General features: G+C 44.0%; 1 protein-coding gene across 1 annotated transcript; it reads right to left on the minus strand.

The window, feature by feature from the left end:
- Positions 1 to 23,886: 23,886 nt before the first annotated feature.
- On the minus strand, positions 23,887 to 36,395 carry COPS8 (COP9 signalosome subunit 8). Its single transcript, XM_079710626.1, has 8 exons — positions 36,290 to 36,395; positions 35,173 to 35,243; positions 33,921 to 33,969; positions 32,587 to 32,719; positions 29,225 to 29,332; positions 27,012 to 27,074; positions 25,787 to 25,834; positions 23,887 to 25,011 (listed from the first exon to the last, which is right to left on the minus strand). The coding sequence occupies exons 1-8, from the start codon at positions 36,365 to 36,367 to the stop codon at positions 24,932 to 24,934; spliced, it is 630 nt and encodes a 209-aa protein (XP_079566752.1). The 5' UTR covers positions 36,368 to 36,395; the 3' UTR covers positions 23,887 to 24,931.
- Positions 36,396 to 72,089: the final 35,694 nt, after the last annotated feature.

Below are 72,089 nucleotides of genomic sequence, written 5' to 3' on the forward strand. Positions count from 1 at the left end.
ACAAATGACATATGGAGGGTGAAAAGGCAGCCCATAGAGTGGAGGAAGATACATATGCATTATATATATCTAACAAAAGCCTCATCTTCGGAACATATGCAGAGCTCCTAAAGTCAACAGTAAAATAAGAAAACCAATCCAACAGTAAAATGGTCAAAAGACTTGGCAAAAAATGATATCCAATGACCAACAAACATACGAAAAAATGCTCAACTTTATTGGTCCTTAGAGTAGCGCAAATTAAAACCACTGTGAAGTTTCTTTATGCACCCATCAGAATGACTCAAATAATAAATTTTTAAAAAGCACACAATACTGTTGATCAGGATGTAAAACAACTGTAACTTTCATACACTGCTCATGGGAGCGTAAACTGGTATAACCACTTTGGACTCCTTAAGTTAAACAGAAACCCTTGGATCAGGAATGCAGAATTCCAGATCTGGGCTCTTCCTGCTGTTTACCAGGAGTGTGCATCGGGAACTACTCTGCAAGAAGATTGGTGTAGTGACAGTCAGGGTGCCAGCAAGAAACAGATGGCACACTCAAGCTAGGGATTGTGAGGGAGTTTAATAAAGGAACAGTGAACAAGGCAGGGCCCGACTCACAGGCTGCCGCACATGGGCTAAGCCTTTAGCGGAAACCCGGTGCCTTGTCCTCAGCAGCATGTCTCGTCACCCCCAGGGAATTTGCGCTGCCCACTGAAGTCGCAACTTTAGGCTCCACTGCAGTATGGTCCTGAGTTCGCTAGCAGGCGCTGTAATGGGTCCACTGGGGTTGAGGCTACCATCACTTGTGTCCTCATGCCAGTGGCCAGTAGGTAAAGAAAGGAATTGCTCTAGTGATATTTTGAGCCACATCATTCTTTGTGGTGGGGCTGTTCCGGGCACTGTGGGGGGCATAGCAGCATCCCTGGACCCTGTGACCTCCACCACCAATTGTGATAACCAAAATACCTCCAGACATTGCCAAATGAACCTTGGGGGCCCAAATTGCTCCTGGTTGAGAACCACTGATGGAGGTTATCATCTTCAGCCACAGGGACATCCCAGGATCTGGACAAATACATTTTAGTTCTGACGGTCACACAGTTTCTTTGGATTTGCTTTATGATCTGCTCCCCTGCCGAGCATCCAATGCAGGCGAGGTTAGGGTTCTGGGTCAAAGGTCTCATAAGGGCTTTCACTGTCCAAGGCTACCTTCTCAGACAACCTCAGGCCCTTCCCAGCTCCAAAGATGGTTCTTCCTGTAAAATATATAAAAAAGACAAGGTTTATGTTCTCTAATACCTTTTAAAATATTTGGTATTGGTATCCATTTGGTATTGCGGAAAGGATGGGCTAGAGTCAGAGGGAATTTAGGGTCTGGGCTGCACCATTCCCACCGTGGAGGGTCAAGCTTGCTCCTCGGGGTGGGGGGCAATTTCCTCAGGCTGTAAAACAGTACCGGACCCACAGGCTTCTCTGCAGGAGTGAATGGTCTCAACTTGTAAAGCATTCAGTAAAGCCTCACCTGATGCTTCTTTCCTGGTTGAGGTTGGGTTTCTAGTTACCCCTTTTCTCCTTTTCATGTGCTGTTTCTCTCCCTTATTATCATAGTGGGTGAGAAACATCGTGAGGAGTGGCGAGCTTGCCCAGCTGCTGCACTGTCTTTTTTTTTTTTTTTTTTTTTTAGGTACGCAGGCCTCTCACTGTTGTGGCCTCTCCCGTTGCGGAGCACAGGCTCCGGACGCGCAGGCTCCGGACGCGCAGGCTCAGCGGCCATGGCTCACGGGCCCAGCCGCTCCGTGGCATGTGGGATCCTCCCGGACCGGGGCACGAACCTGCGTCCCCTGCATCGGCAGGCGGACTCTCAACCACTGCGCCACCAGGGAAGCCCTGCAGTAAGTCTTGCTTCTCCTTATGAACCGGGCAGAACCGACAGCGCCACGCGACTGAAACAGAACATGAGACCTTTATCAGCTTCTGAGTTACCACAGAATCACCCCTAAGGATACAGGTGAGTGGGATGAGCTGAAGAAGAAGGCTTTGTGAAGGCTCAGAATCCACTCAGCCCAGGTTGGCCGAGGAGCAGGGGTAGGGAGGGGGTAGTGATCGACTGGTTGTCATCTCGGGCCCGGTTTGGTAGCATTGACTTAAGTCAGGAGCCAGTTGAAGAACCTTGTTTCAAGGCCTATTCCTGAGAAAGCAGTCTGGGGAAGGCAAAGGGGAATCGGGGAAATAGAAGCATGTGTGTGCAGGTAACACATACACAGATATACACAGGAACACACACGAAGACAGTCCCACATACACACCGTTTCTCACGCATACACATCTGCTTACACATACCTGTACACAGAAGCTCACACACAGACTTAGTTTCTCAGTCACACACACACACACACACACATACACTTTCTCATGCTCACACACAGGCTAACACACATTCACATACTCCTACACACACGCCCTCTCACACACACTCACTCACCCACACACAGCCTCTCTCACGCTGTTGGGCCGCAGCCCGCAGACCTGCAGGCCTGTAATTGCCTGGCCGCCAGGCGGAGGAAAGAGCCCAGAGACAGCAACAAGGACGTCAAGTGTTTATTGGATCGGGGACCTTACACACCCGAAACTAAGGTCCTGGAGCGACACTCCACCATGCATGGCAGTAACCTTTCCTGCTCCGGGGAGAAGAAGGCTGCCATTTATACAAGGATTGATGTCGGATGGCCTTCTCAGTTACCATGGAAACCAGCCTTGGTGGGGGGGCACATCCCTCAGCTAAACAAGCATCTCAGGGGTAAAGGTTTCCCTTTAGTGAACTAGCAGGTGGAGTGTTAGAACCGGCCGCCGGGGGGGCGGTGGGGGGCAGGCAAGCTTCTGGGAGTAGGTGCAGGGGGCGCAGGCGCTGGGCAAGCACAGGTGCAGAGAGCAGATCGGCCATCTCGAGCGGCCTGGCCGCGCACGCGCGCGCACACGCGCACGCGCACACTGCCACTCAGCTCTCGCCCCATCCATGCCCAGCTCCGGCTTCCGGCTTCCGGCTTCCGGCTTCCGGCTTCCCGCTTCCCGCTGTGAGTCAGGGTTCCCGTCATGGGTTTGGCAGTGGGTTCACTCCATCCTCCAGCCGCCTCATCCCGTGATGAGTCACAAGCTTCTTGTTTATTTAGCCAGTTGGAGAACCTGGGTTTCTTCCAGGTGGTTTCTTGGGCGGCGGGAGACGTGAGGGAGGAGAGGCTGGGAGAGAAAAGCGGGGTCATTCTGGACCAGGGACTGAGGCAGGAGATGTGAGCGGAGGAAGTGCCAGCTGGTGCCCGGCCTGGTTTCCCTCTGTGGGTGCCCCCCACCTGCCCGGGGAACAGAGGCTAGAGGCGGGCCCGCAAGAGCTGGAGCGGATGCTGTGCGGAACTTGACCGGGAAGGGTGCCTGCCCCGAACCCGGGAAAATAAGAGCCCGACACCAATCTCACCACCGACACAGCTGAGCGAGCTCAGAACCAAAGCAGCTTTAGAAATGTTTTGCCTTGAGCTGATGTGGCGTTCAGAGAAATCCCAGGAAACAGGAGGTTTTAGTAAATAAAGATGCTGTCCTGAGACTTTGGCGGGCCCTTAGCTGAGAACCATTGATAAGGATCAGGGAGGAACGGCTGGGTAACAATGATGCTTTCTGTCTTTGCTCCTTCAGGGCATTGGTTAACATTTTTTTAAGACAAAAGGGAAAGTAGGACATTTTAGCCGCCAGAAATGTATGAACTTAGCAAACTTAACTGCTTCTCCAAGGAGCTTAAATCCAGTGATTTACAGAGGCCCAAATGCAACTCTAAAATTTCCTTCTACCCAGACCAGCCGTCCTGCATTTTGAGGCATTGAATTTGGCAGACATTCATTAGCATAATGAATGCTAATTAGTGCTGGCAGCCCTGCAGGAAGACTTCGTACTGGGTTCAAAGGGAAGCAGCCCAGCCCCGTGTAGGAGCCTCTTTGGAGGAGTGTGGGAACGAGCTCCATAGCCTCGCTTTTCCTTCAGAAACTACAGAAAGCAAAACCCAAGTTGCTTGGAACACGGCTTGGCTCGAAGCGTGAGTCTGAGGCCGGGGAGAGTCAAGGCCGCTGCTCATCCGGCAGTGACCCCTGCACAAGAGGCAGGGCTCCAGGCGCTGATGAGGACTGCTCGCTGTCCAAGAGGCCGGGGAAACCCCCACGTCACAGCCTCGGCTTCCCCTTATCAGTGGGGGAGACAGTGGTTTCAAGGAAAGGGCCTTGTAGGCTGAATTTTACAAAATTTGGTTTCAGCTCAAAAGGAAATGGAGAAAGAAAAAGAAGAGGAGGTGGAGAGGGGCAATGGGGTTGAAAACAAACTAAGCATCAAAGAGAGGGAAATAGGTCCGAGTAGGGGAGTGGGGTGTGGAGGACGGAGAGGGGAGAGAGACGGTGTGATCCTCGGGTGGTGCCGGGGAGGGTGGCCCGGTGGCCTTGAGGAGGGGCCTTCGTGGGACCCTGGGCTCAGACTTCACACAGGGAGGGTCTGAAGACCAGATTCAGGCTTGGTCCAGGAGTAGGTGGGGTGCGAGGAACCCAGAGGGTCCTGGACCAGCCTCGGGTCTCCCCTGGTAGAGAGGATTGGGTGGGGACCAGGGCTGAGGGCTGATCCTCCTGGTGACGGGAAGGTGCAGGGGCACGGCTGGCCTGGGCCCAGGTGCTCCACACCCGTGTCCCCTTAGGATGCGGAGGGAAGTCACGTGCCTCGCTCCCATGGTTGCATGCATTTGCGGACCTGCAGAGACCCTGCAGCCCATGCCTGGACCCTGGCTCAAAGCCTGGGTCCACACGGGAACCTTTTAGCAATCCTTAAAGTGAAGCTCAGGCAGTGGCCTCGACTGGGCCCAGGAGGGAAGCTGGTGGGCTGGTCGGGATGGGACCTTGCGGCCGGGCTCCGGCACTACCCATTCCCCTGCCCTGCGCGCTGACCCACCCCTGCACCCCAACTCCTGAGAGGGCTTCTGTCCAGAGAGGGTGCCCATGCGGCTGTGCTTTGTGGGACAGACAGCAGGGGTGCATGGGAAAGGGAGAGAACATGTAGGGGAGGAAGACGACAAGTGAGGTGAGTTTTGGTGACTTATTTGTGCTATGCTTGAACTTTTAGTGGGTGATCTGGTGCTTTGGTGTATGTACACACATCCATATAGATGTTTGTACGTGATAATGTATTTGAATTTGAACTCATTTTAAATTTGGACGATGCCAGAGCGGCTCAGGTTTACACTTCAAACTTGAAAGAAACAAAATCTTCTTCCTGGTAGAAAGATTTAGTCAGTTAGACGAAAATGCTGGTCCGTTTTTTTTTCTAGACTTGGGCCTTTTTAATTCTCAATTTTTGAAGTGCTGCAAATTCCTTTTCAGGGATTGACATGAAGGATATTTAGTCTGTTAAAATTCACAATCCTTTTATGATGTTAGAAAACAGACTGAGCATTTAGTGCCCCTCTTAATTTTTGTCTACACCAAACTGGACACAGAAAATGACCACATAGGAATTCAGTTAGTCTAAACTGATGCTTTTTAACAATGGAAAAACCTTCAGTTCTTTGTGTTTTTAATTACAGGATGGGTTTGTAAATGCCAAAGTTTCTAAATATATTTTGAAGTTAATTGAATGACTCATTTCTCCAAGAAAGCTTCCACTCCCCTGGCAGAAAAGAGGCAGAGGGAGGCTGAGGACCTTGGTCATGACCAGTGCTGGTGTCTGGGAGCAGTTTTTGTTCTGTCATTGGGCTCTGGTTTCTCTTATAAATGAAGGATTAGTGGGTCACAGAGAGAAAGGAGGAAGGGTGCCGTACCCGGAGCCCGGTTGTGGTGACTCGGGCGGACACTATTAAGGTTGGTTTTAGCCAGGCTCCGTAGAAAGTGGACCCCTGCAGACAGGGAAAGGGGTGCCTGACTCCCTCAAAACTCCTTTTGGAACACCAGCTCTGTTCTGCAAATGTCTCCCCCAAAAACACTCACCCAGCATCATGACACTCTTAGATGGAAAAACAGAGTTCTCACTCCAAAGGGCGCCCCTCTCTCTCCTGTGCTATCAGAGGGGGAAGCTGTTTCTGGCTCAGACGAGGGTGCACAGGCCGAGGCCCCCGGTGTGATGGGCAGACAGCCCAGGAGGACTGGGGAGTGTGTGTCTGTCCTGTAACGACTTGGTGACTCTCTGAAAGGACCTCCATTTTCACCAGTGTGACCTTTTGACCGCTCATTGCCCTTCTCCAGATACTTATCAGGCCCTTACCCTAAAACACCTGGTGATTCCTTAAGGACAAGTATTTCCTGGTTTGTGTCATTGTCAGTCCCCACTCTGTCCAGGCAACTTTAACAACCTTGTGGCTTTTGTCTTTGTAAACCCCTGACTCTTTTTCTTCCCCAGAACGCTCTTGGGGATTTAGCCAAATCTGTGTCTCCTGAATTGCAATTCTTAAGACCCCAAATCAAGCTCTCTGTTCTTTGCAGCCTTGACAGTAGTTTGACACCAGGAAAAGTCACTCACTTCAATGCCTTTTTCTACCACATCCTTACACTCTTAGCAAGTTGTATTAAAATGTGTAGACTGGTCTCTGCCATGCTGTGGAGGGGGAGATTAGGGAAGACGGAGATGGGGTGGACCAGGGTCCCCAGCTAAGCCCAGGGTGACAGCAGCGACAGCGTGACTGGGGTGGACAGCTTCCCAGCAGAGCACGACTGCATGGCCGGGAAGGTCCAGGTGGCAGGGGCGTTGTGAGCGCTGCTGTGAGACCCCTCGGTCATGGTCAGCTAGCTTTAAGGCAGGTTAACTAGGACAGTTAGGGATAGCACTTCAAGCAAAAGTGATTCTTCTCTTAAAAATGTTGACAGCAGTGGGTTTCTTTTTCTAATCATCTTTCTTACCACTTGAAGCTGGATTTGAAACACCAAAGAATGATTTCAGTTAGAGAAGTGTACAACAAATAATGAGCACTTAACTGTTCAGACGTCTGGAACGTGGTGGGAGATCAGGATTCTGGGGGAGGGGGGATAAACGGGAAAGCACGCTGAGGACTCATCAGGTGTTGGAGGCTGTTTTTCTAAAACCATGAAGACTTGTGCTCCCAAAGCTGGCTTTGGAAGTTGGAGTGAAAACCAGCCATGGCTGTTAGAAGTGTGTTTCAGTGACTGGGAGACACTGTGACTTTTCTGCATCACTATATAAACTAGGAAGCAGAACGCTGATCATCAGGGCTGACATGGTGGTGCTGGACAGTGGCGAGAACCAATGTCCCCACGCCCGAAAGCCAGCTCTTCACGGAGGCAGCCACCCACCCTGCAGGACAGGGTTCTCTGTCCACACCAGGAGCAAGCCTGCCCCCATGACCCCCAGGGGCCGAGCGCGGAAGCATCCTTTGGAACTTTGAGACCATTAATTAATTTTAGTCCTTGCTTGTGTTCTTCACCCCAAGACGCATCTCCAAAGGAAGAAGAGCCTGCCCCGTTCAGCCAAACTGCAGCACAAGTATGAGAACAGAGCCTTTTGCTTAAGCCATTCTTAACAATATATTTGCTTCCTTTGGAAATGCCATTTTAATTTTCTAAATAATGTAGTGGTAAATATTATCATTCCCAGAATCTTTAGCCACATCTGAGATGACTTCTTTAGAAAGAAATGATGAGAAAAATTACTGGATCACGTGGATAAGAAATTCTTGGGGTGTTTACATCTGCTGCCTTAATCTGAACATTTGATACTAAGGATTTCAAGATATCTCAGTTTTCTTTCTGAAACTTCCTGTCGAATCAATCGTCATCATCTGTGGTCTCAGAAGGACTCTGGCCAACCCTTGGTCTCCTTCTTCTGGGACAGTGTGACAGTTGAGATGATCAGCTCCATCACTGCTGTGTGACCTTGGGCTCACTGAAGCCACGCTCTTACCATTTACAAAATGGAGACACAGAGGTCAGCCCCATAGTTTTGTGGAAATTAAACAATGTATACGGAGAACATGGCAGTGTGCTAAACTAAAATAACAAACCTTAGTCAAACACTAAATATATAAAAAACACTAAAGGCAAAAGTTAACATCAATTCTGAGAGCTAGAGTGTCTTCCCCTTCTAATGACAAAAGGACAGAGGATCACAAATCCTGGCTGTTGTTTTGCACGTTCACGCCTGGCTCCCGGGAGCAGCTGCCATGGTGGACGTGAGGCCAAATGTCGGGGTCAAGAAATTTGGCAAGTGGTCCTTTGAAAAATATCACGAAGGCTTCCTTTATCCATTGAAGAAACATCACCATCATAGAAGACTATTCATTTTCATGAATAATATTAATTTACTAATGGATTCCTCACTTGTTCTAGAAAAAAATATGGAGGGCGTTTAGTGGAATTCATTCAGGATAAAGAGAATTAAGTAAAAAAAAAATCAGGGTGTGTGGGCAGTAAATAGAGGGAGAGAAAGAGCAAGTTTAGGAAGAAAACCCAGCGTCACATGGGAACAGCTCTGAGCTCCCCGTGGGCCAAGGCAAAATGGCAGGTGTGTTGGTTTCAGGATCACAGGATCCACCAGCCTCCCTCTCCGGACGCAGAGGCCTGGCGGAATTTCTCACTTGCGAGGGGTCTCATGTAGGCACGTTACTTGGTGATATGGGTGCTGCCTTCTCCCTAGTTTGACAGGAAACACAAAAGCCGTGTCGCAAGGCTCCTCTTTAGAGTGTCTCGTCAAGGGCAGGGCCAGCACGAGGGTAGAGCAAGGGTCCAGAACGAAGACTGCAAGTCCTTGGAGCCACCGCCCTGGCTTTCCTTGCAGAGAATCACCTGCAGGGCTGGCTGAGGGCGGGTTTCCGTTTAGTATGTCTGCACTGGGGCTCCTAGGTGATGCCCAGCTTGTGGCCCAGGGAACACACTTTGAGAATCAGGGCTTTCGGGGCCCCCTCTGTGAATATGATTTTTCACAACTGAACATACGATGAAACCTGGATAGCAGAGCGCTTGGAGTTAATTTTCGGATGCGAGCAGAGTGCTTTCACACCCTGGGTTGCAGTCAAAGGCCGGGCCACACACTTGAACGTGCAGGGCCGATGCTGCCTGCCTGTTGGTGCTGACAGCCTGACCAGGACTGGACCTGCAGCCACGGCTGCTGCACTTCCTCCCCCGGGGCGGGGCATGTCCTCAGTCGGCCCCCAGCTGGCGCTCCCTGTGCGGACTCTGCAGATGACCTCTCTTAGCAAACATCCAGGGAAATTGGATTTGGTTTTGTCTATTTTATTTTTTGAGATTAAAACAATTATCTTTATTTTTTTAAATTGTTAGTTTTATTATTATTAAATTTTTAATTTTTTATTATTATATTTTAATTTAATTTAATTTTTAAATTTAGCCTACATTTGGATTTGGTCTTCTAAACTTATGAATTCAGGTATATGACCACTGCCCCCCACCCTGTCCCCCAAGAATTACACCTTGGCTGGGTCTTTTAATTTTTTTCCCTAATTATTAGGGATTCAGCTCGAAATTCGCCACAGATTTTCTATCTTGCCAAGTCTTAGTAAACTCATCCATTCCACTTCTATGACAAAAGGACTGACATCTCAAGGGCTGATCAAAACAATTAAAAACTAAGAAAACAAAACTTCTCTTTGTCAAAAATATCTAGTACCTAAGGGCACTTTCTCCAGCCTTTAGATACGGTTTATTTCTCTAGGAGACTATGTTTTCAGCCAGGAGTGAGTGATAGTGACCTGATATCCACAAAGCCTGGAGCCACAGGAATGACCCTGCCCACCAAGTGCATTACAGCAGCATTTTTCAGACAATTAGAAGACCTCGTGACAGCAAGGGGAGGGGTAAGAATCACGCAGACGTCTGGCTCTGCCTAAACCACATGCTTCAGGCCATTCAGTGTGGACCCTGTGTGTCTGGCTGCCCTGGTTGGAGCCCCAGGCTGCCCCAAGGAGGGCGCGGGTGGACGTGAAGAAACGCTTCCCTGCAGGGGATCCCGCATCGACAGCAGCAGCTCTGGGCACAGGGAAGACAGGGGCAGCATCAAAACAACCACTGAGCTGAGATAACCTGCATCCTGGAAGACGGGGTGGAAGGCAAAAGCCTCCTGCCCTTTTGAAATCAGTCCCTATCAAAGTGTCTCTGGCAAGACGCAAGCGGCTGCTCCCGTATTTCCATCCATCTTCTTTGTGTTTTATGGTGACGTGGGCTCAGAAACCTGTGTAGCAGTTTGCTGGAAATCTAGATTTTACAGGAAGCCATCCAATCGGCTTAAGGCTGCCAGATGGATTTGGAAGTCCTTAGACCATTCTCCTTTGACATCACTCACCACACAACCTCACAAACAACCTACTCCAGTTTTTAAATTGTTATTTAACTGACATGGGACACCTGAAAATAGGTTTTTATCATCATATGGATTATTACACGTGGGGCATTTTGCTGGTTGTCGTGAGTGGCTCTTCTTAGCATCTAGGCACTGGCATACAATTAGGAGAATGTTATTCAGTCAAAATTGATTTTTGGCGATTCCTCCCATCATGTGACTCACGTGGAAAATGGCCTGGTTCCTTTTATTCAGAATGAAACCTTTGCCTACAGCTCCACCCAGGAGAAATCTTGTGATTCACATTCAGGGTTCACACGCTTTGGTCAGGTGGATGCACACACGTGATCAGTGAAGTTCACTCGTTTTTTGTTTTTACATATATCCACTCTTATTTAAAAAAATTTTTTAACACCTTTTTGGGAGTATAATTGCTTTACAGTGTTGTGTTAGTTTCTGCTTTATAACAAAGTGAATCAGCTATACATACACATATATCCCCATATCTCCTCCCTCTTGCGTTTCCCTCCCACCCCCCCATCCCACCCCTCTAGGTGGACACAAAGCACCGAGCTGATCTCCCTGTGCTATGCGGCTGCTTCCCACTAACCATCTTTTTTACATTTGGCAGTGTATATATGTCCATGCCACTCTCTCACTTCGTCCCAGCTTACCCTTCCCCCTCCCCGTGTCCTCAAGTCCATTCTCTATATCTGCATCTTTATTCCTGTCCTGCCCCTAGGTTCTTCAGAAACATTTTTTGTTTAGATTCCATATATATGTGTTAGCATACGGTATTTGTTTTTCTCTTTCTGACTTACTTCACTCTGTATGACAGACTCTAGGTCCTTCCACCTCACTGCAAATAACTCAATTTCATTTCTTTTTATGGCTGAGTAATATTACATTGTATATACGTGACACATCTTCTTTATCCATTCATCTGTCGATGGACACTTAGGTTGCTTCAATGTCCTGGCTATTGTAAATAGTGCTGTAATGAACATTGTGGTACATGACTCTTTTTGAGTTACGGTTTTCTCAGGGTATATACCCAGTAGTGGGATTGCTGGGTCGTATGGTAGTTCTATTTTTAGTTTTTTAAGGAACCTCCATACTGTTCTTCATAGTGGCTGTATCAATTTACATTCCCACCAACAGTGCAAGAGGGTTCCCTTTTCTCCACACCCTCTCCAGCATTTATTGTTTGTAGATTTTTTGATGAGGGCCATTCTGAACAGTGTGAGGTGATACCTCATTGTACTTTTGATTTGCATTTCTCTAATGATTAGTGATGTTGAGCATCCTTTCATGTTTTTGTTGGCAATCTGTATATTTTCTTTGGAGAAATGTATGTTTAGGTCTTCTGCCCATTTTTGGATTGGGCTGCTTGTTTTTTTGATATTGAGCTGCATGAGCTGCTTATATGTTTTGGAGATTAATCCTTTGTCAGTTGCTTCGTTTGCAAAATTTTTCTCCCATTCTGAGGGTTGTCTTTTTGTCTTGTTTATGGTTTCCTTTGCTGTGCAAAAGCTTTGAAGTTTCATTAGGTCCCATTTGTTTATTTTTGTTTTTATTTCCATTTCTCTAGGAGGTGCGTCAAAAAGGATCTTGCTGTGATTTATGTCAAAGAGTGTTCTGCCTATGTTTTCCTCTAAGGGTTTTATAGTGTCTGGCCTTACATTTAGGTCTTTAATTCATTTTGAGTTTATTTTTGTGTATGGTGTTAGGAAGTATTCTAATTTCATTCGTTTACATGTAGCTGTCCAGTTTTCCCAGCACCACTCATTGAAGAGGCTGTCTTTTCTCCATTGTATATTTTTGCCTCCTTTATCAAAGATAAGGTGACCATATGTGCGTGGGTTTATCTCTGGGCTTTCTATCCTGTTCCACTGATCTATATTTCTGTTTTTGTGCCCGTACCATACTGTCTTGATTACAAGTTCACTCGTTTCTTGAAAAGATGTTGGAAGAACTGGTTTCCCACTGTCTCGACTGACCCAGGAGAACATCGTCCATCACTTAAATGAAGAAAATTTCCACCCTGGTTTTAGCTTGTCTTTACATATTTAGATAAAATTACACTGTCTTTTCCACTGGGTTCTGAAAACTTCCTTTCCTTAGAGAAGCAACAAGATCACAGGAGTGTTATTACTTTGCTGGACCTTAAAAAATGATCAGATTACCCAAGGTTATCAACTCCGTCAAAAAGGCAAGCCTCCATCTTCCTCAAATTGCAGTGTTATCAGTGGTTCGCAAGTGAGGGGATACCTAGGAATAGCATTTGCTTAAAAAGAGGTACAGTTGACCCTTGAACAGCTTGGAGGTTAGGGGTGCCAGCCCCCCCACCAGTGCAGTTGAAAATCCACATATAACTTTTGATTTCCCCAAGTTAACTACTAATACCCTACAGTTGACCAGAAGCCTTATCGATAACAGAAACAGTTAATACGTGTTTTGTATGTTTATATATATTATATATGTATCTACAATAGAGGACTCTAGAGAAAAGAAGATGTTACTTAGGAAAGAGAAAATACATTTTTAGTAAAGTACTGTGTTTATCAATACCCTAAGTTTATGTCATCTGTTTACAAGATGAATTGTCAGTAGCTCCATCAACAGTGTCTAATATGACACAAAACACTGTAGATGTTATACATATTACTAATACTAGACATCAAAAATTAAAAGCTAATGTGAAAAAATTCATATTTATTTATAGGTATAACGATTGCATTGATCTGAAGAAGCAGCAATGTGATTGCTTTATGGTTGTCTAGTGTAATCGATCTGATTGCTTCACAGTAGACTAGCCTATATCCTAATGAATGAATCATTATAAAACTTTTATAGCATAGAGTATTACAGTCACATTCATAACACAGTATTGGAAATATTGTTATACTTAAAAAAAGAACACCTCTGATGATAGACTGATATGCAGTATCTCCAGTTAGGAGAGGGACATACTGTACATTGATGTAATTCTTTGAAAGCTAGTCATAAAATAGTAAGAAAACTAACATATTATTAATTTTATCCTAAATATCACTTACCTTACACCTATATAAGGACAAACTGGTACATATGTATATTTTATGCATTCATAACTTTTCTTATTTTATCAATATTTCTAGGCTACGTGTGATTCATCTGCAAGTTTTTTCAAATTGTTGAAAAATCTCTAAAACTTTTTCCAATCTATTTATTGAAAAAAATCTACGTATAAGTGGACCCGTGTAGTTCAAACCCGTGTTGTTCAAGGGTCAACCGTACTTACTCCTCATGAGCTGTCAAGAGTCAATAGATGCTTTTGTTTCCCTGCTTTTCAATGCAGAGTTGATTGCAGGTTGTTTTAAAAATCCTCCAAACTCATTGGAAGCTAGGAGACTTCTGGAAAACCGCTAATCCTTCCTAGAAGGCATATCAGCCCTCACTGCCATAATTTGGGTGGATGGGGGCAGAGAAGATGCATGCTGTTAGGTGGGGATCTGTTCTTCCTGTTTTTGCTACATAAAGTGGAAATGAGGTAAGTGGGGAGGAGAGACCAGGAAACTGTCCCTTTCGTAACCAGCACATTCCTCTACACGTCCTTACTGGTTATATCTAACTTGGTTCCAATGACACCTGATTAACAGGACTCTCTTGGTCTCTGAGACGGTCCAGATCACTGCTGTGTAATACGCACTGGGTGCATGTGGCCGGCTGGTGCACACTTGGGAGGTCCAGACTGAGATGTGCTGTGAGTATAGAATCCACATGGGATTTCAGAGACTTAATATGAAGAAAACAATGTAAAATATCTCATTAGTATTTTTTGATATTGTTGACATTGTTGAACTGATAACACTTTGGACTGGGCTGAATAAAATATGTTAAAATTAATTTCATCTGTTTTCCTTTGTCACTTTTTTACAGTGGCTACTAGAAAATTTAATATTACATGTGTGACTCACCTTCTATTTCTATTGGATAGGGCTGGTCTAGACAGTTTAAAAGTTCCTCTCTGGGTTGAGTCAAAACTGGCCTTCTCTAACCTTCAATCAATCTTGCTTTTGGAAGCAATAAACAAAACTTTTCCACATGAAAGTCCAATATTTGCGGATGAGCATCATCCCCACCCCATCTTTTCTTCTCATGCTGTACAGCCCCTCCTCCAAAACATTCCTTCTACGACATGTGTTAAAGATTATTTATCCAAAATTTGGAAAATGACTGCTGCTATCTTGCTGAACAATTTCTTCATTAAGCCTAGTTGACTTTCACTGGGCGCTTCCAGGGAATGTAACTTTGACTTTACAGTGCTGTGGAACATCTGGGCCCTTATCAGTTGTGGATCATTACTCAGAACTTAACCTGTAGAAACTAGAGAATGAGTGATGTTCTTACAACCTTAAGAGAAAAGCAAAAAAATCTGGAAATATATCTCTTGGAGTTATGGGGACGGTATCCAATGATGCTCTGTTCTCATGCTCCTGTCTTCCAGCTGTTGAGGACACAGTTTCACATTAGCTGTGGTTTGGTTTAGTAAATGCTCCACCTCTTGGAGGGAAGCATCCCGATTGGCAAGTTGTTGTCCCGAAGCTGGCACAGTAGCTGAGCCTTGACTAGGACATGCCACCATTCTATTCGGCTGGGTACTCTCAGGTAAGGATTTAGAATCAATGGAATAGCTTAAAATCAATGGATCATGTGGTCATGTACCCAGTGTCTCATGTCCTTTTGTATATAACAGACTAGGCAGTGTTCTGTAGGATTTTTATCAACATCAGATATTTTAGATGTTCTTGGAATGTGATGCTAGAGAAGACACTGTCAGCATGGAAGGCGAACCACACCTGGACTAGATGTCACTTCCAATAAGGATGCAGCACTGCCCTTTGCACTGCATGGTGGAAAGGGTCAAGATAATCAACTTGCCAGTGGCTGGTTCTTTGCTTTCTTTCAGGAATGGTGCTCTTTAGAGAGCTCAACGTCACTTTCTGCTGAGGCCACAGGTCAGCCTTGGTGACAGAGACCTCATCCTGCCTATAGCTCACGCACGATCTCCATTCCTGCCACCGTGGTGGCTCCACATAGGGGCCCATTGTGCCAGCAGTAGGGTGACTGAACAGAGCCCGGCTTCCATCCAAAAGAAAAGTTATCTTGTCACCTTGGTAGTTGAGATTGTCCTCTCTGGTGGTTGCTCTCTGGTGGGCATTAACATTGAAACCCAGGGATTTACCTGCTATGTGTCTACTCCTTTGAGTTTAACCATCTTTCCCAGATGTCTGTATCTCCAATTTTCCAATCTTGCTCGTTTCAGGACCCTGACAACCAGCCTAGCCATTTGCCACTGTCTTTAAGTCTATAACATAGGCTCCTAACTTTGCTCAAAGTGAATGGCCAAAAGCACTGCTCAGAAATTTGCCCACTGGGACTATTCCCCTCACTGCTGTCCTTTATGGTCACCACTAAATGGTCTGTAATACGGCAGCCATGCATTTTTGGCTTGTATCAACACATCAAGCTGACCTAAACATGAACCAGGCATGGGGTTTTGCCTCTTCCATCTGCTTATCAGAAGACACCTCCCATAAAACTACAGGCATGAGTCGCGGGAGAGGAGCTGGTACCATAGAGGCAGGAACTATATGAGTCTGGGTTACCTGTTTGTGTAATTTCTCTCTACCTCTTGGACCTGCTATCAAATTTACCATTTTCATTGAACAGCAAAGGACTGCTGTACACATAAACCTTTTAATCTGACAGTACCAAGCTACAGCCCATCCATTGAGATTCTAATTTTAACTATTGCGTTTTTCTTTTTGAGAGATTCTAGTTCTTTTTCATATATGCCAGGTATTTTTTGATGTCTCTTGTTCATTCTTCACACTTTCTGTATCTTGATTTCCGTACATATATTTAAGAAATATAATGTAATAAGTTTAAGTAAATTGTTTCATAAACATTTAACATACATGTATACTTGTAATATTTTTACTATATGGTTATAATTTTGATAGCTAGTGTAATGTCTTTGAGAATTTAATCCTCTAGTTTTCAGTTTATGCTGATTCTTTCTCCCCTCCCTCCCTCCCTCCCTTCCTTCCTATCAGTGGCCAAAAGTAACTCGGGTTCTAGGGCATCAAGATTGGCAGATGCCCCAAGAACAAATGCAGCTCCAGCACTGGAGTCCAGTTGTTTCTGGCCTTTGAGGATTTGCATGCGAGCTCATGAATGTATATTAAAAAATAATTTTAAAACTCTAAACCACAGTTTAGTTGTTCTAGACTTAGAGGTTTTCTCCATTTAGACAAGTATATTGGCAGAAGCAGACGTTAACCCTAGATTTTAACGTCTAAAATTAATCTGTATCTTTCCTCCTTCTTGAACACTTCAGTGATTTAGGATTAACATACTGGACAATAATAGTTTATCAGTTTGGAGACATTTTGTTTTTAGATGTCTTTATTTTAATAATTCTCAATTAGAGGCAGGGAGTGTCAAAATCTTCAGGAGACCTTTCCAAGTATTACAAATGCATTGATAGTCAATTACGTGCATGGATATATCTCCTACTTCTATCCACTGCGAGAGCCTATTCTCTGTCCACTGAGAGAGCATAGAGCAATGACACCCCAGCAGCAAAAAGCACACCTACCCTCAGATCATTGCTTCTGGAAGCATCTCTAAAAGGAACTGGAGAGTTCCACATTTGTGAGCCTTCTGATACAAAACACTGAAGAGAACACAACATCACTTTCGTGGTGTTCATGTCAAAGATGTATATCCCGAATCTAATAATTTAAGAAGCTTCAGACAAACCCCAAATGAAGGACATTTTACAAAATAACTGGCCTGCACTCTTCAGGAACACCAATTTCACAAAGCTTGAAAAGCTTATGTAATGAATGTATTGCATATACTAACGGTATGAAGGCAAAAAAACTTTGAGAATTCAGTGCTCTCATTGATTAAATCATCTTATAAAAGTAGCTCTAATGTTTATTACTGACAAGCACATATATGTAAACTATGTATATATATATATGTATGTGTATATATGTTTATAAATATTTCATTTTCTAAGTAAGTTTACTTTCTGAAAACAAGGATGCTCTCTTCTCTCACTACGGTAAAATCAACAAAATCAAGAAAATTAATGTTGAAACAAAATTATCTAATCTAAGATTGGGGAAAGTTTCTATAAAGGGCCAGACAATAAATATTTTAGCCTTTGCAGGACATATAATCTATCACAACTACTCATTTTGCTATTGTGGGTTGAAGGCAGCCACAGACAGTACACACACAAATGGGCGTGGCTGTGTGCCAATAAATCTTTATTTACAACAGGCAGTAGCCTGGTTTTGGCCACAGGCTGTAGTTTGCCAGCTCCTGACGTAATCTATAGTTTATTCAGATTTCATCTACTTTCCAATAATGTGCTTTATGATGTACATTTGCTATAGCACTGCATTTAGTTGTTGTGCACCTTTAGTTTCCTTTGAACTGGAACAGTTTTTCAAGCTTTCTTTGTTTTGTAACAGAAGACACATGAAAGTGGAAGTCCCTAGTTCCTTTTAGTGGAGATGCTTCTAGAAGCAATGACCTGAGGGCAGGTGTCATTGCTCTACTCTCAGGGGACAGAGCTTAGTCTCTCTCAGTGAATGGAATTAGGAGATATATCTATGTCCCTCTCTATCCATGCATCCATCCACCCATCCATGCATCCACCCATCTTAAAAACCAATATCTCTAGTTCAGTCCAACACCACAGGATTCAGTCTAATGCTTCCTCTTTTCTATAACTGTAACTCCTCCGACAGTGGGAAAACTGGATCCCATTATCTACAATATACTTATTTGTTCAATCCTAGAATACACACAAGGTAGTTTTAGAACTGCTAACTTTTACTTTTGCAAAAAAGAAACCCACTAACTGGAGTTCAACATGTTTAAAGTTCTTTTGTCTTTAACCTCTGGACATATCTAAATAGCATGTTCGAAACCTACTTGAGTTACGTCCCTTGCCTTCAGGGCAGTTATGTTATTCATTTGAAATACAGACAGGGTCACTCCTCCTCCCCATCCCTCCATCATCATTTGTATTATTTCTTCTTTGAATATGTGAAACATTAACATAATTCCAAAAGTCAGAACTGTACAAAAGAGAAGTGACCCTAATTCCCCAATTTTTTTCTATCCTTTCCATCTCATTCCTTCCCATACCCTGAAAGCAAACAATTCCATTATTTTCCCTTCTCTCTCTCTCTCTCTCTCTCTCTCTCTGTGTGTGTGTGTTTCCACTGAGGAGCAAATACAGGTATATTTTATTTCCTCTTCTCTTACACAAAAAAATAGCATACTCTAGGCATTTTTATGCACTTTGCTTTATTTTCCTTAACAACATAGCCTGGAAATCACTCCACATCAGTGATTGTCATCATCCTTTACTACAGATACGCAGTACTCCCTTACATGGATATACCATCATCTACTCATGTATAAGCAATTAGGTTGTTTGCAAATTCTTTACAATCAGAAACAATGCTGCAATAAATAACCTAGAGTATGTGTGTGTATATTTATATTTATATTGTGGGAGTTGAATCTTCAGGGTAAATTCCTAAAGATTAGTTGCTGGCATAAAAAGTAAATGACTCTGTAGTCCTTAGATATTGCCAAATCCCCCTCTATAAGAACTGTTCCAATGCAAATTCCCACCAGCAAAGCATGAGAACCAATTTCGCCAGAGTTTCACAACAGAATGCAGTTAAACTATTAAGTTTTTGCCAATTGGATGGGTTAACTCACTGTTTCTAATTTGCATTTCTCTTACCAATAAAGTTGAACATCTATTCATGTTTAAGGGCCACTTTTATAAATTTTTTTGTGAATTGTGTGTTCATGTCTTTTGTCACTTTTTAATTTTTTCTTCCAATTCCCTCAATTTATATATTAGGAATATTACTAGTCCTTTATGTTGTAAATATTTTCTCTCAGTTGTCAGACATCTGTTTGAGTTTATTTATTTATTTTTGGCCATGCAAATGTTTTATTTTTAGGTAGTCAAACTGATCATTCTTTTCTTTAATCAGAATTGGGAGCCAGAGGCCTTTCCTTTGCCCAGGTTAAAGAGGAATTCATCCATTTTTTCTTCTAGTACTGGCATGGCTTCACTTTTTTACATCAAGATCCCCGATCTATCTGTACTTTATTCTTATGGATCTATTTTTCCAATGGCTAACCAGTTTTCCCAGAACCATTTGGTAAAAAGTCTACTTTTATTCCAGTGATTTGCGATGCCACCTTTATCCTACAGTACATCCCTGCATCTATTTGGGTCTATTTCTCACCTCTCTGTTCCATTCCACTGGGCTGTCTCTACTCATGCTCCAGTGCCTTGCTCTTAGTAACAGAGGCTCTGCTCTGTTTTAATGTCTGATAGGATAGTGCTCCCCCCGCCCATGACTGCATAGGACTCTCAGGTGTCAACTCTTGCTTGATTAGGCTTAGTTTTAGATTTAATGATACATTTAGAATTACATATTCCTGTTGCCTGTTGAACTGATTCCTGTAGTAGGAAGAATGGTCCAAAAGACATCCATATCCTAACCCCTGGAACCTGTGACATGTTAGGTTACATGGTAAAGAGAAATTAAGATAGCAGACATAATTAAGTTTGCTAATCAGCCTATTTTAAAATAGATTATCCTGATTTCCAGGTGGGACCAAGGTAACCGACCACAGGGATCCTTAAAAGTGGAAGAGGGGGCAGAAAAGAGAACCAGAGGGTAGTATGGACTCAGCCTGACGTTGCTGGCTCTGAAGATGTAGGAAGAGGGCCATGAGCCAAGGAATGTAGGTGGCCTCTAGAAGCTGGAAAGGGAAAGGAAACAGACTGTCCCCGACAACCTCCAGAAAGAACGCAGCCCTGCTGACAGCTGTTAGCCCGTGAGACTCATCTCAGATTGCCGAACTACAGAACTGTAAGTGTATATACCCCTGCTGTGTTAAGCCATCAAGTGTGTGGCAATTTGTTACCGCAGCAACAGGAATCCAATGCAACCTTTTCCACAAAAAATGCTTCTCTGTAATACTGCTTCTTGCCTTAAAGTCTACTTTTTGTAATATTACCTAAGCTGCACAAGCTTTTAGTATTTGCATTGCTGTATCTCTTCCCAACTTTTAACAACACAGGAAGATTGAACGTTAAGTGACTCTCATAAATAGCAGTTTTTTCTTTTAACACTTTAGAAATGCCATTTCATTGTCTCCTGGCTTTACTGTTGCTTCTTTGAAGAGGAAGTCCCCCTCCCTGCACCCCCATGCTTTTAATATTTTGTTTTTTGGTTTTCAGTAGTTTTACTATGATGTGTCAGGGTGTGGGTGTTTGTATTTATCCTGTGTGGGGTTTTCTGAGCTTTCTGAATCTGTGGCTTGATTTCTTTTATCAGTTTTGGAAAATTCCTGGCCAGTACTTCAAGTATTATTTTCCTTCTTTATCCTCTCTCTCCTTCTTGGATTCCAATTACTACACGGTCTGTCTCTGTACTGTGTACCAGTGTCTTTCTGTGCTTCAGTTTGAATCGTTTCTAGTATCCTCCACTTGCAGTTTTACTGATGCTTTCCTCTACTTTATGCTTACAGGTACCTCGCGACCCCGAGCCTTGTGTTGACTGAAGCCCGGCACAGCGGACTGAAGAAAACCAAGCTGTACTCAAATCGTTTTTTGGATTTGGCCTGTTGACTTCCTACCCCAAGGAGCCTTAAAGTTTACCAGATGGATAAACAGCAGTGTGGTTTAGCCCTCTCAAGTCCTGCTTTTAGCACTCCAGCCCTGTGAAAATACCCAAGTCCCACGGGTTGCTCGGTTCTTAGCAGTGGGACCAGAATCCGCACACACCCCCAGGAAGAGGCTGCTGCAGATATAACGTCTTCATGAGCCTCTCTGCTCTCAAACCTCAGCTCCTCACTCTCCAGTGCCGTTAGACAGATTTATATTTTATGCATCCCTCTTTCTGTAGTTCTTGGCACATTGTGGGTCTGCCTGAAAGTACAACCAGGAGCAGAAATACGCATGTCCTTATCGCCATCTCCACCTCTCTTTTTACGTTATTTATTTAAGGAAACTCAGTTCTTTGTCCTGCTAAATTCCGCTCATTCTAGATTTGGCCGATTGCTCCTTAGTGGGGTGTTTAACTTGTTCATCCGACTCCCACATTCCATGTAAACCAGCAGGTAAATCTAAAACCTTGATTAGATTCACATTCATTTTGTGGGGGGCAGGGCTTGCTTTGACAAGAAAACTTACGGCTGATGCTACGTGTTTACTATGGCTCCACACCAGGCCCACTTGTGCCACTGTTAGTGATGTTAAGCCTCCATGCACAGGCTCGATTCCAGGAAAGAGGAGAACTGGGAAAAGCAAAATGAAGAAGAAACAGTCCAAGGCCATGCTGCAGACAGGCTGGTTACAATGGGCAACCAAAGCTCGATCTTCTTGGGGCTTTTCAGGAACCAGGTAGAGCAGGTACCCTGGAATTGTCTTCCTAAGACAAGGAAGCGAGTGTTTACTCACCACATCACGTCCCCAGCTGCTGAAGAGCTAACTCTCTTCCCTGGGTTTGCAAGGGCAGCCCGTGGCAGTGTCAGAGTAACCCTCACTGGATGTACAGAAAGGTGCTGTCAGACTACACCTGCGTGCAGCTAGCAGCCTCGGTGGCAGCCAGAGCACAAAGATGGGCTGATTCTCACCCCGTGGTCTCAGCAGCCACTGATATTCATTCCTTAGATGCCTTACTTATTTCATTAGGGCCTGCAAAGTACTGATTTTCTATCTATATTTTTAGGTGGAATTCTTCCATAAAGAATTTCCCATCATTGGTTAGTTGGCTACTTTGCACGTTCAATTTTGTTACTTTGGAGATTGCTAGGGCATCAATTCATTGTTCTGAAAATTGATAAATAAGCGAGTATACTTTCTTGTATATGATGAGGTTCTTCTAATATTATAATTATGACCTTGGGATTAAAAATAGAAACACATATACCTATTTTTCATGCTCAATTTGTCTCATGTTTAGCCAGTGGGAACTCCTTCAAATTGGCTTCTATAACCTTTTGAAAAACCTTATTAGCCTTTGAAACTTGAACCTGGGACATCTTCTACCAGATATCCGTACAACTGTACAATCTACAATTTTTTTTTATTTTAATATTTATTTATTTATTTTGGCTGCATTGGGTCTTTGTTGCTGCGCGTGGGCTTCCTCTAGTTATGGCGAGCGGGGGCTACTCTTCGTTGTGGTGCGCAGTCTTCTCATTGCGGTGGCTCCTCTTGTTGTGGAGCATGGGCTTCAGTAGGCACGTGGGCTTCAGTAGTTGTGGCTCACGGGCTCTAGAGTGCAGGCTCAGTAGTTGTGGCGCACGGGCTTAGCTGCTCCGTGGTGTGTGGGATCTTCCTGGACCAGGGCTTGAACCTGTGTGCCCTGCACTGGCAGGTGGATTCTTAACCACTGTGCCACCAGGAAAGCCCCAATCTACAATTATTGCCCCAGACCTAGTATTAACCATTTTGCAAATAAGTTCTTGTTCTATTTAGTTGAAAATGGAATTTAGAGACCACAACCTGGACATCAGTGGTTCTCATTGTTACTGGCTTATAATTATTCTAGGCCTTTACAGATGGGCAGAGCTAGGAAATATTTACTGTTTAGAAAGAAAAATAAACCATATGAGGTTGTTGAGTCAAATTTAAGATTAGCTTCTAACATTATGTAATTTCCAATTGGTTTTATCCTATAATATACTTTTAATAATAATGATAATTATTATCAAATAATGATAACAAGATAGTTTTTGAAATTAACCATGAAACCATATTCAGGAGTTTGAGTTTTTTTGTCCTTTGTATGTATCCCACTGATAATATAAAATACTATGAAATACTATGAGTCACCTGAAATAATTTTTTCTCTATGTTCGACTGTCCTCCCCTTCCATTTTAGGGAACCATTTTTATTAGTTTTTGGTTTATCCTTCAATGGCTTCTGCTTGAAATACAGGTAAATATGCATATATGCACATTTGTATATCCATTCACCCTTTCTTACCCTCAAAATAACAGTATAAACCCCCGGTACTTTGTGTTTTCACCTGAGATCACTTTCAGTGCACCGAGATCTTCACTCACTCATGCGTGCATGCATTCTACAGCTGCATGGCACCACCATACTGTACACTACTGTTCACTCAACTAGTCTCCTATTAATGAACATTTGGGTTGATTCCAATCTATTAAAACTAAGACCCATGGATACAATTTGTCCTTAAACCTAGAAGTTCAAAAACTAGCAAACTAGCATTGTTACTTTCTAGCTATTGATCCTCTGATTTCTTGAATTTCCATTTCTTCAATTGTAAAACAAGAAGTTTTAACAACATGACTTATATCAAGGTTAAATAAAACATTAATTTAACAGGTATTTCCATAAATGTTAACAATAGCTGAAATAGCCAGTAAAGTCTATTTAAAATGAGTGAAAAACATGAATCATGTAATTACCACTATATAGGTCATTTCTATTTAATTAAGAAATTTGTAATTTAAAAGAGACAATGATGAACTAGAACACATCCACAGGAAGACAGGATAGTGAAACTTCTAGAAACTACCTTCGAAAAAACAGTTGAAAAACTCAATTAAATATTTATTGAACAAATGCAGAATAAATGAACTAGGGGGTGGTTTTAACCTGGAGATACAATAAACAACTTCAAATATTCAGAGGGCTGTCACACAAAAAATGAAAGACCTGTTCAGTATTTCTCCAAAGGGCAGAACTTGACCCAATGGCCAAATATGAGCAACCAAGAGGCTGCAGGACAGTCGTACAAAGTGTATCACTTAATCGCTTCTTTCCCAAACAATGCCTTCCACACTTACGTTTCCCTTCTTCTGAAAGGAAATATTACAACTTAATACTTCTCATGAATGTCTTTAATAAGTCGCATGTTCACGGCAAGCCCTCCACTGCCAGCAATGGATGCACTCACACTCTCAGAAAAAAATCTAAAGTTAACAAGCTGGTTTACTAGGGAGATGGTCTCTGTTCCTCAGCTCTATCTCAGCATTTTATATTTGTGATTCTCAGGAGGGGAGAGGAAAAGAGCATATTCTCCAAAGGGGGTGAATTAGAGTCCCCAGCACTTCAGATACTGCCCCTGGGGACAGTCCTCCTCAAACCCCAGATGCATCACTGTAACTATCAACCTGTGGTAGAGATGGGAGTGTGCGGTGTGCTGGGGCAGAAGAAACAGCTGACAACCACTGTTCTACATGAGGCAGGAGAGCTGTCTTTTACGAGTCACTAGGAAGTATAAACTGACTGCCTAACGCTGATGGGCTCCATCCAAACTGTCCAATATTACAAAATGAGAATTGTTTCAACAACCATTCAGCATGTTTAAGGACAAAATATATATAATATACTTTATATTATATACGTATTTTATCACATACTCAGTAAGGAATGCTGAGGTGCTTAATCCACCCAATAAAGTTGAAAATAAAAATTTTACATTTTTCTGTCAGTATTCAGGATGCTGAAGGTGGATCTTGAACTCAGAATGATAAGTCAGTTTTCGAGGAAAGCCACATAATCGGTGAGTCTGGCTAACTGCTGTTCATTGGGGATAGGTGGAACAGGGGCAGGCTCTGCACGTTGGAGAGAGAAACACACTCAAGTCAGACACCAGGGTCACAAATCTTTGGTACTGCCACCCCCGCCCTCCGATGTCTTTAACAATACGGAAACTTTCTTAGCTTTGCCTTGATCTTGGACATTAAAAAAAAACAAGCCAAGAAGCGTCAATTTTTATGATGATCTTGGACATTAAAAAAAAAACAAGCCAAGAAGCGTCAATTTTTATGAGTAGTTTTCCCAAACTGGGAGTAAAGGCATGTCTGGCTTTGCTGTTACTGAAGTTTTCCATGCGAAGGTTAAAAATACTTTTAACAGGTAATCCGTCTACCAAGGGAACATAGCTCTTCTTGGAAAGACCCTTCCCACGTGATATTTATTTCCATAGACACCTAGTGTTAACCATATGCCAGGCACTCCTCTAGCTACTCAATGGTCAGTGAACAAAAAACCCACAAAGGACCCCATCCCCCAAGTTTACTTCTAACTTTTAAGCTACTACGTGTCAGCCTAGGGCCGCGTCTGCGTCAGTGCTGGTGAGAAGCTCGATCACACCTCCCCTACCCATACAGGACACCCTGCAGCCAGGCCAGAGGGGATCACTACCTCCAGGTAAGCTACAGAGGCGAGCCCACACGTTCATGGTTGTAACCAGATGTACTATTATAAATACCAAGTTAGGATTTCATCCCTTTGTTTATAAGATTAGAGCTAAGAAAAATAAATACTACAACAGCAAACAAGAAAAGCGATGAAACAATTTTTAAATGAGCATATGAAAATACATACCTGAAAAGGGAATAAACCTGTTAAAGGAAACATCCAGGGCCCCTGCAACTAAATAAAATGTAGAGCCCAATTTACAGAAGTCATTGTACAGAACCTTCACATAGAACATGTCATTTTTAATGCAGTGGCATTCAGACAGAGACAACAGTTAGGCTCTATTTTATTACACTGGGTTTTTTCACCGCAGCAGTCTTCTCTCACCATCTAGGTTGACGGGACCCCGTCTTATCACTCCTCCGCACCCTCGCAGGTCTGAGCACATGGACGCTTGTGCACCACTTTACTGTGGGGTCAACAATGTCTAACAACAGGGATTCAGAGCAGACGGAACGAACTCTGGGATGAGGCAGATCAGAAGGCTTATGCATGTGGGCACTGAGGCCAGCTCTAAGGACAGGGCAGGAAAGGCCACTCCTGGTAAGCAGGAGGGAGTGGAGCCTCCTTGCAGGAAGGAACGTGGCCCATTTCAGAGAGGAAGGCCGAGGGACCAGGAATTCAGGTGGAGACAATGAGGACAGGCCAAATCATTTAAGGCCTGCAAAGGCCAGAGACCTTAATTTTGTGAAAGTTAAAGCCACTGAAAATCTTGTTTAGGAGAAGAGTCTATGTGTCTACAGCATGAGGAGAAAAGGGGACTTTCTGAATATTTTAAATATCTTTTTAAAAGGCAATAGTTTAGATATTAAGAATAAGCAGTTAGAAATGGCCCCATAAATAAAAGAATGAGAGATTAATACTTATTAAAAATTAAGTTGTAATAAGGATTATGAAACACTCACATAAAATAGTTTATGTATGAAGTACATTAAAAAAAATTAAGGTAAAACCAGGTGACCTTTTTTTTTTTTTTGCGGTACGCAGGCCTCTCACTGCTGTGGCCTCTCCCGTTGAGGAGCACAGGCTCCGGACGCGCAGGCTCAGCGGCCATGGCTCACGGGCCCAGCCGCTCTGCGGCACGTGGGATCTTCCTGGACTGGGGCACGAATCCGTGTCCCCTGCATCAGCAGGCGGACTCTCAACCACTGCGCCACCAGGGAAGCCCCAGGTGACCTTTAAGATCCTTTCTACCCTAAGTGTCCATCCTATATCTGAACTTAACATGAGTTACTCTCATTTTGTTAGCATAGCAGAATTTTATATCAAATTATTCAAATTCAATGCCTGAAAAACTTCAGTGATCTTACAAGAGCTCAGTGCTGTAAGATGGACGAAGAGCTCCACCTACCTGGCTTTTTGGGCATGACCATCCTTGTGGTGGAGTCGGCCTGCCATCCTTGTTCTAGGATACCTAAAAATGTGTATTTAACACAGAAATGAATTAAAAAAACCAAAAACTTTTCATTTACAAGATTCACAATCTGTCAATGACATTACTTGTATGGGAGACCTGACATGTGTAGATTAACCTGTAATGTGTATTTTTACTAGAAGGGTATACTAGAGACAGCATTCTCATGGGAACTTATTTTTGAAATATTTCTGAAACATCTATGATTTTATTCTATCAGGCTGATATAATCACTAACAGATGATTAGTTTTCTATTTTATATATATATATATATATATATATATATATATATATATATATATATATATATTATAGTATTAACCTGATCAAACCTTATTAAAGACAGACATAAGGAAGACTTATTTAGTATTTTCCATAATCATTACATCAGTAATAAGACGATGGTGATAATAAAAGCAACAGCATACATACACAACACAGAAGGCTGGCCAATAGGTACTGTGCTAGGTACTTTTACAGGGATCACTTTATGTAATCACCACAACAACTCTGCAAAGGGGACATATCACCATAATTGAACAGACGTGGAAAAGGAAGTTTAGAGAATTCCAGTAAATTGCCTTAGGTCACATAGCTAGCATGGGGAAGGGTACCAGGATTCACACTCAGTCAGTTAAGAGTATGGACTCTGGGATGTACTATTTATTAGATAATAAATTATGGATCAATTTCAAGATAGTCAAAACAAATAAACGTTTGTATTAGTAAGTAACAGTATGATTTACTATAAGAACGTTCATTAACCTGCCGTCTATGTGTCTAGAACTGTGCTAGGCCTTGGAAATTTATAATCTGTGGTGCTTAATGGAGCTCATATTTTGACTGGAGAATCCAACACATCCATCATCGTAAAACAACACCACAAGGCACATGCAGTATTAATATTCTACAGCAATCTAGCAAGGGGAGGGGACAGTTTGGGCATGACCTGCAAAATGAAAACGCAAAAGCACATTTGGAAACCAGTGGCTAAGAGTGGGGTGCAAGCATCTAGGTTACTGTTAAGAAGTGGTGAGGGAAAAGTTGGGCTGAAAAGAGGAACTGGATGAGACCCCCTTCACCAAGGAAGGGTGAAACAGGGATTTCTAAATGCGAGCTCCAGACCAACTAAAACTTCCTTCCCTGAGAAAACCCGCCAACCAAACCCCCACCTCATGCTGATTTTCAAAGGAAGAGAAATAATTTAAAGATGTTACAAAGTTTAAGCTCAGAATTATGAATATAATGTTACCCACCTGGCATGTTTAGAAGCAAATAATGTGCACATGCTTTATTTTCTTGCATCTCACATTTTCCACCACTTGTAACTAAGCTGTAACCTGGGGCTCAGATGTGGGAATGTTATCAAATGCTTGACTCTGTACCCATTCGCTAGCTTTTTCTTCCAGGAACGCACTGTTCTCACCACCTTCCTTTTCCCTCCCACTCTTAGTCAACAGCAGCTCTAATTTTTCCTTCCTGGGCATCAACTTGGAGGGCTCACTATCACTTAGTAGGGCTTAGGAGTTGATCAAAGGCCTTAGAGATAAAACTAGAAAATATTCAGGGGTCAGACCATGTGCACCATGATAAGAAATAACTAAAGGAACAGTAAAGAGGTTGCATAAGGAAAGAGCTAGAATAATCACATGCAACAAGGGTACATCTCAAAGACACATTCAAATTTTAATTTCATAAAAATGGCAAAGTATTCCTTTACAAAGCTCCTGTTCTAAGACATCTCTATCTGGTGCCTGTCTTTGGCAAAAAGTGCTTTAGTAAACATAAACCCGAAATTTCTTATCCACACGCAGAAGTCAAAAAAACCTCTATGAACCAAAAAGTTTTCTTTAACTCACATGGTGGCGAAATCTGACGTGAACCCCCAAGCCTTTTATGTACCCTCTTCCCTCACGCCAACTGTGTGCGAGTCTGCACTCTGTGCTGCCTGCAGAACCACGACTGGGCTCGGTCACATGGTGCTGGTTGCTGGGGGTTGGTGCAGTGCAGGTCTCCTACCACCTTTCTAAAGAACACACACAACCTAAACTCCAAAACACATCCTGTTCCAATGGTTTCAGATAAGGGACCGTGGACCTATAATTTACACTTCCGTTTTCCTTGAAAGTAAAAAGTAAGCCCCAAATACCTTTCACAGCCTCTTCCACGGGAAGTCCAACAAAGGCTGCGAAATCGTCGGCGATGATGGAGGTATATGCCTGAGAGACCAGGGCGAAGGCTCGCCTCCGGGTGGCATCTATTGTGGGAGGGAAGGTTTGGCAAACAGTGAACCACAAGAGCTGGCACTTTTTTTTGAAATACACAATTAAATTATTACGTCATTGTCCTTGTCCAAATTTGATAAGCAAGACTACACCAACCTAAAGGTCTCTGCGTTTCCAGGTGCAGCTGGAGGCGCCTAACGTGTAAGAGGGGCTCCAATATTGCTGAATAAACACATGCATTTCTTATACTTCCTCTTAGGTCAAAAAATCTCAGGTGACAATAAAAATTACAAAGATGGAAAAAGTTAATATACACGAGACTCCAGCTCTAAGAAAATATCATTTAAATTTGGGACGTATTGGGGATGTATGTTTCAAAATTTTTCTTTTATCTCACTTATCAAAACTAGAATGAATGGAGCAGAAATTACCTAGTCCCATAATTAGCTGTCCTTTTTCATCAGGGCCTCTGACAGAAGACCACACCTGGGAGTTGCAGAGCAAACCTTATAACTACAGCACCTTCCTAACTTTCAAGTCTACTCTGAACTCCTGATGTCATTCAGGTGCTAATCCTGAATGACTGAGCCTCACAGAAAGGGGCTGCAAGCAATTCCAGCAACAAAACCTCCTCCCTGGAGACCACATGTGGGATTTCCGCCCCCCCCCCCAACCAGGCTTAAATTTCCACATTAAATAATTCAGGAACGAGGCAGAGACAATAACCAAACAGTAGAAAGTGGAGCCCAGCTGGCCTGTCTTCCCACCCGCTGCTCCCCGAGTAACACAAAGGATCCCCCGCCTGCCTTCAACATGCTTAGGAAGTGTTCTGGATTTTACTTTCCACATTTAACAGGCAAGTATACACATACAAGACAGCCCTGCAACATAAGAAAATCCGCTCTCCACTCCTGGGACACTGCCTAACAGCCACATCAATCCCCGTAGACACACTTTGCTCCCAAGTAGCCTGCTGGCTCTCAGAGGAGCCTTACACCTTCTCGTCCCCGGGGCGTTGGGTTTATGCTGCTGTGTGGTCTGAACCGCCCTCCTCTCTTCTAGTCCTAGGTCTGTTTATAAACTCTCCCTGTGGCACTGGAGTCACTGCAATCTCCGCCCTTCTCTGAACTCACAGTAACGTTTACTTATTGAACAAGCAATCTTTTACCACCTGTGGTGTACACTGCACCCCTCCCCACCCCATCGTCTCAATTACTTTCGGAACTTCTCTACAGGAGGGCTTTTATATCTTTATATCCCCCGAGGGGCCCAGCATCTCTAAGGAAGCATGTGCTGAACACAGGCTTGTGGAAGGTCTCACCAGGACCCAAGGGGGCCCGACCCCAGCCTTAGGCTTTGTGCTCCCATCTGCCTGAAAAATCGCGGCAGTCAATCACGTTTCGTCGTTTCTCACTGAGGCTGACACCCTCCCCAGCTTTCACTGAGCCACTGTTTGCTCCTCTTCCAATTCCTTCCTTCTTGCTACCAACTCTCAGCAAACGACCTTAAATCAGACTTCTAATACAGCTTAGAGATAAAGGAACTTTTTCTGTTCAAGGCTACAGACATTCAGTGGAAAAGAACTGAGAGCAACAATGAAAGAGGAAAATACAAGTGTGCACCAAAAACTACATTCATTTGGCAAGCTTACCATATATTAAAAACATTCACTTTAGTTCAAGTACTCTGCTCAGATTTTCAGATTTGAAAAAGATGCGGAACAGAACAAGAACAGAATGTGAATGAAAGAGAAAAACAGAATGGAGAGAAGAGAAACACATACAAGGGGAGGCACAGCAGACTGACAAGGAAAGCAGAAATCAAGGCTAAGTGATCCACAGCATTAGTTAGACACTCAGGCGGCTTTTAACCTCTCAGCACGAATGAATCTGACATCTACATTCTCACCAGTCACTATGTGGCCCGGGAGATCTATGAGATGTGTAACCTCAGGAGGGCACGCGTTACAACGACAAGCTGGAGGGTGGAATCAGTTGAGCTCGCACCTAATATTGCTGGCAATTCATCCTGGGACCGTCCTGGGGAGACCCTAAGAGAATGCTCCTTCTTTTGTTCAACAGATACTTAAATGTGCCTATTATCTACCAGGAACTGCCAACTGCCGGCACTGGAGACACAACGGAAGGTGAACTTGCTGTCCTGCCCAACCCATCTCTGCCCTTCAATTCCAGGGCGGACGGCCACCCAGGCCTGTGGCACCTGGGCTCCCTTACTCGGTGAATGGGATTCTGCAAGGCAGGGAATGTATTTCCTCGGCCCCCTCCCTGTCTTGCTCTGGCTGAAGCTCTGTATCCCAGCTCCTCAGGGCTTATGCAACGAGGCTGAGGTTAAGGCTGTCTCCAGTGCGAAGATCCCAAGCTGCCCCCGCTGTACCAGCGCAGCAGTGATACCCCACACGCCTCCCTCCCACCCAGCTGCCGGCCCGGTGCTCCTGCTCACTTCCTCCAGGCTTAACGGAAGTGCCTCCTGCTTCCTCGCTCACATTGCCCTGCTTCACCTTCACCGTGCCAAGAACCAGGTACACCTCAGAAGCAACCTTCACCTCCTGCCCCTGAAAAGCTGACGTGCCCTGCAGGAGTGATGAGCGATTCTCAAGAACTTCTGCTCACTGATTCCTCCAGAGCAGAAGGGTGGACAGCGAGGGCAGGTAGTGACCAGAGAAACAAGGTAACAAGAAGGAAGGGCATAACAACATATAAGAGGGGGAACCAAGAAGACTGGAAGCAAACGCTGGGGGTGGGAGAATGGAAAGAGAGAAGCACCTTGGAGTTTTGTTGCAGGATCAGTGCTATGTTGCACCAGACTTGCAATCTTTCAGCATGATTAAAAAAAGTTCGAGCATCTGCGTACTGAATTGATTAATCACAAATCCAGAAGCTGGAGACAACCCCATCAAATGCCGAGGTCCACAGAGTCCAAAGCAGTCTCTACTTTCAAACATGCGGGCTTGAAATCTTATCCAACTCACGACTTGGACTTATTAGAATATTACATTTCATTTCAGTAGCAAAAAAAACACCTCTTACTGACAAGCAACTTCACTTCTAGAATTAAATAGACAGTGAGGCCCTCAGCTGCCGACATAAACTCAAGCCATGTGAAATCAAAGCATGATTACAGCAAATCTAAAAAAGACTTCTGAAAACCCTACTCACTTAGCAAAGCATACCTATTTTCACACACATTATCGACTTACTTCAACACCCCGGCACCTTAGGGAAACAGGTCTAGTCTGACTTAATTCTGAGCCACAAAGAAACACTACCTCTAAGTGCCTCCATGATTGGCTGGACCGTCTCAGACCACGGGTGAGCGCTGATGGTGGTATAGATCCCGGGGAAATCTCTCTGCCAGATTCTTTGTCCTACCGACCAAATTCCCCCAAGTTCAGAATTTGCCTGCAATAAATATCATTGCCTCATTTGAAGATATTCACTCTGCACATATACCAACAACTGTATCTTAAAACATAATTCAACATTTCTTTTAAGAGGTGTAATTACTTTTTCAGCCCAACCATTATCAAAAAGGTTTTCAAATGTTTTGAACTGTAGAATTTATTTGCATGTTTTATTATAACAGAAAATTAAGGCATGAGAAAGCAGTCCAACAATATTTCACAAATAAGTTTAGGAATTAGTTATCTGAAACATTGTTTTTTGAAGATTTACATTTATTTACATTTCATATATACTTATGTATAACATACAGAACATGTACTAATCCACATATACATGTACATAAAATACATACAACTATTCTTAGGGCAAAAATAGTAGCGAAGTGGCTACTAATATAGACTCCCAATCTAAGATGTCATAAAATGCAGCCTAAGGATAAAGTTCCCACTAATATCACTAAAACTGTGCATCTAATTTACAGCTTTATTTTAAGCCAATAAAGCTGGAGGAACATTCCAAACTTATTTAGTAGAATGTGGAGGAAAGAAAGAGAGTATAAATGCTAATCTGATCTGCTGCTGAATATCAATAACAAACAAAGGAATTCAGGTGTATTCTTATTAATGCTCTGTGAATGTACAAAAAATTCACTTCACATTTATGCTAGACACAGTGAATCACCTGAAATTAAAAATTTACTTCATTCCATCTTGGAAGAAACTTTCAAGTGAGTTCATCTATTCTCACATGAAAAACAAGAAATCTAAAATCCTAATTAGCAAAAATCTTAATGCTCTGAATAATTATTATTTTTAGAGTGTTCTTGAAAATAATAATAGTTGCAAAATAAATACCATTATAGGAAACTGCACAAATCAGTTAAAAAAAAAAAAACTAACAAATAAAAACCAAACTTTTACCTAAACTGACCTAGTTGTTTATTGCGTAAAGTGACACTTCTACAAAGTGTCTTAAGAAATCTGATCGGCAGGAGTTGAGCACAGATTTCTGTACCACCCAAGGGAAATTACAATTTCTGATGAGAGGAATTTGTAGATCTATTCTTAAACTTTAATACCAGTTTAATAACTATTTCTGTGATCCACATGAAAAAGAAAACAGAAACTTTTAAGAGATTGCTTTTTAAATGAATGTCATTACTATATTAAAGTAATAAGGTATATTGAAGACTACTTACAGATTTTATAGCAGGTGGTATTCTTTTCCAAAGATATCTTGCATTATTCCTAATTTACACCCCCCCAAGAAAGAATAAGCAATTTAAAAAAATCACCTCCGTAAATGTTTAAAATTCTAGATCCCAGAAGTATACTTTAAAATACTCTATAAAATACAGAGTGAAATTCATATAATGAATTTATCCAGGGGAAGTAACAGTGGTTTTCCAGATAAAAGACATGAAATATTTTTACCAAAGTAATGTTTTACCATTTTTAGTGAATTTTTAAATAAATAATACAGATCTTAAATTAGGCAGCACTACAAAGACTTAAATAGAACTGCCTAAATAATTTATTCATATATAAAATAAACAAATTCATACACTTTCAGGGTCCTGGCATTCCCTGACAATATACACAGTACACAGTGTTTTTCTTCTTATCATGACCCCTAGTCCTACTAGTGGATATAGAGCCACCAAAACTTCAAGGTAGTTTTTTTTTTTTTTTTTTTTTAAAGAGTTCGCAAGCTTGAATGACATCAAGCATATGACGACAGGATTATAAAACAGGAAACAGATAATTTATATGCTACGTGAATAATGAAAATCTCAGTTTAGTTTAAAAGGTATGAAATGAAAAGGTTTAGAAGAATTTAAAACAAAATTTAACAGTAACCATCAGTGGGTTGCAGAACTACAAGGGACTCTTTTTGCACAACTATACTTTCTGACTTCTCTTCAATGAACGTGAATTAGGAATAATTAAAAAACAAAAACCTTTCAAGAACTGTCATACATGTTAGTAACAAATTCCTCTTAGTCTTCTCAATCTTCAGTTTCTCTCAGTCTCAATAGAGACTGTGAAGTTAAGTAATCAGTTTAAGTAAACAGTTGAGTAAACTTTACATGCGAAGTTAAGTAAACTTTACATGGGAAGTTAAGTAAACAGAGGTCATAAAAGACAGAGGTTTTATAACAAGAGAATAAAGAAAAGATCAATAGATTTAAAGGAATTTACTGACAATGCAGTTTCTCATAACAAACTGGAATGTTTTTTACAAGGTATATGTAAAACAGGTGTATTTTAAAATAACTCAGCCTAATCACAATTTCTTAAGTCATGATTTTTCAATATACGAAATAAATATATTAATTATTACACTAAAAAGTAAAGCTCCTTGTGCCTATGCTTTAGTGTTGGTATTTCAATGCAAGAATAACTTCTTGAGGAAAATGCTTCTCTCAGCTTTACGTAAAAGGTACTTACATGTCATTATAAAGCAGATATAAAGCTAGAAGCTGACCATACACTGGGGGTGTAGCAATTCCTCCTGGAGCCTGTAAGACCAAAAACCGAAAGAAAAAAACCTCATTTATTCTTACACTTTTATATTTTTAGAAGTATTTTCTTAACTCATCTAAAGAGTAAGTATATTTTATAGTACTTACTATTACGGATGGAGAAACAGCTTAGAGAAGTGTCGCACACTAAAAACCCAGAGTGTTAAGTTTAGATCTGTCATCAGATGTGATTTCTCCCCCTCTGGGCCTCTGTGTCTTCATACGCACAAGAATATTTAAATGGGATCCCTTTCCCAGTTCTCAAATTCTTATTTAAATAGCCTCACTATTATAGGAAGTATTTCCAACAGATTCCTAAAGCAGTATGATTCTGCCCATTATACCAAATACGTTGAAGAGCTACATAAACGAGTAATAAAGAGTAACAAAGACACTACTCCCCTCATTCAATTTTAATTCATTCAGAAGACATCTACTAAGTGTCTGTTAGTCAGCGGCTGCTTCTTGGCAGTTGCCTCCTTTGGTTAATTAACTTTTTATACCAATGCTATAAATGTCTTTAAGGGTCTTTCTAAGAAAAAAAAACAACCCTTAATTACTTTAGTAGTTGCATGATATAACCTTCACCTGCCCTACTGAAAACAAACGGTAAGCTTCAGTGATCACAGGAGACTAAGAAGGGCTTTCCGAATTAATAAAAGGTTACAGTGATCACATCTTCTTGGTCTGTGTGTAGGCCTGCACAAACGTCTTTAACAATATACACATTCTCCACCTCTCCCCACAATGGGGAGGAGAGATTTAGTTTAATACGAGAAGCATAAAGGATGTTTGTTAGAAGCAAAGATGCACAGCGTCTTCGGGCTCAGTAGCTGAAGACAAACAACAAAGCTCCGAGCGAGTTGTGGGAGGCCAGGCCTGGAGGCTTAGCCTTCGGAGCAGGCCCCGGCGGCCCGGACTCCACACGCCCAGCTCCCGCACCCGCAAGGGGCCGACCCCAAGCCCCGTGGGCCCCAGGCCCCGTTACCCTGGAGACCGGCGCGGCCCGAAGCCACGCGCGACCCCACGAGGCGAATGGCTACCTCGAGCTCCTGGTTCTCGCACTGATCCAGCAACTTTCTGAAACTAAAGGAACTTTCCGCCATCACCGCCACTGGCATTTTCCCGGCCGGTCCCGCCACCGAACCTCCCCGCCGAGCCGGACCTCAGACTGTCCCTCGGGGCGTCGCGCCCGCGATGACGTAAAAGCAGACGGTGCCGCCGAGCGCCCATGCGCAGGTGCCTCGTTGGTTCCGCCGCGTCAGCGGACATCCCTGCGGTCGGGCGGGTATGCCACCGCTCTGGCCGGCGCTCTCGGTGCTCTGGAGGACTGGCCCGGCCTCCAAGGCAGCCGGTCGCTTTAAGAGCGCGCAGCGAAAGTCGGGCTGGGAGGGGTTTTGTGCATATTTGAGGACGGTTAGGCGTCTTTGCTTTGGGGCCATGCAAATTTAAACGTTCAAAACCTAACTTTTGGTTCCTCCCGCACCTACTCCTTCAGCAGCCCTGCCACATCGGTGAAGGCGCTGCGGTGCCCTGCGGGGCTCCCCTCCAGCGACCTCACGTCCCCACCTCCGAGGGAAGCTGCGCTGGCCTGGACCTCCAGCACTGCCTGAACTGCAACGTTATCCTGACTTCCACACCTTCCTCCCTCCAGGCTACTCCCCACACAGCCACCGCAGCCGAAACGATGCTTTCGGAAACATAAATCAGATCTTGTTGCTCTGATGAAAATGATAGCATAACAACAAATTCCTAAAATCCAGTCTTTCACATTGCTTGCAGGGCTTCAAGATCTAATTCCCAGATCCCCTCTGACTTGCTCTGGCCATCCTGGCCTCCTTAGTTTTCTGCCCTCTGCTTATCGTTAGCGAACATTATGTTGTGAATTATTTATTTACATCTTTGTTTTGCTGCCCTTGGCTAGACAGGGCTAGACTTCCATTTGTCCCATGTTGCAGGGCTGGCTACAATATTGATGGGCCCAGAGCAAATTGAAAATGCAGGTCCCTTGTTCAAAAAACGGGAAAGCACAATTAAAGCTATGTAATATAAAGCTTTTCCCTTTATTTGCAGTGTGTCTCTCAGATTTTCACATCATTTCAAAAACTGCTATTTAATATCCTAAGTAAAGAAAAAGTAATAAAATTTTAAATTATTAGCATGAATTTTACCATTCATCTTTATGCAAAGCCCGTTAAATTTTATTTTATTTTAATTAATTTGTTATTGAAGCATACTTGATTTACAATGTTGTGTTAGTTTCTGGTGTACAGCAAAGTGATTCAGTTCTATATATGTGTATATATATTCTTTTTCATATTCTTTTCCATTATAGTTTATCACAGGATATTGACTATAATTCTCTGTGCTATACAGTAAGACCTTGTTGTTTATCCATTCTATGTAGAATAGTTTGCATCTGCTAATCTCAAACTCCCAATCCATCCATTGCGAAGCCAGTTTTAAAAGCAAATATAAGTGCATTTAACTGATATGTGGAATCACAGAAATCACACAATTTGTATCTCATAGCTCGTACGTGTGTGTGTATTTTATCCTTATCAGAACCATGGGAATACTTCACAAAATGAACTCAACTGTTTTTACCACACTTTGTTTTTTGCACAAGCCCTACCAGCACTCCCTACCTTAGTTAGGCTTATGGATGTGTGAGGGAGGACTGAAAGCAAAAGGAACTATGGGTTGCCCTATCTTGCCCTTCACTGTTATGTTATTGTTTTCAAAACAAAGGAATATTTAGCATCATACAAGGAAGTAACACAAGTAAGAAAGAATATGATCAGGTTCCTTGATTATTCATGTTTCTTAGGACACCATTGTCTACATTATGCATTTGAAGCCGGTTCAGATTCTAAGGGAAAAATGTGGCCTTTCAGGGATGTCAGCACCCAGCGTACTCTATTGAAGACATAACACAGTTGCCTTGAACTCATGTTGAGTCTTGGGTGGGTGAATTCCCACCGTTGGGGATCCACTGAGAATTCTAGATTCATGGGGTATTTTAAACATGCTTTGGAATGGCAGACAACATACTGCGTGTGTCTCTTTGCTTGTGTTTCCACTGTCCCTGTGGACTTCATTTACCAAACACAAGCTAGAAGATAAAATTATTAAGGATGCTAAGACAGTGATGGCTTTACTGATTATTTTTGCAGAATCAACAGTGTTTCCATGTGGAAATGATTGTGTTTAGTAATGCATTGGATGGAATATAAAAATAAAAAATGACTACAAAAGTCCCTCAGAGAATAGCCAACCTTAAATAGGAAGGTATCAAATAGCTAGTGTAACTAGAGATATTTTGAAGGAATAAAGCAACAAAGTTTCATTAATCATGCAAAAGAGAGAAGGACTAAGGGCAGAATGATTCTGAGATCATTCCGCAAAGTTAGAGGAGCAGGATTTTGAATTTTTAACATGTGATAATGGCTCCCAACCTATTTCTGACTCAGAAGGATTCAGTGGGAAGATGGCTAATTCAGAACCCTGAAATTTCACCTGATTCCAGCAGTTTGATCATTTAAAGGGAAAACTATGATTTTAAAGCTTTGGCAGGTACTACGGGTTGCTAAAAGATGAGGACAATAGATGGTTTTTTTTTGCTGAAGAGAAAGTCACAATAAAGCTTTGGAAATACAATCACAGGGTAGAGGTAGAGTTTGGGGTGTCATTCAGAGGACCAAACTCTTCTTTAACAGACAGGTACAGGGATTTGGGAATTGGAGGCTGGGAGCTACAGGGGGGGAAGGAAGAGAGTCTTGGAGAGGGAAAGAGGGCTCTGGGCATGAGGGGAATGGAGGGGCCTATGGTGAGCCTTGGCTTACATGCAGAGAATTCCAAGTGACCGTGAAGGGCTGATGGATTTCCAGGGCTGCAGTGGCTGACATTCAGTTTTAAGTTGTTCCTGATGGAGCTGTACCTATGTTTTTACCCCCAAACTTTCAATAATGGAGTGAAGGGGTATGATAAAGGGCAGTGTTGTATAGAAGGCAGTAATTCCAGGAGGTAGGACTCAGAAGAGATATAGAAATACTGCAAAAGCAAGGCAGTAGGGAAGAGGCCACCAGAAGGAAGCTCTGCTCCCGGGAGATGCTGCCTTGGGGGTGGCGGGAGGCTGTTTTTCCCAGTGCGCTTGGGATGAAGGGTGGGTCATCATGCAGCAGGGAAGCGTGGGCTCCTGAGGCTGGAGAGTGTAGGTCTCATACCCATTACCCTTAGCTTAGCCCCCACTTCTGCAAGTTGCCCCTCCTCTCCCAACAGTTCTCAGAGGAGAAGCACAGTTGTCATCAAGGGGTTGGAAATGGGAAGATGGCTAATTCAGAACTCCAAAATTTCACCTAGTTCCTAAGGAATCCACTGAAAAAACTAGAATTAATAAATGGGTTCAACAAGATTGCAGGAATAGATGATCAATATACAAAATAATTGATTTCTATACAGGTACCATGAACAAACAGAAATTAAGAAAACAACTTCATTTACAATAGCATGGAAAGAATAAGATACTTAGGAATAAAGTTAACACAGTACGAGCAAAATTTATACTCTGAAAACCATAAAGCACTGTTCAAAGAAATTAAAGAAGGCTTAAAGAAATGGAAATGCATCTCTTGTTCATGGATTGGAAGACTTTATATTATGATGGCTATACTACTCACATTCAGATTTAGTGCAATCCTGATCAAAATCACAGCTGGTTTCTTTGCAGATATTGACAAGACGATCACAAAATTTCTGTTCAAATTCAAGGGACAGGGAATAGTCTAAACAATCTTGAAAATTAAGAACAGTAGGTTTCAGACTTCCCTGGTGGCACAGTGGTTAAGAATCCGCCTGCCAATGCAGGGGACACGGGTTCAAGCCCTGGTCCGGGAAGATCCCACATACCGTGGAGCAACTAAGCCCATGTGCCACAACTACTGAGCCTATGTTCTAGAGCCCACGAGCCTCAACTACTGAGCCCGTGAGCCTCAGCTACTGAGCCCACGTGCCACAACTACTGAAGCCCACGCGCTCTAGAGCCCGTGCTCTGCAGCAAGAGAAGCCACCACAATGAGAAGCCCGCGCACCGCAACAAAGAGTATCCCCCGCTCACCGCAACTAGAGAAATCCCACACACAACAATGGAGACCCAGTGCAGCCAAAAATAAATAAATTAATTTAAAAAAGAACAGTAAGTCTCACACTTTTCAATGTAAAAACTTAACTACAAAGCTATAGTAATCAATACATGGTAGATACGTAGGTCAAAGGATAATTAGAGGAGATATATAGATCAATGGGACAGATTGAGAGTCTAGAAATAAACCCTTGCATTTACATTCAATAAATTTTTGACCAGGCTGCCAAGACCATTCTGTGTGCGAAAGAATAGTCCTCTCAACAAATGGTGCTGTGACAACTAGATATCCATATGCAAAAGAAAAAAGTTGGACTCATATCTCATACTAGTTACAATAATAAACTCAAACTGGATCAAGGACTTCAATGTAAGAGGTAAAACTATAAAACTGTTAGAAGAAAACATAGCGTTAAGTCTTCATGACCTGGGATTAGGCACTGGTTTCTCAGATATGACACCAAAAGCACAGGCATCAAAAGAAAAAATAGATAAGTTAGATGTTATCAAACTTAAAACCTTTTGTGCTTCAAAAGACACATCAAAAAAGTGAAAAGACAACCGAGGAATGCAAGAAAATTTTATAAATCATATGTTGGATAGGAGACTTGGGTTTAGAATATCTCAAAAGTAGAGTGGCAAATAACCAAATTTAAGAATAGACAAAGGGTTTACGTAGTCATTTCTTCAGAGAAGATGTACAAATGGCCGATAAGCACATGAAAAGACGCTCAACATCACTACTGGTTAGGAAAATGCAAATCAGACCCAAAATGAGATATTACTTCCCACCCACTAGGGTGGTTATAATAAAAAAGGCAGAAAAATGTGTTGGTGAGGATATGGAGAAGTTGAAACACTTATACACTACTTGTGGGTCTGTGATATGGTGCAATTTCTTTGGAAAACAGTCTGGAACTTCCTCAAAAGTTTAAACATAGAGATATCATGTGACCTAGCAATTCTATTCCTAGGTATATATCCAAGAGAAATGAAAATATGTCCACACAAAACTTTTATGTAGATGTTTATAGCAGCATTATTCATAATAGCCAAAAAGTAAAAACAATCCAAATGTCTATCAATTGATGAACTGATAATAAAATGTGATATATCTGTACAGTGGAATACTACTGGGCAATAAAAACAGTAGAAGTACTGACATGTGCTACAACCTGGAGGAATCTTGAATACATTGTGTTAAGTGAAATAAGCCAATTGGAAATGACCAAATACAGTATGATTCTCTTTATATGAAATATTCAGAATAGGGAAATCCATAGAGACAGAAAGGAACTGGCAGGAGACAGCAGGACCTGGGGAAAGAGGATGGGCCACAAAGGACCAGAGCCATGGGTGGAGTTTGCTGACAACACAGGTCTGCATCAGAGTTGCAAGGAAGCAGCTGCAGTAGTGGGCCAGTCTTGAACCAGCCCTCCTCTGTGGCAAGGACCTGGGCTTCACACTAAGGGTGGAAAATAAACTCAGTTCATGGGCAGCTGCCTCTGTCACAGGGTGAGAAGAACAGGCAGGGAGGGAAAGGGATGCATTTTTAATTCCTGAGCCATCGAGAACTCTCAGCAGAGTTGAGGAGTGTATTAATTCTGATGGGTGGTCCTCTCGAGGCCCAGGGATTTGGGGGGTGCTGATGTGGCCAAGAACAGGAAGGTAGTACTGATGTACTGCCATTGGCCCATTGACTTAGAGGGTGTTTGGGTCTCTGTGTGGTAAAATCACAAATGGAGGTCTTGGCAAAGTCATCACCTGTGGGTGGCGTTGCTGGTGGATGCCGCCATTTTGGAAAGTAAGTTAGCACTAAGATCTTAGCCTCAATGTAGAGTTCTGCCCCTGGGAAGTTATCCTGAGGGGGCCATTGCAAAAGAGGAAGTAAACATAGCTAAAAATGGCACAGCAACATAAATACAACAGCTGAAGCCCTTAACGTGACCTAAATGTTTAATAGGTGAATGGTTAAACATGTCATGGTCAATCAATTCAAGGGGATTTTTGCAGCAGTTAATTCATAAACAAAAAGTCTTTGTAAAAGTAGTCTTTCTGAGATAATATTAAGAAAAACATGGAAAATAATATTATATATACCTCTTAGCTATTAGTATGTTCCCGACTAGATTTATGGATAAATATTGGAAGGGAACATAGAATTGAAAACTCTTGTAAGGTTAGGGGGATAAATGATCAGTGAAACAATATTTTCTTTTAAGATTTTAAAAAATATTGTAAAATTATTTTAATGATTTTTTTGCCCCAAGTCTTAACTTTAACAATCCAAACTTAAAAAATAGGACATTTCTCTTTCTTTTTTTTTTTTTTTTTTGGTCTCTTTCTTTTTTCCCCCTTTTGACTAATGCTTGTGTTCACAGTTGAATAATAAAAGAGAACATTTTTGCAAAACTTCTGAAAGGCCCTGGAGCTAAGGGCAGATAAATGTTAGGGAAAGTTTGGAGGAATAAAGAAAAGTGGTAAAAAAAAAAATGATGGCAGTGGTAGAAGCAAAGGCATTATAAATAAAGCAGGGAAGAATAGAGGATGTGCAAGGGAAAGCGAGGCCAGGGATGGACAGGGAACAGGGCAGTCTTAGAGAAAAATGTCATCATTTAAAGCCCCTTCTCATACTCATTATTTATTTCCTCGGTAAAGACGAGTCTCTTGGCTAACAACATGAGAGGGAATGTAAACAGTTCATTATGCTTTGTCGTTGCTAGTTTTATTTTAATTCTGTTAGCTCCATGGGGCAGTGCCACACTCTTGTATTGTGAGCACATCGTAACATAGCAGGTGCTCAGTCAACATTGAATGAATGCTGACTACATGTGTTCGCTTTCATTTATTCCCTTAGACCAGGACCTTGCCTTGCTTGCCCTTCCTCTCTGTCCATTAATTCTTGCTTCATTTCCTTCTGTGTCTTCATGTCTTTGCAACAGGGTCTTCTGGTACTTTCAGCTCTGGTGACCATTTGATGAAGAGGACCTTTCTCAAGACAAAAGGGTGTCTGGGTGCTGCTCTCCCCTCCCCACCCGTGGGGATCTGGCTCCTTGCATGCACCCAAACCTCAGGACAGGGTCGTGGCTGGAACTTCTCTTGTTTTCAGGGAACCCAGCACAGGACATTCATGATGTCACCTCCCAGGATCCCCCTCTGCCCTCCCCAGTAGCACCCAGAGCCTCTGCCTGGACATCTGCCTTCTGTCCTGCAACGCTTCCTCATTGTTTATGCTGATGGCTTCTGTCCTCTTCACTCTTCCTGGACTGTAGGACCACCCAGGACCCAATCCATTCCCACGGGGTTAGGACTCCGTACTCCATCCAGTGCCCTTGACTTTCCTCCCCTTGCATTAGGTCATCTCCTCCATTTCCAGCCTGAGTACAGACAGCTCTATTGGAACCAGAAAAGGCAAATTCATGGCGTGGATCCTGCCCCTGCTGCAGACATTACTGATCAATCACAGCCTTCTTTCCAATGGAGCCTGGATGTGGTCTTAGAATCCCCTCTTAGGATCAGAGCTGGTGAGCAACTTTGAGTAATCGGGGTGAATAGGTTGGTGGCAGCCTTCATTCCCGCACAAGGATGTCGTGCCCCATAGGCTTGATCAGCGTCCCAGTCTTGAGCGTCTCCAGAGGTGGAATCAAGACGGTACCTTCCTTAGGCACTTCTCTCCCTGTTCATCCTTCTTTCCTGCCTCCTGCCTGCTCAGGGCTCCCCAGGTCCCAGCAGACTTCGTGCCAGAGTGAGTCGCTGTGACCCGCAAGCCTGACCAAGGCTCACAGCCACAGCATGCACGTGGTAATGAACCCTGGGTTTCACTTGATTTTCTCAGCTGGGAGTCTGATTGTAGCCATGCTTTGGAGCCACCAGAGTCACCCGGGTGACCCTCTGCCCACTGGACTGTGCGAACCGCTCACCCAGAACGTGAGACTCCTGCTGCTTTGCTTTCCCACAGCGCCAAACCCAGCTCCCTTGCAAACTGCGTGTAATCAATACTCTCTCTCTCTCTCTCTCTCTCTCTCTCTCTCTCTCTCTCTCTCTCGGAGGGATGATTTACACATTCCTAAAAGCAGACTGGGATCTGGAGTTGACTAACAGAAAGTCAGTTTTTGGTGGGGAAAGAAATGTAGGAATTTTGGAAACCAAACAGAACTCATCGTTTATTTGTGGAATCAAAGCTGAAACCATCAAGTGTTTCCCACACAACTTACAGCAGACGTTTTGGGATCCCAGCCTTAGAATCCTACCACTGACCTTGGGCGAGACCCTTAGCCCCTCTGAGTCTACTTCTGCTCCTGTCAAACCGAGGTGACACCTGGGCTACCCTGCAAGGCCGTTCTGAGGATTGGATTAGGTTAGTCTTAGTCCAGCGTTTGGGCTAATACGAGGTGATTATTGTTAACCGGATGGAAGCAGCCAGATGGACGCTAGGTTGGGATGTCCCATAACCTTATTCACACAGGGTTTTAAGATACAGCTTCTTTAACCTTTAAGAGTGGAAAGCAAACATTATACTTAAGTTTTCTGGAGGGAACAAGATCGTAGGGAAGTCATTTTCAGCTTTCTCTCCTCCAAAGCAAAGACGGGAGCCGCCTGGAAACCTTCTGGGTGCCATCTCAGAATGCGCCACTAGAGGGCGGTATCGCACCGCGAGGATCTTTAATTTCCCTCCTACCGGAAGGAATTCGGACAGGCCTTGGGTTGAGCAGTTTAACACGCCGGGCCTTATCTCATCCTCTATTTTTCAGTTCAGGGCAATTAATTCCTCCTCCTCCAAAGGACTTTTTCAAGTGGAAACCTGGGACTCCTCTGTGCTTCTGAGGGGTCCCCTTCCGTGTGCCTTATATTTGGCTCTAAATCTTCCGGCTTCCTCAGGCCTGTAGTCCCCTTTTAGCTGCACTGATGGTCCAAGCAAGTGGACGTGTGTACGAGGCTCCGGGTGAAGGTCAGGATCAGCCTGGAGCATCCGGGTGCAAATCCGATGAAGGTTTTGGGAGATCAGAGGGGAAGGAAGCTGCTAGGCAGGTTCCTCTGGGCGTCCTTGCTGGGAAGGGGGCGTTCCCAGCTGTCCTGGGGAGGCTGATGGGCTGAAGGAGGGGCCAGTGTGAAGGAGCGTGAGGCTGTGAAAAGGTCACTGCTGCATGTCTTGGAGGTCGGGGGCTGAGTCCAATAAAGTTGGGGATGATTTTTGAACTGGATTTAACTAGATTTGAATGACCAGGTATTAAGCTACCTTATTTGCATCATCTCCTGCAATCTTCTTCCATGAAGAACCAAGGCTCAGAGAGGTTAGGTAACTATCCGGAGGTCACACAGCTAGTAAGTATGAGAGGTTTGAACTCACATTCTCAGCAGCGTTGCACAGAGGCTGGGGGGACCCCTCAGTACCAATGGGCACTCTCTCCAGCTATGTGACTTCTGGGGATCGGTGCCAGAGGCAGCCTGGAAACAAGTTTAAGCCCAGGTCACAGCTGAATTCCTGAAGCCATATCATGAATCCACGTCCTTCCTGATCCTTTCAACTCCGTCCTCTCTCCTCACTTAGAGCCACTCTGCCCATGTCAGTGCTTCTCCCTCCTGGAGCAGCTCCTGTACCAAGTGCCGACTGTGCGCCTGGCACCGCTCTGGCTTCTGGGGCACAGTCTTTGTCCTTGGGCCGCCCACGTTCCCGTGAGGCATTTCTCTGGGGTCTGTGCTTTCTACAATTTACTCTCCATACTGTATTAATTATTTACATAACACACAATCCCAGAATGTAGCAGATGACACGATAGACTTTTATCATCTCACACTCCCTGAGGTTTGGGATCCTGGTGTGGCTCAGTTGGGTTCTTCACTCAGGGTCTCTCACAGGCCGTCATTAAGGTGTTGACTCCTCTTGAGGGCCCTGGGGAAGGAGCCCTTCCACGCCCCTTCATGTGGTCCTTGACAGGGTTCAGCACCTCAGGACTGTTGGTTGGAGGCCTCCCTCAGTTCCCTGCCAGGCGGGCCCCCCGCAGATCAGCTCACGGTGTCAGCTGGCCACCTCAGATGGGAGACAGCACCAAAAATTAAAACCAGAGTCTTTGTGTAACTGGATATTGACGTGACATCCCATCACTCTGCTGTCTTATGTTCTTCAGAATCGTCATTAGGTGCAGCCCACACTTCATGGAAAGGCTGTGAGCACTGGATGAGGGTGTGGCTACCTGAAGCAGGGGGCGGGCACTGGGGTCATCTTAGAGGCTGCCCACCAGTTTGCCCTCTGGCCCTCAAAGATTCACATCCCTTTCCCATGGAAAATACACTCAACTCCTCCCAAGACCCCCAAAGTCCCATTCCATTTTCACATCAGCTCAAAGTCCAGAATCTCAGCATCTGGATCAGATCTGGGTGTGAACAGGGCCCCAGGGTGTGGTTCAAGTACAGTTCCTCTCAATCTGTAGATCTGTGAAACTAAAGAGACACATGTCCTGTCCCTTGTGCACTGCAGGTGGGACGGGCACAGGACAACCGCTGTAGATATTCCTGCTCAAAAAAGGGGGGGAAATGGGGGCTTGAAGGAGTCACTGGTCCACAGCAGTTCTGAAATTCAGTCGGGTAAATGGCGACCATTTCTGGAATCGTTTCCACATCTCTCTGGCTCCTGAATCTGAGCCATCCTTCCTTTATTCATGAAAGGTAAAACGTGTTTACAGCTAAATGGTCTCCTCAATCTGTTTCCTGCTGGTCTAACTCCTCCTTTCTTTATGTGCCTTCAGTCCAAGCTGGCAGTGTTTCTACTGGTGTGATTGGGGGAGGGACACGCACACAGAGGGGTTCAGCTGTTACAGTGATTTTTTTCTTTCTTAAGCTGGGTAATAGGTATACAGGTCGTCATTGCCTCACTCTTTAAACCTTTTGGTGTGTCTTCAATATTTCATAGTAAATGCTGTAAAAAGAAAGTATTTTTTTAAAAGAAAACTCAGGGTGTTGGTGCATGAATAGAAAGACTGGTCCACAGAACAAAAGTCCAGAAATAACCCAAGTACATAGGGAAATTTAGTCTATGATAAAGATGACATTTCAAATGCTGGAAAAGTGATTGGCCTTTTAACAAATGATGCTGAGAAAATTAAATAACCATTCCTCATCTCAGACACAACAATAAGCTTCAAATGAATTAGAAATATAAATGAGAAAAATGAAATCATACAAATTCTAGAAGGTAACATGAGTGAATTCCTCTATGGGGAAATGTTTTTTCATTATGAATCAAAATCCAGATGTCATGAAAGAAAAGGTGAGTAAAATAGAACACATAAAAATTACAGAAGAACCTCTGCAACCAAAATGTGCCACATGCATTGTTTAAAACACACACACACGATCTGCCAGAAAGTACTTGCAATATAGATCAGAAACAGAAATCAGGGACAATTTCAGGAACACATAAAGAATTCTTAAAGATTGAGCAAAGACAGGTGAAGATGGCCACGTTGGCAGTACTCTGGTTTTTCATTCTCTCTGAATTCCTCCATTAAGAATAGCCAGAGCAACTAGACAGAGAAGCAGAAAGCTACGGCTAACATTTACAATAAAACTGGGTCACAGGATAGTCTTAAGAACTTCAAAATACAAGCAGATGGGAGCAGACCATTATCAGTACGTGAAGACTTGTGTGTTTTTGTGTCTGTGCAAGAAAAAGCAGAAGAAGTAATGGGGCTTCTGATGGACCCAGGAAGAGGAAAACCCCAGAATAGCCACGGGGTTTTCATGATAAAGCACAGAAGCATGATTTGAGCGTGGAGGCAGGGGCATTGCCAACCTCAGCAGCCAATGACTGCAGTGGTCCCTGGTGAAGGGGGGTGGAGCCTCCTAGCCCCAGTTGACTCTTAAAATGGAACCCCCAGGGCTTTCTTCCAGGACACCCTGCACCCAGGAGAAACTGCTGGGAGTGGAATAAACAGTTTTCAGAAAAGGGGCAACTGAGAAATGGGAAAGAGAGGGTCTGCATACAACTGAAGAAGAGGAACATAGCCAGGGAATTTCAGAAACCAAGCTGCCGTATTTAAAAAACGTTTTACATGAGTAAGGGCAGAGAGCTCTGTGGATTAGAGAAGCTAGTGTGAGCCACGATTCCTTCTAACTGGTCATGAAAACTTCGCCACACGAAAAAGAACAACAAAAAAGAATTGAGGGAAAATCCTGGACAAGTTGGATAGGAAAAATTGAGGGAAAAAGACCAGAGCTCCTTAGAAAAAATGGGCAAAGATATGAACTGTCCAAAAAAAAAGAAAAATGTGCAAATCGACACATAAGAAAAATGCTCAACTTTATGCATAATAAAAACTGGAACACTGAATACTGTTTTCCACATGAGAGGTTGGCAAAATTTCAAAAGCTTGACAACACACCTTGTTGCTGGCTGTGGAGAAACTGGTGCTCCCATACACTGCCACGGAGAGACCATCATGGGGTAACTCCGTGGGGGGGAATTCAACACAATATAGCCAAACTACATACACACTTACAGGACTGGGTGGAATAGCTTCTCCCCAAATTTCTGTGCACCCAGAACCTGTGAATGTGACCTCATTTGGAAATAGGGTCTTCGCAGATGTAATCAAGTTAAGATGAGATCATCCTGGAGCAGGGTGGGCCTTAAACCAAATATGACTTCCTTATGAGAAGAGAAGAGACACAGACACAGGAAGAAGGCCATGTGATGATTGGAGTAAGGGGTCCATACGTCAAGGAGTGCCGGGTCCATACGTCAAGGAGTGCCAGGGGCTGCCAGCAACACCAGAGGCTGCAAGAGGCAATGAAGGATTTTCCCCTAGAGCCTTCCTAGAGAGCATGGCCCTACCAACACCTTGATTTTGGAACTCTGGCCTCCAAAACTGTAAAAGAATAGATTACTGTGGTTTAAAACCACATTTTTTTTTTTTTTTGGCCACACTGCATGGCTTGCGGGATCCCCAACCAGGGATTGAACCTGAGCCCTCAGCAGTGAAAGCACGGCATCCTAACCACCCGGGAATTCCCTAAAACCATACATTTTGTAGTGCTAGGCAATGTTAATACTAGTATGTATTAGGTAGCCCGAGGCAATGAATACAGGTACCCTTTGGCCGAATAATGCCTCTTCTAGGAATTTATCATGAAGACACACCTCCAATGATACAACAAATAATACATGAACCATCTTATTCATTAAGGCATTGTTTGTAGTTGAAAACCATCTAAATGCTGAGACGCAGAAGCTTGGTTGGCTAAACCATGGCACATACTCTCAATGGAACGCTTTTTAGAGGTATATAGCTCTAAAAAGGAATGAAGAGTACTTTCATTGACTCCAAAGGTGGCACCATCAATTCCATTAGTCCCAGTATGAACATGCAGCTAACTGCATCCAGAATCTGGGCTGACCCTGAATCTTCCTTTGCCCAGTAGAACACAGAAGTGAATTCTGTCAGTTCTTTAAGAGGACTAGTCTTCAAGAGGACTGGCAACTTCCACCTCCTCTCTCTTGGATATCACATAAAAGATTGGGGGCAGACATGGAATATGGTTGGTGCATCCAACAAGGTCATGATCAGGGCACTGAAATCATGGTTTCTTTGGCAAGTCTCATCTCTAGGGAAGACAAGGAGACCCTCAACTCTTTTAGCCAGGGCGAGGGAAATGGTGAGGGTCTTTGAAAAAGTCCAAGTCCTTCATCCCCTCTCTGCCAGAAAGGTATCCACAGGTAGAGAAAGGCCTGGAGGGAGGGGTCTGGTCCCTCTAAGAGCTGACATTTTCATTATGGGGTCTTAAAATAGTATTTTAGAGGACACTTCAGCCTTTGAAGGCTTTGGATATGTGACTCTTCTAAGCTGATCATTGCTGGGTCCTAACCAGATGGTTTCTCTGAACTGCTCCTCTGGGACCTGGGTCTTCTGTTGCCACCATCAGCCAAGGCTCTGCCCTGGAGGCTCTGAAGGGCCCCACTGCTCACAGCCCTCCAACCTGTGAAGCTTGGATGATGACATTTCGTTTTCCTTCCCAGGAGGCACTGGAAAATTTCCACATGGTTTGACCTCTTTGAAGGGTTCAACCATTGCTGACATCATCTGGGGCAGATAGCAAACCGTTGCCCCATTTGCCCAGAGGAAGAGGAAAGTGTATTTTTTAGAAACATACTAATTTCCTTTTAGAGCTACTGGGTCTGGGTTAGCTGGTGAGTGTTGAAATCCTCAGAAGAGCTTTGTGGGAAATGACTTTCCTGATATTCAGTAGCACATCCTGTGGCCCCCAGGCAAGGGCCAGTTTACACGAACTGTAATATGCTCCCTAATTGAGGGTACAAACCAGGGTGAAGTTTCTGAATTTCAGGGTGATTGATAACATCAGCTCTGGCAAAACAGAGAGCCTTCAATAGAATATGATACTGATATTAAATATGGGCTTGGAGAAAAACAAAGTTATTCACAGAAAGTGGGCGGGCCAAAGAGGCATTATGCATATGATTATGGGGCTACAATTTTGCTGTTTGGTTAAATACTTATCCAGTTACAGAATTTAAATGTAAGTGTGCCTGCCCCAGAGCCCTAATCACCCAAAGGGATGTCAGTAGCTGGTTGTGTAATAAGGAAACTGGTTGGCCTTTATCTTTAGTCCCTGGGAGGTAACCTCTAAACCTTTGGAATTTCCTGAGTGATGGGAAGGTCTTTGTTATTCATGGTGGGACTTTTAGACCCCACCTGGTAGTTGACGCCAATGAGGTGACTCGTGGGGGACCCCTAGATATTTTATGTTTATGAGATGACTCAGGATTCGGGCTGGCCATGCCAGAAAGAACGATGATGCGATTGGCAAGTTGGAGGTTTGATCCTCAAACTGTCAGCCCAGATCCGGGGGGACAGGCAGGGGCTGGATGTGGAGTTCAGTCATGCAGGTGGTGATTCAATCCATCATTCCTCTGGAATGAAACTCCAATAATAAATTCTGGATACGGAAGCTTGGTTGAGCTTCCTGGGCTGGGAAAACTCTGTGTGGATCGTCACACATCAGTGACAGGAGGGTACCGCATCCTTGAGGATATAGAAGCTTCACGTTTGGAATGCTCCCACGCCTAGACCTGCCCCATGGGTCTCTTCCTCTGGCTGGTTCTGATTTATTTCCTTTTGCTATAATAAAACTGTCATTGTAAGTGTCGTGCTTTCCTGAGTTCTGTGAGTCATTCTAGCGGATTATCTATCCTGTGGGTGTCCATAGGGACCCCCAAATTTGTAACCAGCTGGTCTGAGTGAGGGTGGCTCTCGGGACTCCTAAATTTGCAGCTGGGGTCTGAATCTTCGCTTGGAGTTTGGCAGAACCTGGGTGGTGGTGATGAAGACCCAGGGGTTGGAAAAGGCGTGATACCGAGGCTGGGTGACCACGTGGGTGAGGAGGGGCGGGGCCTGCAGAGGGTGGAGGCGGGGCCTGCAGATGGGCGGGATGGCCTGGGACAAGCTCAGAAAATTTTTCCCCAGGTTCCACAACACACGGGGCAGAGAAGGCTTTGGAGGGAGAGACCTGTGCTGCAGGCAGGGGTCTGTGCAGCTGCTCAGCAGCCTCGCCCCTGCCACTGCAGTGGCCCCAGGTGACCTCACGGTTCTGCGCTGGTGGAAAGGATGGTCTGGGTCCAGTAGACCCACCAGGGCAGGGGTAGCATTTTCCCAGGGCCACAGTGCCCAGACCCAAGACACAGATCGATGCCAATCACGGCGCACAGCTGAGCTCTGTAGGTAACCAGACAGAGGCCCCCGACCGCCTCCACCAGGTGGTGCCAGGCCTGCTTTGCATCAGGCGGCTGCCCTGCCCGCGCTGGGAGGTCTGGTCACTTATTTTCAAGTCGAGTCAGTAAGTATGCAGAAGCTGCCTGCTCGGTGCTGCCAAGGACTAAGTGGCAAAAGAGTCACCTACTGCCCCGTGGGCTCTGAGCAGGTAGATGACACAGATTCCTGTACTGGGGCTGCTGGGAAAGAACAAAGTCAGGGTGCGTGTAGAAAAGCTAAGTCCACGGGGAGAATTGATTAAAGAAGTGGGAAATCTATAGAACCTCAAAGGAGCCTTAGGGTCTGGCCTGTCGGAAAGCTGAGCAGGTGGGCACAGGACTGGGGGCGCAGGGGAAACCGCCAACAGAGACAGACCTGGGGAGGTCTGGCCGGCAGGGGGAGGGAGTGAGACACACCCCCACCCCCACCCCCCGCCCCGATGTGAGAAGCCTGGACTGCGGGCTGATTGGGGCTGCCTTGAGCGTGGTTCACGTTGTTCAGGCTGTCACACAGGCTGGGTCCATCATCAAACTCGGTACGGTGCGTCCCGTTTCCTCCATCTGAAGATGAGGCTGGTGAAGCCCTGATGGGTTGTAAAGCCTCTTCCAGAGTCACACAGCTTGTCCTCAGTAGAGCTGGTGTTTTATTATATTTCTTTTACTATGGTAAAATATTATAAAAAGATTTACTTAAATAATATACAATTTGCTATTTTATTAAAATAAATTTATTTATTTATTTATTTTTGGCTGCGTTGGGTCTTCGTTGCGCTGCGCGGACTTTCTCTAGTTGCGGCAAGCAGGGGGCTACTCTTCCTTGCAGTGCGCGGGCTTCTCATTGCGGTGGCTTCTCTTGTTGCAGAGCATGGGCTCTAGGTGTGCAGGCTTTAGTAGTGGCAGCACGTGGGCTCAGTAGTTGTGGTGCATGGACTTAGTTGCTCTGCGGAACGTCGGATCTTCCTGGACCAGGGATCAAAACTGTGTCGCCTGCACTGGCAGGCGGATTCTTAACCATTCCCCCCGGGGAAGTCGCCAATTTGCTATCTTGAAGTGTATAATCCATTAAGTACATGCACAGTGTTGTGTAATCATAATCACTATTTCCACAATTTTTCCATCACCCCAAATAGAAACTCTGTACCCCTTAAACAATAACTCCCAGCCCCCTCTCCCCGATGCCCTGGTACCCTCTCATCTACTTTCTGTAGAAAGAGAGAGGCTGGAGGCATTGCCCTGCCTTGAACATGTCAACTCCACTTGCCCTCACCCCGCGGGTCCCTCCTCCTGGGGAGTCGGCGGGGAGAGTCAGGGAGGGACGTGGGGCTAAGCCGCCTCCTCAATGCTTTCCCAAGAAGCTCCCATGCTCTGGGTCAAGATACAAGGAAAGGAATTCATTTTCTCAGATACATTTTATAATCATACTTTGTACATTACCGTGTCAGTTAGGACTTTTCGTGCCAAAAATCCAACTACACCGTCTCAACCGACAAGGAACTGATGGGCACACGGAACAGAGAAGCCCGGAGTCGGGGTGTTTCAGGCAGGCTTTCTGAGTGGGGTCTCATGTTGCCACCTGAACCTGGTTTCTCCCGTCCCACCGTGACTCAGTTTCCTCTGAGTTGGCACACTGGCAGGCAGGCCCAGCCTCACCTTCTCAGGTTTAAGGGCAGCGGGAGAGAGTCCCATGGGATCTGGCACCCAGTAGGCCAGTCAGCGCGAAGATGTTGTGAGGCTCTGATTGGCTTGGACCCAGGTCACGTGATCGACCCCAACCGGAGCCCGTGGACTTGAGGCAGGCCGTGTGGGCGTGCTTTCCAGACTGAAATCTGGAAAGAGCCACTGGCAGCAGGGTGAGTGGATGCCAGGGGTCCGAGCCAACAGGAAATGACCCACAGTCACTGAGCCCAACCTCAGGGCTGCTGAATGGCTCATTGAGTTAGTCCCTGTAAGGCACTTAGAAAGGCGTGCTTGCCTGGCACGTGGCCACATCCTAGGTAAATGTTAACTCGTATTACTATTTGCCAAACACCATTCTCAGCTCCTAACTTGCTCTCTATCATTTCATCCTTACAACAGCCTCAGGAAGTGGGTCTTATTTTCTCCAGTTTACAAACAAAGACACCAAAGCTCGGAAAGATTTATGTAGCATGGCTCAGGTCACACAGCCAGTGAGAGATGGAGCCAAGCTTTGAACCCTGGAAGTCCCATTCCAGAGCTTCCGTGCTTGTAGAGGGATTCAAGAGGGAAGCCTGTTCCTTGTATGGGGGCCAAAAGGCAATAGCAATAGGATAAATAGCAGTGTATTTAAACATCTCATAACAGTGCGAATCAGGTTCTCTCAGGAGCCAGTTTTCACCCTGGTTTTAATTTGTAAACCCTTTAAAACGACATTAATGCTCTTAAGATATAATCCTGAAACACGTGAGAATTAGCAATACCTCCCTATCACTATAGTAGCCAGAAAGAGTTAATGTAGCTTCTAAAGCCTTGTAACTTACAACGAGGAATTACACTCCCAGAAAGTATAATTCAGTGAGTAATGGGAATCTGGATTAATTCCCAAATAAAGCTGTTATCATAAGAATTTATGAACAGAGGAATAAGAGACATTTAGCAGAATCTCCAGAGGCAGATATTAGACATGAAAATCAAACTTTGCAGTGGTTTAACTATTATTTATCACATCTTTCTCTCTTTTGTGGTCCAGCACCTGGAGCTCCAGGTTTGTGATCATATTGTTTTCAATGGAAAGGATCAGAAGTGGCTGCTTTCACATGGAGGTAAAAGGACAGGGAAAGATAAATGGGATAGAGATGATTCACAGATGTGAACACACAACACAGGAGGTAATAGTCTATCCAGCTCAAGTTCAGTGCTTCAAACTTTGTCTGGAAGCTTAACATCAGGACTTTTCCATTAAAACAACCCAGAGGATGTTGGCAAATCAAGCCAAATATTCCTCTCTACTCTTTTTTCTACGTATAGCCCAGGACCAGTGGGGCTTATCAGTGTGTGAATTGGGGCAATGAGGTACCAGCTTTGCCCGTCTCCTTAGTGGTCCTGCTCAACTTCTAGAAGTCTCTTTGGAAGTGGGAGCTGCCCCCCATCCAAACAGAAGCCAAAGCAACTGGCCCGTGGGCTGCTAAGCTGGGATCAGTGTGTGCCCTGTCACCTTTGCATGGCATTTTGGAGAGGTCCCAAAGGCACCTGGTCATTCATCCCAACACATCCGCAGTCCTGGGGGGGGGGGGGTTGTCCCTTCAAAGCTAGTCCACTGATAAATGATGTGCAAAGGCTCCACCTTCCTCCTGCTCAGCTAGCTGCTTGGATCTGCACAGCGTGTTGACCTCCTGGCCACAGCCTGCAAAAGCCATGCTTCAGTGGAGATGAAAGATTTAGGCCCACAGATTTGGAGATATTGGCTTTCTAGTGATGCAAGTGCCTCTGCTGGATGCAATTCAAACTTCTTGATCCAGGATGGGTCTCCTACATACACAGTCAGCAGCCTTCCTCCCGGACGTGAGCCATCTTAACTGGGGCTGATAGAGCCCATGGGGGAGCTCAGCCCTGACCACCACCCGGGTCTTCATGTTCAGTTCACTATCTACACATGAGTCACATGGTTACCACCCACACCTCTCCTTCTGGCATATTTCTTATTGCCTGCAAAGCCTTTTAAAACCATCATTAGGGCTCTGCTAACCTCACTGTTTTGCCCTAGTCTTCACTCTAGTACAGATCCCATAAATATCCTCTGTTTGGCTGTACTAATGTTTCCCTGACAATTTCCAGCACAGCTGTGTTATTCTGCTCTTTTTTCTCTAACCATTTTTTAAAAACATCGATTTATTTATTTATTTATTTAGGCCATGCCATGCAGCTTGTGGGATCTTAGTTCCCTAACTGGGGATTGAACCTGGGCCCTGATAGTGAAAGCACTGAGTCCTAACCACTGGACTGCCAGGGAATTCCTCCCTAACCATTTCTGGATGCCTCCTCTTGCTCTCCTAAGTGTTGCAGTCTGCCTTTTCCTGTCCGTAGGTGGCCTCGAGTCTGGGTGGCCAATGCACACCCTGTCCCAGGAACATGGGCCTCCTGCATAGGGTCACCTGAGAGTCTGAGAAGTGGGCAGACATAGTTACAGGAAATGTGGCAGGACCCCAGTGCTGGTCCATCACTTCCCAGCCCTGAGGGGGGTGATGGAAAGGGCTGACAACCTTTCTCCTACTCCAAACAGTTGAAGACAGTGGCAGCAACTGCAACTCTTCTCCCAGAGTCACCTAGGGCCACCCTTTCCCTCCTGACTTCCCATGTTTGTCTCCCCAGTTAATGACCCCCTCCCAGCTTTCTGCTCCACCTCTGGGTGCCTGCTGATGGTCTCTCCATTTTTCAAATATTCCAGCCCCTCTGCCCAGTTTACATCAACAGATCCAGCCCTCCTGTCCTGTCCATTAGCTCTTGGCTCTGAACAGTCCCTGGATCTCAGCGGAATTGACTGCTCCAGGTAGGGGTGTACCATCTATCTGACTCGGTCCCCCAGTATCTGATGTTCCCACATCATTGGGAGAGCAGCTGACTGGTGAGTAGACCTCATGGTATGTGGGAACCATCCAGAGATGAACAGGAGCATGGTAGAACTTTGGGGACAGTGGCAGGAGAGACACAGAGTGACAGACTGAGAAATAAAGATTATCTGCTTTCCGTAAAATAGTGACCAGGGAGAAAGGGCTCTCTGTCATCTGAGGGAGTTGGATTTGAGTGATGATTCTGAAGACCAAGAACCCATCTGCATGCCAGGCTAAATATTGAGGGACCTCAGCCCTCGGAAGGACATCTTGTTAATCCCATTTGTTCTATAGAAACTAGGAACAGGCCTCAGAGGACAACCAGCAAGAAAACAGGGACGTTGGTCCTACAACCACAAGGAACTGAATTCTGCTGATTCCTGAATGAGCAGTAAATGGACCCGTCCCCAGCCCAGGCTCCAGAAAGAAGAGCAACTGCCTGAACTCAGCTTTTAGTCTGGCAAGATCTGAACTGAACTTCTGACCTACAGAACAACAGATTACACACTTGTGTGGTGAAACCACTAAGTTTGTGGTGATTGTTATGGCAACAGTAGAAAATGAATACAGAGTAAAGAAGAGGAAAGCAGTGCCTATGCCTGGTGACCCCTGGTCTGAACCCTGCAGCAAGAGGGCTCTGGACAGAGCGTGACGGAGCAGTTTTCAGCTTAAATGCTGGTCACCACACATGCTGCCTGGGAGGACAGGATATTTTGCCCAGTTCTGTAAGGAGAACAGCCTGGCTGCAGCACGGAGAGGGATGATGGAACCCTGCACACGTGGGTCCTCCTGAGTTTGTCCAGATGGTTCTTCCAGAGCCCATCTGCAGCCGTGGAGAAGGAGGTGCTGACCCCCACGGTTCTGCAAGCAGAGGTGTCAATGAGGAGAGCCTGTGTGAGATACCCAGAGACCAGAGACACCCAGAGATGCCCACATATCACTGATGGGTCCCGGCGGGGTTGCTGATGCTACTTCCATTTGAGGGGAGTCACAAGCCGGTAGAATTTGAGTATCTGTGACAAAGTGAACTCATTCAACAGCTTGCTAATGTCTAGGGAAATTCAAGATAAGTACATTTTTAACCTCCTGAGCCTCGGTTTTCTAATCTGTAAAATGGGGGAAATAATCACTACATTAACTTGTTGTTGGGGAGAATGAATCAAATACGATGAACCAAGTGTCGGATATGGAGCCAGGCCAGCCTCCTGGGTCCACATCAGAAGTCACCTTTGCCAAGTCACCTTGGCTGCAGGATGGGTCTGAATGTGGAGGGAAGGATAGAATTTCCTGGCAGATGGTAGTTTTGAGTCAAAATAGGCATGGGGTGGGGTGGGTGGGCACTGTGTAGGGCAATGATCTCAGGTGTGGTGGCAACCTGAGGAAGCAGAGAGTGACCTGGGGGCACAGTGATGGTTACAAGACACCTGCACCCTGGTCCAGGGCCAAAAAATTGACGTACAGTCTTAATTCCAGAAAGTGGGAGGAGCCTGCTGGGGTGAGTCTGTGGTGGTCCTGAGCCCTCAGGTGGGAAGGTTAGGTGTATTTGTCCAGGTGTGGGTGGCGAGACCCCTGTCCCCAAGCCTGGGCACCTCTACCATGTTCTTGGGAAAACTTCAAGAGATGGACCACAAGGTGGTGCTCACCACAAAAGGATTCCAGTCCAGTCACTGCTTCATCCCCCAAATGTAATCTTTCTCATTAATTCTCGATTTACAAACACAACAATACGAACAAAATCAATTTGAAACTTTCCTGGGCAGTCTTTCCTTTTTCTGCTTTCCCAGTATTTGCAGCTTGATTTGGATAACCTAATCCTGTGTTGTCCCAAGGTCTAGCTCAGAACAGAGGAGCTACTCTTGAACTTGTCTGGGAAAGAAAAGCTCCATCTTCAAAGTGACCTAGAACACTGATGAAGCCACAAAACGCCCCGCCATATGTGATTTCCTGGATGGATAAACATTTTCCCCCCAGAGGACTGACAGAGCTGGGCAGGGCAGCCTTTGGGATGTGAATTTAGGATTTTATCCTAACCCAGAGATTCTAGGGATATAGGGAGGTGTTTTTTGTTTGTTTTTTTTTTGCGGTACGCGGGCCTCTCACTGTTGTGGCTTTTCCCGTTGTAGAGCACAGGCTCCAGACGTGCAGGCTCAGCGGCCATGGCTCATGGGCCCAGCCACTCCGCGGCATGTGGGACCTTCCCGGACCGGGGCACGAACCCGTGTCCCCTGCATCGGCAGGCGGACTCTCAACCACTGCGCCACCAGGGAAGCCCAGGAGTTTGGTTTTATGCAAAAATTATTCTATTTCTACGCACCTATCCTTCCTTCTGTACCATCCCATCCTTCTTTGCTTCTCACATTCCCCGTGCATGATCACACGTCCCGTTCGCTCTCACGATCCTGCGGCACGAGCAGCCTCCTTAAGCCTCCAGAGCTGGGTGCTGTGCAGGGTCCAGTGCATCACCCTGGGACGTGAGGTGGGGCGAAGGGGGTGACAGGACTCTTCAGAGACCAGCTGCTCCTCAGAAGGAACCCAGAACTCTGGAACTTTGGAAACAAATACGTTTAGTGTCCTTGTGAAAAGTCCCCAACAAGGAAATCGTCGCAATATTTTTTCCTGTTATTTATCTCTTGGTGTGTTGTGTGTGTATGTGTGTAAATAAAATATTCATTTCTAGTGTTGTCTAAGAGATCCTCATGGAATTCTGCCTGCTTTTCATGGATAAGGGGAATGCTCTTGGCAGCATCATTTGTAAGGTCCAGCCTGCCTTCTGTGAGCTTTGTTCCCAGGACTATCCTATCTGGGCACGACGATCACAGCCAGAATGTGTGGTTGGCCAGAGTGCTCAATCCTACATCTCCCCAAGGCACACCTGCCTTGCCTGCCCATTGACTGAGGCCACTGATGCAAACATTTGTAGATGGTAAGCCAGGGCTAAAGAATTACATGGTTATCCAACTGTCATGAAGGTGATGCTGAGAGGAAGAAACATGGGAACTTTTGTAAAAGGAATTCTCTTAGCAGTGAAATCTGCTGAAATCATGATATATGTACCTTGATGGGAATATATACCTATGATTTAATATGAAGTCTGGTTCAATCCCAAGCGATGGAGAGATGAATTTATACGTATCAGAAAATGAGCATTAGGTATCTGTGAAATAGACAACATTGAAAAATACCCAGTGACATGGAATAATGTTCTGAAGTGAAAATAGCAGGCTAAAAACAGTGAATTATCCCAAACCAGGGAGTTAGGACATGTAAAGTGGAGACCACAGGCTCACAGCACGGTTCTGTGCTCAAGTCATGATAAATGCTTTATATTAAAAAAATAGTGAATTCAAACTATAATAACATGCTTTATAAAATATTACTATTGTTTAGCTATGCTTGGTGGAATTATAGATCATTTCTAATTTTTATTCTTTTTTAAAAAGTAAACATGATGTATTCAGTACTTTAAAAATAATTTTAAAAACACCAACTAAAGGGTAAAGCTCTCATAACTTTCAAGACACCTGCTTCTCGTCAGTAATGCAGCAGAGTCAACCCTACTGGGACAACGGGGTGGCTTTGTGCCATCTTATTGCTTCAGCTTTCCCTGGGATCATGTTGACAAGGGAGCCCCGTCTACCTCACCCCCAACTGGGGACAGGGGTCCGGCCCTCCTCCACGTCATTGACTCCTGCACAGGTGTGAGTGTTCACAGATCTGACATCTTCCAGGAGTGGGATTGAAATTGATGAAACCCAGGGGCATGCTGGCTTACCTGAGCTGACAGCCCTCTCCAGGCCTCTCTTGGATGGGGCTGGACGTGGCTTGCCTCCAGCCAGGGCTTGTCCAGTCTCCAATAGGCCCCTCCCTTTGCAGCCTACCCAGCCCAGAAGGCATGCAGATTCTCGCTGGTTCCAGTCCTTGGCTCAGCATGGATGACTTTGGACTCCCCACAGTGGTTATTTAAGCAGTGTCCACGAGCCCATAACACCCAGGCCTGAAGCAGATCCATTGGCATGCAACTCCACTGACTGAATTCCTTTCCTGTCATGTGACATGGTGAGGTTCTATAAACAAAGACCCTAACCTGTTAACTACCCTTTTGGGTTATAATATGATCTCCTTGCCAGTTATCTGGATTTTTAGAAAATAAATTATTTCATCTCTAAGGTTTTGGGCTCCTTTCTTTTCTGACCACAGGGGGAAAAATTTGTCAAGAATCCAGCCTTGACTGGTCACCTTCATTTCATCCTATGCGCCCAGGCTCATACGATAAAAATCCATTTCTCCCCTTATGATTTTGCTGCTTAATGAGATGGACATAGTATGGCTTAGTTAGAGGCTTAGCCTTATTCTGACAGTCATTTGAACTCTATGTAGTCCATGAATTTTATATATTCCAGCTGCTATCATTATTTCTGAAAAGATGAAAGTCAGGATTGGTCGTTAGAAGATCACCTCCACAAACAAATGTGAGACTCGAGCTAGCCAGATTTAGTCTTAAACATTAGTATTGTTGGATAGCTCTCTTCCGGCTAAGACTGAGGTAAACTTCGATTAAGTTCCTATTTTAGGGCTTCCTGGTGGCACAGTGGTTGAGAGTCCGCCTGCCGATGCAGGGGACATGGGTTTGTGCCCCGGTCCGGGAAGATCCCACATGCCGCGGAGCGGCTGGGCCCATGAGCCATGGCCGCTGAGCCTGCACGTCCGGAGCCTGTGCTCCGCAATGGGAGAGGCCACAACTGTGAGAGGCCCGTGTACTGCAAAAAAAAAAAAAAAAAAAAAAAAAAAAAAAAAAAATTCCTATCTTAGGGCCAGAGTTAGAGATTATTAAGAAAATCTGTCATCTGCATTTGCTATATTCATTACCAGAAAGAAAATAATTTACAGACACAAAGACTCACAAACTCTCAGGGTCCAGAAGATGAATCACAGTGCTGAGATGTATTGCCCATCCAGCCCTCCACATGCAACCTGGACCAGAGCATTACCTGGGTGTCCCTCTGTACAGTTCTCCCTCTACTGTCTTGTCGCCACTTTCCCTTCTGAATTTTCCACCCATCAGTCACCCCCAGGCTCCATCCTGCTTTTTCAGTGCATGAAGGAGGGGTGATTGGCACTAAGGCATCTTCAAGGTGAAGAATTTAGATGTCATAGTGTCTTAGCCCTTCAGCATCTTCACCGTGACCAAGGCCATCTTTCATAATTATAATTTCATTATCCTTGCAAAATCTCTACTTCTTTACTCTGTGTCACTGAAGATTTTGATAGTGAAAGAAACAAAAGAGTGGGTGGGAAGAAAATGCAATTTTTCCACTTAATATTCCCATTGAGATAGCATGTATCACCCTGATATGCAGTCTAATTGTACCTCTGCCTCTGTGCACCTGGCCGTTCTAGCTAAACCACAGGGAAAGAAGGCTCAGGTGTATACATTTAAGTTTATAGTGATATAGACCCTATGGAGATATAGAAACTTAGAGCAGTGCTGTCCAATAGAAATATAATGTCAGCCACACATGGAATTTTCTAGTAGCCGCATTAAAAAAAGAAAATATGAAACAAAAAAAATCAATTTAAACACTATATCTTTTTTCAAAAATTTATTTATTTATTTATTTAATTTCTTTGGCTGCGTTGGGTCTTCATTGCTGCGCACAGGCTTTCTCTAGTTGCGGTGAGCGGGGGCTACTCTTTGTTGTGATGTGCGGGCTTCTCATTGCATTGGCTTCTCTTGTTGCACCTCTTGATGCGTGGGCTTCTCTAGAGCATGGGCTCTAGGTGCATGGGCTTCAGTAGTTGTGGCTCATGTGCTCTAGAGTGCAGGCTCAGTAGTTGTGGCACACGGGCTTAGTTGCTCCATGGCATGTGGGGTCTCCCCGAACCAGGGCTCGAACCTGTGTCCCCTGCCTTGGCAGGCGGATTCTTAACCACTGCGCCACCAGGGATGCCCTAAGCACTATATCTTATTTAACCCAGTATATCCAAAATATCATTTACCATGTAATCAGTATAAAGTTATTAATGAGAACTTTTATATCTTTTATACTAAGTCTTTGAAATCTCAAAAGAATTTTATCCTTACCTCTCAAGGCAAATGTTAAATTTTCATGTGAAAGACTTGCTGTGCATTTAAATTTCATAAAATTGAAGATTGAAAAGGTAGATTCACATACCCAAGTGGTGCCAAAGATACTTCAGTTTTCCAATAACTGAATGAAGTATCAGTTTTAATTTAAAATTAATTAAAGGAAAATATAATGTAAAAATCAGCCACGTTTCCAGTACTCAATAGCATTGTTATAGATAGCTGGTAGTTACCATACTGGACATGTGGACTTAGGATATGCATGTGTTTTGTTTCTAAAGATTGTGTAATAACAGCAGTAGGATGTATATATGTTAACTACCAATAGGGAGCCTCAGGAGGAAGCTCTATAGAAATGTTGGCCCAATGGACCATTTTGCTGAGAGAGGCTGGACTTAGGAAAAGTATCAAAAACTAGGAGGCCCAATTCCTTTTGCTGTTTGTCCCAGAACTGCTATTTCAAATTGCATAGACCCTACCCCACCCTCAGCGTGTGTCTCTTCCACCTATAACTCCTTCTAACCCATAACTTACTTTATTGAGGACCAATACCACTTCAGTTAGGGTAAGACCGCTGAGGCAAAAATCATTTTTAGGCTTTGATTCTGAGGCCAGGACTCTACTGTGGGCTTGCTGCATAAACCTGCAAGCTGCATTGCTTCCTGGTCTTTAAAGTTCTTGCAAAATCTTAACATTCATGTAAAAATTGGGGTAAGCAAGACAGCTTTCTGCCATACCAGATTACTCTCTTGAATAGTTACCTGTGTCTGAGCCTTTGACCTAGATATTTTTCATTTGTGTCTGTGATTGGACCCAGTTGGATGAAGGACTCCTTTCATGAGGCAGCAGCGCACTCCTGACACCCATGGTATGGTTTGCTCATCGCGGACCAGTCCTAGTTGCTGCCCCGAAGAATCCATCCTCAGTAATTGTTATAAGTGTGTTTGAGGCCCTCTTGACTTCAAGACTTTGGATGTTGATAGTGGAGATAGACCTGGGATTTATGGTGTTTCAACTGTTCCATAATAAGGGAAGTTCATCACGTGTTCAGGTGGGGTGGACAGTGTGAATCATTTCCAAGTTACCTCCTCTGCCTCCAGTGTGTGTTTGTGTGTGTGTGTATGTGTATATTTGTGTGTGTGTGTGTGTGTGCCTAAGAAGGGATGGCAAAGGAGGACCCTGTAGAAGAGGTTGGGTCTGATCAGCCCAGCCAACTAGTAGACCCACTGGTAATCCAACACCCCAAAGTTAGCAACTAACTCTATACAATTTTACAGTTTTCTCCCCAAGAACAGAAGGTAGCCCTTGGCACTGCTCCAAACTCCTAAGGCCCTCCTGGGATCCATAGAGGGTTGGTGTTTTCCTCCAGTTCTTTCCTGGTTTATTTGTCTATTTCACCACAGCACAGTAAGGTGGAAAGGGGCCTGATCAAAGCTTACTCTCCTTCATCCTTCAAAATGATGCCTTACCATGTTCTTTCTGATTGAATTTTTTTTTTTTTTTTTTTTTTTTTTTTTTTGCGGTACGCAGGCCTCTCACTGCCGCGGCCTCTCCTGCCGCGGAGCACAGGCTCCGGACGCGCAGGCCCAGCGGCCACGGCTCACGGGCCCAGCCGCTCCACGGCATGCAGGATCCTCCCGGACCGGGGCACGAACCCGCATCCCCTGCATCGGCAGGCGGACTCCTAACCACTGCGCCACCAGGGAGGCCCCTGATTGAATTTTGATGCTGAGCATCCTTTGGCCTCTAATTGGTTTCAGCCTTCAATCAGGGGCATGACCCATTAACAGGAATCACTGAGTGCAATGCACCCTCCCAGCTCCCAGCCTTGGGCTTCCTCTTCCAACATCTGCAGGAATCCTCTTGCCCTTGATCTTTCTTATAAAATAGTTTGAAGACTCTGACATAGTAACTGCTTACCTACCTCTCTCTCTAATTCTCTCTTTTTTTTTTTTTTTTTTTTTTAGTCTTTGAACCTTTTCGTCTTTGAATGAACCTTTAGTCTTTGCAAAATTCCCCTTCCTTCGTGGGTATTACTCTTTGGGCTAAGGGGCCTTCTGGAGCCCATGTTAGCATTCATTTCCATACTTGCCAATATTTCCCTGTTTGCTCTCAGATGGGGCTGCCAGATTGGCACATAAACACACAAGATGCCCAATTAAATTTGAATTTCTGATAAGTAACGAGTAAATTTTTGTATAACTATGCACCAAATATTGCAATATTGCATGAGGCATACTTATACTAAAAATTTATTAGTTGTTTATCTGAAATTCTAATTTAACTGGGCATCTGTATTTAACTTGGCAGCTACACTCTTAGAACTATCCCCTGCCCTTTCCCTGCTTGCTGTACCTCACAGGGACTCCATCTCGCAGCTCCCTTGCCTCCTGCTGCTAAGTCCTGGATAAATAGGTTTGGTGGGCAGGTGGCCAGGAAGAGCCAGGTTATGTGGCCCCTCCCTTTTTCTGGTGGCATCTTCAGCCACAACCAAGCTTTCCTATGGCTCCAGGTCTGGCCAGATCTGCCTGTCACCATTGCAGTTTCTGCCAAGTGGCCAGATCCTGGGCTGCCCTGGGTCTCCTCTCTATGACTGCCTAGCCCTGGGGACAGCAGCTGCCCCCTGTTGTCCATCTCCACATTGCCTGCCAACCCTGTTTAAATGCTCTGCTTTCCCAGTACCTGTTTAAACAGTTTCGTGTATTACATTTCCTCTGTTTGAAATACCTCGAGTGGTTTCCATTTTCCTGACAAGACCCTGACTGAGAAGCCTATTGACTATTTATTCTTCGCTTATTTCCTCCTCCCCCCTCTCTTTTGCATTCAGTTGCCTTCGCCTGTAAAGATGGATAAGTGTAGGCCATGGCACAGTTCATTTGTTACCAATATCAAAGCACCAAATTTACTTCTCTATAAAGGTTGAAGTACATTCAGGGCTACCTGTAAAGGAATGCCACTGTCACTCACTTACACTCTAACCCTGTTGACAGCCCGGAGCGAGCATCTGTCAAGTTGGTCAAGAAAAAGAAAGAAGGTGGAGAGTTCCTCCTGCAGAGAAGTTAGAGAATTGTCACAAGTTCCAGACTTAGCTGTCTATTTCTTTCCTGATAGCTGTACCCAGATACAATCAGATCAATCCATAACTACAAACAAAAATCACATTCTCAACATAAAACCAGATGTGAAGGTTGTGAGAGACCCCCTGATAATTTAATTCCTGGAAAGTGGTCCTTTGAAAATTATTTCCAAATTACATTGACAATAACCAAAGTAGCTGCCTCCAGGCATAGCAGAGACAGGGCGGTAACTTTTAATAAGGACTCATGGAACTCTGGGGTATAATGAAAGGGAAAACACGACAAGAAATGCTTGGAGTTGTTACCAATGTTACAACCTTCAGAGCCCCGGCTCTGTCTCCACATCCAAAGCCAAACTGGCAGAAGCTCCCACAAAGAAATGATGCAATTGCTCATTTGCTGTCCCCAGAGCTGCCTCTTCTTATTACATTGGACAGTGGGACTCCTGACTGTCTTCAGGAGGAATAGCACACATACTCACGGGGCGTGGTCTAGCCCTGTCGCGCCCCAACAAGATAATGGTACCGTAATAGTCTTAGCATCAATACCTGTATCAGGGTGTTAGTTAATTAACATTAAGTAATATTACATATGGATGTCAAGAGAATTTTATTCCTTTTTATAGTCCCGAGAATGAGCCTACGGATCTTCCCAAGTGTTTGAGATTCCTTACTCCTGTTAACATTGAACAAAAAAAGTGTATGCATGCACACACACATACAAATGCACGTACGCACGTATACATATATAGTCACCTCCCTAGAAGCAGGAGAATGAACAAAACTTAGGTGCATGGTTTAGTCTAAATGAATATTTACAAAAAACCTTTTTTTCCATAGGAAAATTTTTGCAGAGACGTACTTTTAGAATTCTGCTTACACTTTTAAACACATCTCTAACCACCCAGAATGGTTTACCTCTTCAGAGCTGTCTTGTCTTGGATATTTCCTTCTCAGAAGAGGGCCTTTTTTTTCTCCCAGGAAGCCACCTCTGTGAGCTTTTTAATTATGTAAATGTGAGCAAAGAACCTGAGACCCAAAGGCAGATGCAAATATCTATTCTTGACAGCAGAATCTACCACTAACCTAAATGATAGGTATTTTAAATTATGAAATAATTTGAAGATACAGAAAGAATATAGTTAATTAACAAACATCCTCTTAACCAACCCTCGAATTTAAGTAATGCTAATTCACTAACATTTTTACATGTATGTTTCATACTTCTTATTAAACTATGTAAATGGTTTTAGGCAGAATATATTATTCTTTAAATTTTATTTTTTTCACTTAATGTTAAGTTTCAGGATAGATGTTAATGTGTATAAACTTATTTATTACTCTAGTTCATTTCTTAAAACTGCAATATTCCATTCCATCAAATGAGCTTGTTCTTCTTGCCAAGGTGGAAACACAGGGACTAGATTTACCCTCCTGCCTGAAACAACCAAAAAACAGACAAAAGATATGAAATGATGAATTTCAAGACACTGGACTTCAGGCAATGAAGGACAGTGATCTTGTGAGACAGGAAATTAACAACTGCCCAATTTCCCTGCCTTGAGAGAGTTACAGGCTATGTGCAGGGTACGGGTGAACCAGCAGAGCCTGATGACTCCTGAGTTGAGAAGACAGAGCTGAGAGTCCAGGAAAATCCTGGTGGCTGGAGCTCACACATCAGAATACGTGCGAGGAGAGGGCTTCATAGAGAGAAAACTCCGGAGATGTGGAGAGTCACTCTCAACAATTCAGCTGAATATTGATTGGCATATACATTTAAGGAAAGCTCCTGTCTTGGGAAAGAACCATCCAAAATGATTAGAGGTAACAGTGCCTGGTGCTGACACAGTCTGAGAACAGTGCCTCCTCTCACCAGCCAGACTGGAGAACATCATGACTCACAAGATATTTGGCTGGAACACACAGAAAGGCCTCACCTTAATTAGTGGGAAATAAATTAGAACTAGCCTGAGCATTAATCTGTTCCCACCTAGAAGATCTTTAAAAGCAAGATCCAAAAGGATTAAATCATTTCCAAGTAACCTAGCTGCATCTCAAAATAAAGTTCAAGAATACTGATAGGAATACAGAAACTTTCAACATACAAGAGCAGGAATGCAGAGAAGCTGAAAAATATGGCCCATAATGGAGTTAAATCAATCAAAATTAATCCTGAATGGACACAGGTGTTAGATATTAGACAAGAACATTAAAGTGCAATTACAATAACTGTATTCCCTATGTTCAAAAATTAAGTAGAGGCATGAAAGGCAAAATATGACACAAATCAAACTCCTAGAGATGAAAAATACGTTGGATGGAATTAACACCATGGTAGGTACTGCAGAAGAAGAGATTAGTAAATTTAATGATATAGCCACAGAAGCAGTCCAGAATGAAGCACACACACAGAGAAAAATACTGAAAAAAAACCCCAAAACAGAACACTAGGTATTGAACTAATACACTTGTAATTGGAATCCCCAAAGGGGTGTTGACAGAAGAGATGGTAGAATGAATAATTAGCCCCCAATTTTCTCAAAGTAGATGAAAATTATAAACTCACAGATCGAAGAAGCTCAGGCAACCCCAAGCACAGGAAACATGAAGAAAAGTACACCAAGACACATAACAGTCAAATTGTTCAAAACCAACGATAAAGAAAAATTTAAAAAGAAACCAGAAAAAAATAACAAGAGAAAAAGCCAAACAGAATAAAGAAGAGGAAACATGTGGATGACAGCACATTACTCATAAAAAACAATGCAAGTGAGACTGCTCCAGTGTCTTATTGGAGCAACGTCTTTAATGTTTGGAAACAAAAAAAAAATTGCCAACACTGAATTCTTTGCCCAGTGAAAATATGTTTTAAAAATGAAGGTGAAATAAGGACTTTTTCAGAACACAAAAGTGATTCCATCAAGTGAATCTATTACAATGTGCTTGTCCACTTCTCTGCTGATGGAGTGTTAGGTGGTTTCCCTTTCATGTTGTAAATGCTGAAATAAGCACATGCACGTTACCTTTTTGTCCACATGATAATTTTCTAGGATGTGTGCCTAACAGGAGAATTGTTGGGTCATAGGAAAGTGCAACTTCAGTTTTACTTGTATTGCCAAGGTGCCCGCCAAGGTGCCCACCAAGGTGCCTGTCAGCACTGGTATTGTCAGATATAATTTTTTCCTTTTCTGATGAATCTGGTTGTTCTATTCTGTTGCATTGGTCTGTTTGCCTATCTTTGCTCCTATATAATATTATGTAATAACATAGATTTATAATAAATTTTAATATCTATTGGACGACATCCTCTGTATCGGTTGTTTTGGACTGCCATTATAAAATACCACAAACTGGGTGACTTAAGCAACAGAAATTTATTTTCTCACAGTTCTAGGGGATAGAAGTCTGAGATCAAGGTGTTGGCTGGGTTGGTGTCCTCCGAGGCTCCAAGGGGAGGATCTGTTCCAGAAGATGTTGATGGACATCTTCTCCCTGTGTCTCCCATCATCTACTCTCTGTTCACGTCTGTGTCCATAGTTCCTCTTTTTATAAGGACAATAGTCATATTGGATTTGTGCCCCACCTTAATGACTTCATTTTCACTTAGTTATCTCTATAAAGACTCTATCTCCAAATATGGTCACATTCTAAGGTACTGGGGGTTAGGGCTCCAACACATGAATTTTGAGGGGAATAATACCTCCTCTCTTAGTTATTCGCCAAAACAGAATTCTAGAATCAATTTCTCCAGTCCCACCAAGAAAATCCCTTTCATTAGAATTGCATGGGATTGACTTTGGGAAAAATGACCTATTTGTGATACTAAGCCCTCCTTTTCATAAACATGTAGATCTACCTTTTATTCAAGGATTCTTTTAAGTCTTCCAATAAAGTTGTAAATTTTGCTCCTAATGGCCATGCATTAATCTCTTTCCCATGGCTTACTGCCATAGACCCCACCTCACCCTGGAGTCCACTCAGCCTTTATTGAGAAGCATTTGCCTGCAAGCTCCTGGGTCCTGTGTCATTATCCTCATTTCTCATCATTCACTACTTCAAACTCTATGCCAAAATTCTTGAGGTTTTTTCAAACATACCATGTTATAACACACCTTCCTGCTTTTTCTTCTGTTCTTCTCTGTCCTTCTTTTATGTTTTACCCATTAAAGGATGGGCTGAGCTAAAGACTTAGCCCAGACAAAACCTTCTACAGGAATCCAACCTTAGCTCAGACCACTGAGCAACCCACAGACTAGTTAGGTGGTTCTTCTCTTTGTGCTTCTGACCATACAGCTGTAGTGTCACAGGATCTTATAAAAGTCTCTAGAATGGAGTCAAGCTAACGGAGCCTCTTTGAGGACTAAGATTGTATCTGATTCAAATTTGCATGCCATCAAACTGTAGCACAGTGTTTGGCATACAGGAAGTTATAATAAATATTGATGGTATGAATGAATGAAATAAATCAGAAAGGCTATATTTCCTTTTCAGAGACTGCTAGCTAGGACCCCCTTCTTAAGATTAGTAAACGTGGGAAGTCAAGGGAGATAGGAAAGTGGGCAGGTAAACATTAATTCAAGGAAAATCGGGGCAGACGTGATGACAGCTGACAACCTCTCCCCACTTTCTAACAGAGAACATCATTTTAATAGCCAGAATATTTGTGTCCAATATTTAGGGTCTCTTGTTCTTAGAAATTGCTGGATAAACATGATCAGGGCTTGTCTGTCTCTCTATTGTCTTGGCTTCCTGCTAGCTCTGTCATGACAAAGTTTCTTTGAGACTTGAAGGCAGCCTTCCTAATTGTGGACCCATCCTTGTGCTGCACCACTGAAATTACCACAAGCCACATGGGATGAAGCCACAGGCCTCCCCATGAGGGCCCAGTCCTCAATGACAGATCAGCTCTTGACCTGAGCCTCAGAGTATTTCCTTTCTTTCCAAATTCTTGGGTGAGGAAGCACCCGGCTCTTGTCCTCAGGTACTGGCTCCACTTAACAAGGAATACTCAGTGTCTGTGCCTGGGCCTTTTCTCTGAAATTAGTGAGCCGACTGAGGGTTTCAAAACACCCCCAAGGCCACATGGTAAAGGTGACTCTTCAAATATGTTTTAAGTCCCCGGCTTTTGATGCCTTTTATCTTCTCAAAAGTAAGTCAGAGCTTTAGACAGAGCGGTGAGGACTATGCAGTCAAGTGTGAGGCCTAGAGGGAGCTGGGACACACCGACAGGCTGCTTGCAGAGTGCTCTTCTGTCCCCTGTCCCCTGTGCTGGGGCCTTTCTTCTCTCCATGGGAGGATGGATTCGGATGGGCTGTTGAGCTGTCTGTGTCTACAAGACCTTCTCCTGTAAACCAGATGCTTCATGTGCACCCCTCCTCCCGCATCCCCTCTTGTAGGACCCTGGGACCTAGGGATTTGCCGTTCTCATTTTCGGGAAAAGGATGATGTGGATTCACCCTCCCTTTTGCCCTGTGCTTTGCACAACAGAGATGACCCCCTTTCTCCTTGTGTGGAAGGTCACTGGGCTCGAGTGTGACGCTCATGGGAGATTCTTATGGGAGAGGCAGAATACTCTAGAAAACTGCCTTGCATCATGTTGGTGGTGGGCTACTGCTCTTTGCTTGCTTCCTCTCTTCGGGTGGTAACAGTCTCCTTGCTTTCCTTTAAGGAACTGTCCCTTGCCTATTCCCTGATGACTTTGTGGGACTCCTAGGCAAATCCTCCCTCCAAATAGCTCCTCCAAGGTCGTGTTGAAATGCTCCCCTTGCGGGTTCTTTTGGGGACTCAGAATGGTCATCCCACTTGTTGCAAAGAACTCATCCCCCTCCATATGCTGGGTGCTCGGACACTATTCGTGGTTTTAATCCGTCCATACACATATTTTAGGGATGGGCAGCACCCCCAGTTGATAACTTCTTGGGGGTAAACTTCAGCAGCTCCTCACTTATCTGCCATCCTTGAGAATGTATTGTTTCACCTAAGAAAAATGACCAGATAATTGAACCTAATTTTTGTGAACAAAACTTTAAACACTCTACACTTCCATGGGACTTTGAAATATAACCAATTAATCAGAACATACAGAAAACACATCTAATTTAACCTGGTCTTTACCAATCAGAATAGGCCTTCCGCAAATCAGTCACGGCTCAGAGTTGCAAGGTTATGCACCTGACAAGTGCGTTGGTTCGGAGAGCTTTGGTTGGCATTCCTTTG

The sequence above is a fragment of the Hyperoodon ampullatus genome, assembly GCF_949752795.1.
Source record: "Hyperoodon ampullatus genome assembly, chromosome: 8".
NCBI classification, from domain to species: Eukaryota; Metazoa; Chordata; class Mammalia; order Artiodactyla; family Ziphiidae; genus Hyperoodon; species Hyperoodon ampullatus.

Coding starts and splice junctions, on each gene's coding strand:
- COPS8 (XM_079710626.1), bottom strand. CDS start 36,367: ATGCCAGTGGCGGTGATGGCGGAAAGTTCCTTTAGTTTCAGAAAGTTG. Junction 29,333..32,586: donor AATCATGGAGGCACTTAGAG/GTAGTGTTTCTT, acceptor CTCCCACAATAG/ATGCCACCCGGAGGCGAGCC. Junction 25,012..25,786: donor CAGGTTTATTCCCTTTTCAG/GTATGTATTTTC, acceptor TCCAACGTGCAG/AGCCTGCCCCTGTTCCACCT.